Source organism: Trichomycterus rosablanca, chromosome 7 (genome assembly GCF_030014385.1).
Source record: "Trichomycterus rosablanca isolate fTriRos1 chromosome 7, fTriRos1.hap1, whole genome shotgun sequence".
Classification (NCBI taxonomy): Eukaryota; Metazoa; Chordata; class Actinopteri; order Siluriformes; family Trichomycteridae; genus Trichomycterus; species Trichomycterus rosablanca.
The window spans coordinates 15878886-15950974 of NC_085994.1; the positions used below are offsets into that span (position 1 = coordinate 15878886).

The 72089-nt window shown below is 39.4% G+C and overlaps 3 protein-coding genes and 1 long non-coding RNA gene across 4 annotated transcripts in view; 3 read left to right on the forward strand and 1 right to left on the reverse strand.

Annotated features, from left to right (window-relative positions):
• The first annotated feature begins 200 nt into the window (after window positions 1-200).
• LOC134317716 (uncharacterized) lies at window positions 201-34147 on the forward strand. Its single transcript, XR_010013264.1, has 3 exons — window positions 201-249; window positions 15975-16026; window positions 33637-34147. It is a non-coding gene; the product is annotated as an uncharacterized LOC134317716 (long non-coding RNA).
• A 5252-nt stretch (window positions 34148-39399) lies between these two features.
• Window positions 39400-40850, reverse strand: cebpb (CCAAT enhancer binding protein beta). The gene has a single exon (XM_062999052.1). The coding sequence runs from the start codon at window positions 40611-40613 to the stop codon at window positions 39831-39833; it is 783 nt and encodes a 260-aa protein (XP_062855122.1). The 5' UTR covers window positions 40614-40850; the 3' UTR covers window positions 39400-39830.
• Window positions 40851-47842: 6992 nt separating this feature from the next.
• peds1 (plasmanylethanolamine desaturase 1) lies at window positions 47843-64247 on the forward strand. Its single transcript, XM_062999053.1, has 6 exons — window positions 47843-48004; window positions 56129-56248; window positions 57082-57173; window positions 57504-57648; window positions 58808-59020; window positions 62996-64247. The coding sequence occupies exons 1-6, from the start codon at window positions 47878-47880 to the stop codon at window positions 63115-63117; spliced, it is 819 nt and encodes a 272-aa protein (XP_062855123.1). The 5' UTR covers window positions 47843-47877; the 3' UTR covers window positions 63118-64247.
• Window positions 64248-70979: 6732 nt separating this feature from the next.
• ube2v1 (ubiquitin-conjugating enzyme E2 variant 1) overlaps window positions 70980-72089 on the forward strand; it is a 9192-nt gene continuing 8082 nt past the window's right edge. Inside the window, exon 1 of the mRNA XM_062999054.1 lies at window positions 70980-71016. Within this exon, the coding sequence (XP_062855124.1) occupies window positions 70995-71016 (22 nt within the window). The 5' untranslated portion in view covers window positions 70980-70994. The remainder of the gene's footprint in view (window positions 71017-72089) is intronic.

Sequence of the window (72089 nt, forward strand, 5' to 3'; positions counted from 1 at the left end):
GCTGTCTGATTAAAAACACTTTTAGCGGTTTTTACTTTTTTACATGTGTTGATTGTGGGTATAAATCTCTGTCTGTCCACAGAAGGCGAATATCAAAATAACCAATGAAAAGATGAATGAAATCACGCAATCTCTGTAACGAGTATGTCCATTGGCTGCTAGACCTGTCCATCAAAACCGCATTTCTCCTCCTCCTTAAGAAGCGAAACTCGTTTGCTGCGTGATGTTTCATCTCTACAGTTTATTCAGGTTATTCAATCACATGGTTGTAAACATGATTTATATTTGTGATGTTTGTAGTGTTTTTAAAAACATATTTATATCTGATATTTATTATGACTAAGCGTTTACACGGACTGTATTTATTAACACAATTGAACTTTTTTATAGCAGTAACATGATTTACAAAGTAAAGATATTGTCTGGTAACTTGACTGTTTCAGGTATTTATAGGTATTTATAGCTAATTTAAAACAGTATTTCACAGTCTTGTTTCTGCACATTACAGTATTAAAAGGTTTTCTTAATATATTTATGAAATGATCCTATCTGTGTTTTGATGTTTTATTGATGCACAATATTAGATCAAAATATTTTGATAAGCATTGATAAGCAAGTTATCTAGAGTTAGCTAGCTAACTTAAGCACAGTGTCAAGGATTGTTTAATATGAACATCTTTTTTCCTCTTTTGTCTTATGGTTCTGTATCCCAGGAAATACTACAAAGGTAGCCATGCATTGTTATAGTTTAAACCCAAACCATGTTTGGCACCTGAATGCTTACATTTGGTTGTTGTTCGCTGTGTGAAAAAAACATGAAAAAAAACCAATTTTTATCCCCCAGTCTAGTCGTGTCCAATTACTCTGAATGCGTCCTCTATACTGATTCGATGCTTGAGAACGCCTCTCAAATGACATGCGCCCCCTCCGGTACGCACAGTTAGTGCATTTATCACCTTCACGAGTCAAGTTCATACACCGACGGACACTGTGTATGGAGGGTCACACCCCCATCAGCATTATTCCTCAGCCCTGTGCAGGCGCCATCAGTCAGCTAGTAGGGGCCGCAGTCGCACCAGTTATGAGGACCTATGATCCGACTTTCTTACCCTTTAACCCTGAACAACAGCCAATCGTTGTTCATGCTGCCACCCAGCCTAGTTGGATACAATGTATTCGAAACCCCAACTCTGGTGCGCTAGCGTACTTTACTGCTGCGCCACCTGAGCGTCCTGCATATTTTATTGTTTAATAATATCTGGCCCTCCTAGAAAAAAGTTTGGACACCACTGCTTTAAGCCATTCAGAGGTGGACCCGCTTGTGTGCTTTGGATTACTGTTCTGCTGCACAACCTGCTGCATAATAATAGTTAATATGCTAGAGCGTTCAATTTATTGGCCCAATCCTGCAGAAACAAAGCAGACCCAGACCACCACACCACAACCACCATATTTGACTGTTGGTATGTTGTTCTTATGGTGGAAAGTGGTGTTAGCTTTATGCAAGATGTAATGAGAACCATGTGTTCCAAAAAGTTCCACCATTGACATATCAGTCCAACAATTATTATCCCAGAAGTCTCAGGGGTCGTCTAGATGTTTTTGGCAATCACAAGATGAGCCTGTGTGTTCTTTTTTCTTAACAGTGTTTTGAGCCTTGCAACTTTTCCATAGGTGCCAATTCAGCACAGTGTCCTTCTTACTGTTGAATCATGTACATATACTGTAAGCGAGGGAAGTCAGGCCTACAGTTCTTTAGATGTTCATCTGGGTTTCTTTTGTGACATTGTGAATTCATTGATGCTTTCTTGGTGAAATTTTGACAGGCAGACCACTCCTAGGAAAGTTCACCACTGTTCCAATATTTCTCCATTTGTGTATAATGGCTCATGCTGTGGTTTGCTGGAGTCCCAGAATCCCTTAACAATGGCGTTGTAAGCCTTTTGAGACTGGTAGATTCCAATGACTGTTTGGCATCTTTGAATCTCTTGAGATTGTGGCATCATGTGTTGCTTGGTATGTTGTATGTATGGTGTGTTGTGCTGGTATGAGTGGATCAGACACAGCAATGCTGATGGAGTTTTTAAACACCTCACTGTCACTGCTGGTCTGAGCATAGTCCACCAACCAAAAATATCCAGCCAACAGCACCCCGTGGGCAGCATCCTGTGACCACTGATGAAGGCCTAGAAGATGACCAACTCAAAAAGCAGCAATAGATGAGCGATCGTCTCTGACTTTACATCCACAAGGTGGACCAACTAGGTGTGTCTGCTAGAGTGGACAGTGAGTGGACACGGTATTTAAAAACTCCAGCAGCGCTGCTGTGTCTGATCCACTCATACCAGCACAACACACAATAACACACCACCACCATGTCATTGTCACTGCAGTGCTGAGAATCGTCCACCACCTAAATAATACCTACTCTGTGGTGGTCCTGTAGGGGTTCTGACCATTGAAGAACAGGGTGAAAGCAGGCTAAAAAGGTATGTAGAGAAACAGTCAGTAATTGTAGAACTACAAAGTGCTTCTATATGGTAAGTGGAGCTGATAAAATGGACAGTGAGTGTAGAAACAAGAAGGTGGTTTTAATGTTATGGCTGATCAGTGTAATTGTGACGTAAATGCTTAGATACATACAACTAAATTGATTAAAATATTGCAGACTGGAGGTCAGAAAATGATTTACAAATTGTTTGTCCATAAATTTGTCCGTTAATTGTATTTTTGTTTAGGGTTAGAATGTTTAGGGCTTTTGATGTGAATTACACTTCGTAAACCTGTTTCATAGGAACTGTCAAATCAGGATTAGTAGCTTATGTTTAACAAAAGGCCACTCCATTTCCTGCATTACTCATCACTTTTAATCACTGAACACAGTGTTCTGTGCCATGTACACCTGCCACGTTCTATCTCTTACTAGCTATTTATTTATCTCTCTTTGACTCAAGACGCACACACACACACACACACCCACACACACATGTACACACTTCTGTGTCTCAAATATCTTATTCCTAGTCCAGATCCCAAACGTACTTGCAAAAGTTAATGACACAGCTACTTCATCTTAAATATTAACACTGACTGGATTATGTTGCCTTTGGCACAGTGTTTAGCGCTGTCACCTCCTGGGCCTGGGTTTGATTCACCGGCTGGGCGACCAGGGTCCTTTCTGTCTGGTGTTTGCATGTACTCCCTGTGTTCGCATGGGTTTCCTCTGGGTGCTCCGGTTTCCTCCCACAAGCCCAACGACATCCAGTCAGGTGAATTGGAGCTACTAGAAATTGTGAGTGTGTGTGTATTTGCCTTGTGATGGACTGGTGTTTGGGGTGTTTCCTGCCTTTCGCTCTATGAATCAGACCCACTGTGACCCTGACCAGGATATATCAGTGGTAAAACAAATAAATGTGTTTAGATTTTATTCCCACCATCAAAAATCAAAGCTGGCAGTTAGTTTCTCTTTTATTCAAGGCAGAGGTAGCTTAGAGGTAGCTTAGTGATTAAGGTACTGGACTGGTGATTACTAGGTTACTGGTTCAAACCCCACCACCACAATGTTGTCACTGTTGGGTCCAAACCCTCGGCAAGGCCCTTAACCCTCAAATGCTTGCATTGTATTCATTCCTATTTGTGTCTACACAATCACAGTCTACATAATGTCTTAGCATTTAGCAGAAGCCTTTAGGTTTACTTAAGATTCATTAATACTATTTTGCTAGACTCACCAAGCACTATATTCACTATTTGGACAAAAGTATTGGGACACTTCTATTTACTGAATTTTATGTGTTACAGCCACATTTATTGCTAACAGGTGTAATAAATCAATTATATGAAGAAAATTATACGCTTACAATTTTGCAGCAATAGTTTAGGAAGGGCCCTTTCCTGTTCCAGCATGACTGTACCCCTGTGCACAATGCAAGGTTTCTAAAGACCTTGGTTTAAAGAAGCTACAGCACTGTGGCGTGTAGAGAACCTTAACCTCAACCCACTGAACAGCTTCAGAATGACCTACAACATCAGTTTAAGTCTAGCTATAAAAATGCTCTTTTGACTGAATGGGGACAAATTCCTACAAACATACTTCAATGTCTTGTGAGAAGCCTTCTCAGAAAGGTTCCTGTTGTTATAGCTGACAACGCACACAACGCACACACTCTTGGCCAAGAGGCACACTAGAGGGGTCGGCAGCTAGAATTCTCAGTGGTTAAGGGACTGGACTGGTGATTGGAAGGTTGTTGGTTCAAGCCTAACCAACTTCAAGTTGCCACTGTTTGACCCCTAAGCAAGGCCCTAAACATTGTTTGCATTATTGTTGGTTCTAATTATAGGTCACGTTGGAAGAAGTATCTGCCAAATGCTGTAAATACGTTCATCTTTTTATACACTGTAACAGAGCACATTGCTGAATACATTCAGGATTTAGCATACTATTTTATCTGTATAAAATATTCAGTTGAACAGCAGTGGAATAAAAGTCTAACAAAAAGTCCCATTAAACAAAAACGCACAAGTGCAGGGCAAAGTGTGTTAGCTTTTACTTCGGTTAAATAGGACATGTGTGTATCTGATTAAGTCTCGCTTCATATTATGGGAATCCAAGTCCGTTCCCTCCCACAATCCCTAAATGAATTATTAATCCGGAATTTCCAAGCCTTCATGCGAACACCATGAACTGGATCCCTCTCCCTCCTCCTCCTCCTTCACCGTCGCGTCTTCTTTCACTATCGCTCTCCTTTTCCTCTATGTACCCTCCTGCATGGCCCCTCCCTCTCGTGCCCTTTCATCTAGAACACTTCCTAGGAAGGAATGATTGTGGAAAATCCTGGAAAAAGAAGTCAAGAGCAGTAAAGAGCAGTGCCGTCTCGGCTACATCGTACACACAAACATGACTTGCTGTTTTGCTGCTCTACAGTCAATTTGTATCTTAAGTCAATCTTAGTATAGCCTTTCTGAGTCTTTTTTTGAGTTGTGAATTGGTCATAGTAAATTGAAGATGACTGTATTTTAAGTGACTGATTAAAAAATAAAATAATTCTTAAATTGGTATTTTACCTGGAAGTTCAAAATCACTTCAGCTGGGTTTAATTTGGCCAGAATGATGACAAAATGACTCTAGATTAAAAAATGTCCTTTTATTTTAAATGAACACTGCATGTTAAATAATGAAATTACTCAATTTAAATTCACCTCAGTAGACAAAGTAACAAAATTACTTAAACTGGGTTGTATTTTACCTAGCAGGTTAATAAAATGAGATCATTTGGATATCATTTTACCTGACAGGTCAATAAAATAACTGAAAAAGTATTTCATGTAACCTTGGATTCATTCTAACAGGTTTTATCTGGTCAGGATCATGGTACATCTCTCACCAGTTAAAAATACTGGGCGCAGGCCGCTCAGGTGGAGCAGTGGTAAAACACACGCTGTTCACCAGAGCTGAGATCTCGAATACATTGTATCGAATCTCGGCTCTGCCTGCCAGCTGAGGCTGAGTGGCCACATGAACAACGATTGGCCTGTTGTTCAGATAGGGGCGGGATTAAGGAGCAGTGGAGCAGCCTCGTCCTCCCCAATCAGGAGCAGGGACCAGCATTAGTGAGAGGATGATTGATGGGTAGAAATTGGATGCGTTAAAGTGGGAGAAAAAGGAGTAAAATATATAAAAAAAATAAAAAATAAATACTGGGCGCAAATCATGAACACACCCTGGACAGTGTGCCAATCCATTGCAGAGTTACCTACTCACTTGTACATAGGGTCTATTTTGTGCAGCCATATTATTTTCTGCATGTATTTAGGAAGTGGAATACTGGTGTACTCAAAGGAACACACACATAAAACACACAATGTGCATATATACGTATATATATATATATATATATATACACAGTATATATATATATATATATATATATATATATATATATTATCCATTATCCTGCTGAAGGAGGCCACAGCCATCAGGGAATACCGTTTCCATGAAAGGGTGTACATGGTCTGCAACAATGCTTAGGTAGATGGTCTGTGTCAAAGTAACATCCACATAGATGGCAGGACCCAAGGTTTCCCAGCAGAACATTGCCCAAAGCATCACACTGCCTCCGCCGGCTTGCCTTCTTCCCATAGTGCATCCTGGTGCCATGTGTTCCCCAGGTAAGCGACGCACACACACCGGCCATCCACGTGATGTAAAAGAAAACATGATTCATCAGACCAGGTCACCTTCTTCTTTCATTGCTCTGTGGTTCAGTTCTGATTCTCATGTGCCCACTGTTGGCACTTTCTGTGGTAGACAGGGGTCAGCATGGGCACCCTGACTGGTCTGCGACTATGCAGCCCCATACACAACAAACTGTAATGCACTGTGTATTCTGTCACCTTTCTATCAGAACCAGCATTAACTTATTCAGCAGTTTGAGCTACAGTAGCTCGTCTGTTGGATCTGACCACATGGGCCTGTCTTCACTCCCCATGTGCATCAATGAGCCTTGGTTGCCCAGTTTACCACTGTTCCTTCCTTGGACCACTTTTGATAGATACTGACCACTGCAGACCAGGAACGCCCCACAAGAGCTGCAGTTTTGGAGATGCATTTTTCCTGCTTCTAACACATCACGTTTGAGGATAAAATGTTAATTTGCTGCCTAATATATCCTCACCCACTAACAGGTGCCGTGATGAAGAGATAATCAGTGTTATTCACTTCACCTGTCAGTGCTCATAATGTTATGCCTGATCGGTGTATATAATAAAGCTGATATATAGTACAATGGTCAGTGTGATTGAACACTTGTTTCCTGTCATTTTATATCCTAAATGATTATTCTCTGCTAACCTTTTTTTAAAGTCGGGTTTCAGGTGCACATTATTGAACTTTGTATGCAGAATGTGCAGGGCTGCCGTCACTCGCTGACCTACAACCTGTATTTTCCTCACTCAACCACTTTTGGACGCATTGCTATGTGTGCTCAGATCAAAGGTCACATACAAGCACCTATAACCAGATCAACGCTTTGAACCAATTAGAATGTGAAAATGTAAAAACAGTGTTTTATTCATTTATAAAGAAATATTTTATATGTCTTATTGTTTAGTAGTATTAAGTGTTTACTTGTAACAATAATAAACCTTGCTGTTGTAGCGTGTCTGACCTCGAGCTGACACAGATATAAGAGCATAAACAAACACATCAGGAGTGAGGTTAGTACATGTTGTTTTGTGTGGTAAAACGTTTGAGGGTGTCCTAACCGCATCTCAGTATTTTGGCGCTCGGTCTCCATGTTAACTAGCAACTATTTTTTCTTCTCCACCGTCACCAATCATCGGTGGTCTGCTTGGTCTTCGTCACTTTGGGTGCCGTGCTCTCATACGGTTCTTCCCCTTCACTTGCTTCCTTCCTTTTCTCAGTGACGTGGTTGTGAACGTGTGATGTGTGCATACGTGTGTGTGAGCTTAGAAGAGTAAACAACGTTCGCACAGTGTTCTGTGCTGACACAGAAACTTCAGGGTGAATGAAATGCGGTTGACCAGTTTGAACCAGTTAAAGTGGGCTATGTGGATGGAACAGGTTGTTTTGTTTTGGAAAAGTTGCTTATGGCTGCATGATAATTTAACCCTCCATTGCTGTCAAATGTCATTTTATAAATTTAAGTATTTTTTAAACATGATTGTTGCTATGCTGCCACTGTCTTATAGACTGCAAGCAGTGTTTGAGAGACTGTTGAAGAGACAGAGCCATTGCCAGATGGAGCTGGAGCTGTTCTTTAATGGTCAGGACTCTCCTAGGACCACCACAGAGCGGGTATTATTTGGGTGTTGGATCATTCTTAGCACTGTGTCTGATCCACTCATACCAGCACAACACACACTAACACACCACCACCATGTCAGTGTCACTGCAGTGCTAAGAATGACCCAACACCCAAATAATACCTGCTCTGTGGTGGTCCTGTGGGGGTCCTGACCATTGAAGAACAGGGTGAAAACAGGCTAAAAAAGTATGTAGAGAAACAGATGGACTACAGTTAGTAATTGTAGAACTACAAAGTGCTTCTATATTGTAAGTGGAGCTGATAAAATGGACAGTGTGTGCAGAAACGAGGAGGTGGTTTTAATGTTATGGCTGATTGGTGTATATTAAAAATGGTAAATGTTAAAAACCTACAAGGTTGGTCATGACTAAAAAGTGAATTGCAAGCAGACATAAAGTGGTTTGGGGGTGTATTATGTTTGTGCTTCTGCTTTTAGTCAAATACTCAACGTGGGCATTGTGTGTATATGGTGACATTTTCCCTCAAATAACATCAATTAAACTCAAGTTGAATGCTATGCTGTAGTAGTTTTTTTTTTTTACTGTTAAAGCCAATTTAAAGCCTTTATTCTGCCATAGAATTCTGCTATAGAAGAGTTTGTTTAGAATATATATATATATACAGTATATGTCAGCTATCCACACCATACTTTAATCACTGCTAAGGCACAGTGGTAGCCTAGTGGGTAGAGTTTTATCTAAAGCAACCTACAGTAGTGTGACAGTATACAGTCTGAGCAATTAAGGGGACCCAACAGCAGCAATCTGGCGGTGGTGGGGCTTGAACCAGTGACCTTTTGATTACTAGTCCAGTACCTAAACCGCTAGGCTACAACTGCGCTGTTTACAACTGTTTACAGTACTGTTTACAGTACCTTATTGTAAAATTTGGGCCAAGTATTTGGTCATTGGCTATATGTAGGTGACCCAGGACCTTCTTGGATTATCTCTCTAATAAAAATGGGCAACCAATATCCAACTGATTAGTCTTGACTTGCCTGTACATCAATATTCACTTCTTATTTTTAGGGCATGGGTTTAAGGGGAACCCTTAGAGAAGCAAATGTTTTTTTTTTTTTTTTTTTTTTTAAAGCTGTAAAGCTTTTTTTTTTTTTTTTTAAAGCTGTAAAGCTAACTTTTAGTAAAAATGCTAACCATGCCTTAACTGTTTTGGAGTCAGAGTAACACACAAATTAGATATCAGATTAATGCACCTGTCTGCTCTTGTCTTTTCTTGCTGAGACTTTGAACTATGAACTGGCAACATTTGATGGTAATCTTTAATTATCAGACACATGTGCACACTGAGAGGGGTTATGAAGGGCAGCATTATTAAAGGAAATAATATGCAAATATGCTCTTCCTGTTATGTCAAATATGCTAGTTTAAGTGTAACTTCCCAGACACCTTATGACAGAGCAGGTAGACACGTCTACACACGAAGATAGGTAGGAAACATGCAGGGTGGTTGACTAATGACTTATGATGCAACTTATTCCCTTAAAGTGTTTTCAATGATCTTAGTGTCGAAACGTTTCTTTACTGTTCGGAAAACATACACTCTATAGCCAAAAGTATGTGGACACACTCCGACGTATTCAGGTCCAGGAAAAATGGGTAAGCGTAAGGATTTGAGCGAGTTTCACAAGGGCCAAATTGTGATGGCTAACGACTGGGTTAGAGCATCTCCAAAACTGCAGCTCTTGTGGGGAGTTCCCGGTCTGCAGTGGTCAGTATCTATCAAAAGTATAACATTAAGCCATAACATTAAAACCTCCTCTACACTCTACGCTCACTGTCCATTTTATCAGCTCCACTTACCATATAGAAGCACTTTGTAGTTCTACAATTACTGACTGTAGTTCATCTGTTTCTCTGCATACCTTTTTATGGTGGTGGTGTGTTAGTGTGTGTTGTGCTGGTATGAGTGGATCAGACACAGCAGTGCTGCTGGAGTTTTTAAATACCGTGTCCACTCACTGTCCACTCTATTAGACACTCCTACCTAGTTGGTCCATCTTGTAGATGTAAAGTCAGAGACGATCGCTCATCTATTGTTGCTGTTTGAGTTGGTCATCTTCTAGACCTTCATCAGTGGTCACAGGACGCTGCCTATGGGACGCTGTTGGCTGGATATTTTTGGTTGGTGGCAGTGACAGTGAGGTGTTAAAAAACTCCATCAGTGCTGCTGTGTCTGATCCACTTATACCAGCACAACACACACTAACACACCACCACCATGTCAATGTCACTGCAGTGCTGAGAATGATCCAACACCCAAATAATACCTGCTCTGTGGTGGTCCTATGGGGGTCCTGACCATTGAAGAACAGCATGAAAGGGGGCTAAAAAGTATGTAGTGAAACAGATGGACTACAGTCAGTAATTATAGAACTACAAAGTGCTTCTATATGGTAGGTGGAGCTGATAAAATGGACAGTGAGTGTAGAAACGAGGAGGTGGTTTTAATGTACATGGCCTTTACAAGTGTACATAAACTGTAACCTGTTGTCAAATACAAATAATAAACAGTTGTTTTTAAACCTTGTGTTGTGGTGGTTTAGCTTTGCTGATGTAGTGACATTGTATGTGGTGACATTAAATATAAAGATTTATCAGCAGCTGTTTATAAGCAGTTGTATATAACAGTAGCTGTTTGACTGTCTGGGAAATGTTGTGTGGGAGGATCTCCTAGGTAAGACGTACAGTGATACGGAGTGTGTGGACAGGTAAGGTATGTAGGAAAATAGTTTGTCTCTCTCTTTTGTTTTGAAATGAGCCGTTTCAATGTGTCACGCCTACACACACACACACACACACACACAAACAACTTCCTGCTGGTGCTGCCAGTGTGCCCTGATTTGAGTACGTGTGCAAGTGCATGAAGTCATGTATGTGTGTGTGACTGCGTGTTATTATGCCATGCCAATCATGTTTGTATGAAGACTTGATGCCCAACCGACAACCCTGGATCCCAGCGTTCCATCTGTTGCTCTGTACACTTTGTCACCCCCACACTGCATTTATCAGAGACCCCCAAACAGACACATGTTGCTCCAACCAAAAATACAAAGCCAACAATGTTAAAGCAGCTGTAGTTTTTTATTTTAACTACGATAAGTGATAACAGGATATATGTTTCTAAGCCTTTCACTCAAAATATGAAATAAAATGAAAACATTATTAAATTCTAGAAAAAAAATGCTAACTAGAAGCATTTGCACTACTTGTCTCAGACTTTTAAGATTGTACATTTTTTCCAAAACAAGGGGCATTAATATGAAAATGCCCTCTGCCTTTGTGGCTACAAATGTCTTCACTCTTCTGGGAACGCCTGATTCACAATATCCAATTTATCCCAAAGTTGTTCAAGCAAGAAAGAAAGTCTTGCTCCTGAGTTTTCTTTGTCTATGTGATCAATATAACCTTTTAGTTAAGTTTCACTTTCAGTCACAGATATAAAAAAAACATTTGCAGGTACCATTGACATTTAATAACTGACATAACATAGATGTTTCTTACAAGTGCATATAAACTCTTGCAAACTGTATATGCTTGTTGAGCATGTTACTCTATAACCACTCACATTAGTATGCAGTTGGTCACCTCCAAAGCTTTCCACTAAATCATGACTGTGATGTGCCACAAGATCATTAATGAGGTTAGGACAGAATTTTTGGTCAATAAGGCCTGCTCTAAAGTGATATTACACTTCTTCTCAAAGTTGTGAGTGGCTTGGTGGGTAGCACTGTCGCCTCACAGCAAGAAGGCCCTGGGTTTGGTTCCCAGAAAGAGTGGTCTGGGTCTGTGTGGGTTTCCTCCGGGAGCTCCAGTTTCCTCCCACAGTCCAAAGACATGCAAGTGAGGTGAAATGGAGACACTAAATTGTCCAAGACAATTTCTGATATAACCTTGTGAACTGATGAATCTTGTGTAATGAGTAAATACTGTTTCTGTCATAAATGTAACCAAAAGTGTAAAACATGACGTTAAAATCCAAATAAACATTTTCAGCATTTAGCAGATGCTTTTATCCAAAGCGACTTACACAATGAGCAATTGAGGGTTAAGGGCCTTGCTCAGGGACCCAACAGTGGCAACTTGGTGGTAGCGGGGCTTGAACCGGCAACCTTCTGTTTACTAGTCCAGTACCTTAACCACTGAGCTATCACTGGCCCATAAACAAACAGACTTCTCAAAATTGCTGAATAGGGCAGGACCAAACCTTATATAGATCTTACTTTGTGCACTGTACAAGTTTTGCAATCTGCACACTGGACCCATTGCGACCCTGACAAGGTTGGTGAATATGAATAGAACTAAGTGACCGGGGCCAAACCATTAAAACAGGCCCAGATGATAATTCCTCCTCCACCAACCTTAATAGCTGAATTATTGTCCTGGCATCTGCTAGATCCAGATGCATCCATCAGACTGTCAGATAGTACAACATGATTCATCATTATGTATTTCCACTGCTTCAATATCCAAGGGCATATTCTGTTTGGTTAATTATATTACAAATGTGTCTGTGATGGCAGTAAGCTTGATTTTATGCTGTTAGCAAATGATCTGACTGAAATAGCTTAGCAGAAATTTCCTGACTCCAGTATAAATAGTCAACAGTCTAAGAACACCGAACATCTACAGTGCTGGAAGGTAGTATCATTAAGGACAAAGACAATACAATCAATAATTCTTAAACATAAGTAAGGTACATGTATATTTTCAGTTGTCATTTGACCCTGGAGGCCAGTTCATTAATTAGTCTTAATGTTTGCCTTCCTTTTGTGATGGAAGGTGGGTCAAGATAAACTAGGTTTGTGACTTGAAGATTCTGAAGCATAGACTGGGGTATCATGTTGGTGGGGACTGGTGTATTTTTGGCTTAAAAAATCTAAACATTTAAATGTTACGCAGGCAGCTACAGGAAGCCAACAGAGGAAGTGCAGCAGTGTGGTGATTTACCAGTGCTTGGGTAGATTAAAAACCAGGCATGCAACTGCACATAATATCAGTTGCAGGGGTCTGATAGAGGACCTGGGAGGACCTGGTAGAAAGGATCTGCTGTGGTCTACACTCTAGATTTCAAGAAGTTTACATTTACATTTTAAGCACTTTTACCCAAAGCGACTTACAGTACTGTGATAGTATACCTGTATAGTCTAAGGAACTGAGGGTTAAGGGCCTTGCTCCAGGGCCTAACAGTGGCAACCTGGCAGTGGTGAGGCTTGAACCAGAAACCTTTCGATTACTAGTTAAGTAACTAACTTAACTTGCTGTTAATCAGACTAATACCTACTGTGCCAGTTATTCCAGGGCTGGAGAGATAGAAGGGTGTATGTTGTGGTTTACTGTGTCAAAGGCTGCCATCAAGATTAGTTATTCTTTAGAGATGTTCCTGCTTGTTTTGGCCAGACAATGCCAGGCACATTCTACATAAGCTGGGTTTAGAAGTGGGTGGCACGATGGCTCGGTGGTCCTGGGTTCGATTCTTAGGTGGAGCTTGCATGTGTGGAGTTTGCATGTTTTTCCCGTGTCCTCAAAGAGCTCTGGTTTTCTCCCACAGTCCAAAGACATTTAGTCAGGTTAATTGGACATACTAAAAGTACCTCTTGGTATCACCTACCTGCATTTAGCCCAGTGATTCAGACCCACTGCAACACTGAATAGGATAAAGTGGTGGTAAAACAGACTGAATGAATGAATGAATGAATGAATGGGTTTGGTACAGGACTGGCATGCCTGCAGTTCAAACCTGTCATTAAAAAGAAGTGGCGCATTTTCTAGCACTATATATTGCAAGAGAAACCCTAAGTTTACCACCACAACAATTGATGTCCTCAGTTCCCTGATGATTAAAGATCAGTGTTAAATGGAAAGGTTATATAACACCTTCGTATTAGTTAGTTTAAGTACTACTTTGCAATTTGTACTTATGTCTTTAGTACAACTAATGTGTATTATTAATATAATGTACATAGAAAACCCTTAAAATGTACTATTTGTGCTTTGAGAGTATATTTACATAGTTTTATCATTGAAGAACAAAAATATATAGTATTTCTTATTCTGACAGTGATGTTAACCTGCACTGGGGCTCTTTCCCAGATTGCATCATTTTGTGTTGCATGTGTAGATTGAGGCCTCACCACTGGAGCTCTCTGCAGCTCAGAATAAGACATATTCAGTTTATATTACTATTTGTTTCTAGCTTTGAGTATTGGTGGGAGCTTTAATAGTGAGCTTACTTTGAATACTGCTTCAATACTTTGAATCAGAATTTTAACTATGCAAATTCATTTATTCTGGATAATTTTTGTTTTGCATAGTTTTATTATGCATCAGCTTTAGCTCATGGATAGATAGGCTAATATTTCCTAAAGAAGGTTGTGGCCTCACCTCTCCAAACCCTGACGCTGCAAAGTATGCTCGCACCACCATACTACCACCCCATTGTTAGACTGTTGGTAAACAATTCTTACTATAAAATGCTTTGTTTGCTTTTTACCATACACAATAGACCCTTACTGTTCAAAAGATTCCAATTTTGATATAAAAGTAGAATATTATCCTTAGAAATGCAGGAATCATTGAGAATCTGTTTTTGCAAATATGTTAAATGTACAATACTAGAAGCATTTGTGAATGCATCAGTTACCTTTTCACACTAATGTATCACTTTTATGTAAATAGTATGACTTAAGTGGAGAAATGAATAAAGCTGTGTCAGAGCTCACTTCCTCAGAGCTCAGCTGTTATAGGGAAACAAAACTATTAATCTGAACTCTGGTAATTATGGAATTTTTTTGCAGAGCAGCCCTTAAAAATAAAAACACAATACTGTTTATAGAGAATACACACATTTCTTTATGGGTTTTTTGACTTTTCAGTTCTAACTGTGTTAACTGACTTTCTATAATTGTAGATCTTTAAAAATTAACTGAACTGCTTATTTTAAATATAATTATTTAAATGTTTGCATTTACTTAAATGTGACATGGCAGTTTTAATTATTTAGTTATTTTTGCATTAGTTAACTAATTACTTATGTTAAAAACATTAGGGGTGGCACAGTGGCTCAGTGGGTAGCACTGTCGCCTTACAGCAAAAGGCTGGGGTACTCTGGTTTCCTCCCACAGCGTAAAGACATGCAAGTGAGGTGAACTGGAGATACAAAACTGTTCATGACATTAAACTTTCTGTCATGAATGTAACCAAAGTGCCTAAAACATGATGTTAAAATCCTAATAAATAAATAAACAAAAACATTAATTTAGTAGTATGCAAATTCCCATATTGTCATTAGCAACTCCTAATTGGTGGTTATAGCCAGTGCCTACAGCTGGTAACTTCTCTGTGGCTGAATAAACAGGGCTAGTTTTACTGCACCCATTCGATTAAGCGTCAACCATTACTACAAGGAGTCTGGTTTAGTTTTTTTTTTGCAAAATGTATGTGTTTGTGTTGGCTCAGCAGAATTTGTCATATATCAAGAAAACCAAGTGCTGTGGCATACATGTTCTTAACAAGTGTATTTAACCTTTTGACCTTTTTATAATTATTCCTCTGGCTGGTGAGAGAATGGTACTGCATTGTGCTCAATAATTCCATGGAAACTGGACCCACTGCAGTCCTGACTAGGATAAAGCAGTGGTAAAACATGACAAATGTCCAAATTAAGAAAACAGCCCTTTGTTAAAGCTATTTAAAACAGCCAGTCCATCTTTTGCATGTTTTGGAAAGTGGAAGAAAACTATTTAGAAGAAAGCGATATTGACATGGAATGAACATGCCAAACTCCTCTCAGACAGGACTGAGAGCTGAAGTTTGTGCAACAGCAACTTGCTTTTCCACCATATTACTAGAAAACGATCTGAAAATAATGTAAATTTATGGTTGTTTGGGCCTTACATAGTTTAGCCCTTAAATAAGGAGAATCAGAGCTTTAAGAAAAGCTTAAAATCCCAGCTTTTAAGAAATACATAAATAGAGTAAAATGTTTTTGTTTTTTATGATTTCAAACATTCATAAAAACCAAAAAGTGGCACCTGCTAAACATGAGTAATAAATCACTGATATGATTATGTATGTGTGAAAATGCTAAACCCCATACTCTTTTATTTTTTCTTTTACATTATCTACACAGGAAGGAAGAGATCCAATATTGCTCTGTGGACAGACGGTTGAGATTCCACCACGTGAGTTGTTGAGACGTCTTGTTTTGTACCCACACGTATTCTTACACACAAAGCCAATATCAGTCTGATCTGATTGTGAAAGTGTCCTATTTTGAGCGACCTGCACTGTTTGCATATCTCATAACGCAAGGGGTGATGACATCAGACACAAGCTTTGCGTTAGCTCTGTGGTAAGAATGGCATCGCTCTGAGCCAGATATGCGGATTAGTGCTGCAAATGCATTAACTTGTGTACTCAGTGGAACAATCCGAGGTACTACTTACAGCTCAGCTAACAGTTATCTACAGCTTAAAAAGTTAAAGCTCTTTCCAGAAATACTAAATGTCTTTCAATGCTAGCAGCATGTTTTCTTGATAATGAATGCTTTTTGTTTTGCATTTTCCAGTGAACTATATACGCTAAATAAGTTCCTGAAACTATGACAAAGCACAGGTCTTGTTTAGTCTTTTAACACTCTTACTAATGCTTCAGTCGATGCCTTAAGACTTTAATGTAATTCTCACATTACATTTACAGTTCAGGACTGACAAATTATGAATCACTTTTCGAACACACCCTCAGGTCTGGCCTAGATCACAACAATACATGCTAAGCCTGCCCAATTAGCTAGGAGTCTGGTAAGTAAATAGACTCTTCTGTTTCAAACATTTATATTGTTTTAGTTGCTCTGTTCTACATTCCCAGGCAATTATTAATACCATATGTTTATGCTAATTTTAAGACTTTAATGTGATTAAGTTGTTAATGTAGCTGTCAACTACAAGACAAACATACAACTGTAATTAAAATCATTCAACCCCCATTGCAAATTAGGGTTATTACCAAAATTCATGAACTTTCAGCTGTTTATAATAAACCAGTTAAACAAGATCAACTACGTAGCTCAACACAGCTAATATAACAAGTAGTTCCTCCAAGTTTGTCACAAAATGCAATTTTTACTGGCTACTGCAATCTTCAAATTATTCAACCCCTTCATGACAGTGTTTTTAGGACTTAGTAGAGCACCCTTTGCTGTTATGACCAGCTAGAAATGTGATGCATAGCCATACACCAGTCTTGACAGTGGCGAGGAATCTTAGCCCATTCCTCATGGACAATGGCCTCCAGTTTGCTAATATTCTTGGGTTTGCATGCTACAACCTCCTTTTTTAAGTCCCACCAAAGCCAGCCACTCCAGTATATTTTAGGACCTCTTCTGAAACCAACTTTGGTGGACTTTGAGGTATGCTTGGGATCATTGTTCTGTTGGCAGGTTCAGTGATGCCCAAGCTTCAGCTTCCTTACAGAAGACATGATGTTTTCTCCTAGGATTTCCTGACACTTGATTTAATCAATTTTGCCCTCCAGGCGCTGCAGGTTTCCAGTACCAAGGAAGCAAAGCAGCCCCAGTGCATCACCAAGTCACTGCAATGCTTCCCTGTAGGCAGGGTGACAAGTGGTTTCTCCAAATTTGAAACAAAATGCAACTTTTACTGGCTACTGCGGTCTTCAAATTATTCAATCTTTTCATGACAAGTCTCTTTAGTACTTAGTAGAACACCCTTTTGCTAAAAATGACCAGCTAAAAATTGAGATGCATTGGCAGACACCAACTTCTGACAGTGGTGAAAAATCTTAGCCTATTCCTCATGAACAATGGACTCCAGTATGCTAATATTGTTGGGTTTGTATGCTACAACCTCCTTCTTCAAATCTTACCAAATATTTTCTATAGGGTTCAAGTCAGGTGACTGTGCTGGCCACTCCAAAATCTTTCAGGACCTCTTCTGAAACCAACCTTGGTGGACTTTGAGGTATGCTTGGGATCATTGTTCTGTTGGAAGGTTCAGAGACACCCAAGCTTTAGCTTTCTCACAGAAGGCATGACGATTAATTCCTAGGATTTCCTGACACTTGATTGAATCAATTTTGCCCTCCAGAGGCTGCAGGTTTCCAGTAACAGAGGAAGCAAAGCAGCCCCAGTGCTTCACCAAGTCATGGCCATGCTTCACTGTAGGCAGGGTGACAAGTGGTTTCTCCAAATTTGACATGAAATGCAACTTTTACTGGCTACTGCAGTTTTCAAATTATTCAAGCTCTTCATGACAAGTCTCTGTAGTACTTAGTAGAGCGCCCTTTTGCTAAAAATCTAAAAATGACCAGCTAAAAATGAGATGCATTGGCAGAGATGCACTGGCTTGACAGTGGCAGTGGCTTGAAAGTGGCGAGGAATCTTAGCCTATTCCTCATGGACAATGTCCTCCAGTTCACTAATATTGTTGGGTTTGCATGCTACAACCTCCTTCTTCAAATCCCACCAACGATTTCAGGACCACTTCTAAAACCAACCTTGGTGGACTTTGAGTTATGCTTGGGATCATTGTTCTGTTGGAAGGTTCTACATCATTGTTCTACGGAAGACATGATGGTTTTTCCTAGGATTTCCTGACACTTGATTGAATCAATTTTGCCCTCCAGATGCTGCAGGTTTCCAGTAACAGAGGAAGCAAAGCAGCCCCAGTGCATCACCACCATACTTCACTGTAGGCAGGGTGTTTTTTCCTTCTCCAGACATACTGCTGATCCATAGGCCTGAAAAGATCCAGTTTTGTTTTTATTGCTCCACAGAACAGAATTCCCAGGTAGTTACAGGGTACACATGATTCATCAGTTCAAGTTCAGTGTCAAACACAGTCACGGGCAATTTTGTATCTCCAGTTCACCTCACTTGCATGTCTTTGGACTGTAAGAGAAAAATGGAGCTCCTGGAGGAAACCCACACACAGGTAGAACAGAACCCAGAACCTTCTTGCTGTGAGGAGACAGTGCTACCCACTGAGCCATCGTGCTGCCCCAGTCCAGTATTTGATGTGTTTTATTTCCAGAACACCTGAGGCAGCTAATAAAGCATTGATTACAACACCTGATTTGCAAATGTTTGCTCTTATGAGGTATTCTATTCAGGGAAGTAAATTATTCTGATACTGTATTAGTCAGTACAAGTGGCATTTTGTGGTAAAGGTGGACCATGAATGAATGTGTGTTTTCTGTGTGACTAATGTATATTTGTGCAAAAGAGGCCGATCTTGCCGCTTAACTGTACAGCTTAATCCGGGTCTTTTTATGATGGAGCACTCTGCTAAACAGGTTTAATATAATAAAATAAATAACTATACTGTCCCCTTGTTTAACCTTTTTTTACCAAACAATTTATGCCTAAATTACCCTTTTTAATATTTACTCACCTGGTCCATCTTTAATAATAACTGATAAATTTGGACTTTGCAACAAAAAAGCCAAAAGCTAATCAAAGGCTGTTTGTATTAAGAACATAGTGTACAATTATTTAATATTTGTGGTTGCACTGTTTTACTCATTCTCAGGGCATTAATAATACCATAATTATTAACTTCTTTATGCCAGTTTTAAGACTTTGATATGATTAAGTCAATTTAATCATATCAACCACAAAACAAACATACAACTACAATCAAAATCATTTAACCCCCACATTGCAATTTTAAATCTTTCAGCTGTTTGCAATTAACCAGTCAAACAAGATCAATTAAATAGCTCAACACAGCTAATATAACAAGTGGTTCCTCCAAATTCAACACAAAATGCAACAAACCGCAACTTTTACTGGTTACTCACTCACTCACTTTTTTAACTGCTTATCCAAATAGGGTCACGGGGTGGTGCTGGAGCCTATTCAAGCTTTTTAATGGGCGCAAGGCACACAGTAACACCCTGAACGGGGCGCCAGTCCATTGCAGGGCAGACACACACACATACACACACCTATTCACCTATAGGGAAATTCAGTGTCTCCAATTAACCTGACTGCATGTTTTTGGACTGTCGGAAGAAACCGTAGCTCCCGGAGGAAACCCACACAGACACGGGGAGACCATGCAAACTCTGCACAGAAAGGACTCAGACCACCCTGCCTGGGGGATCGAACCCAGGACCTTCTTGCTGTGAGACGACAGTGCTACCCACCGAACCACTGTGCCTTTACTGGCTACTGTAGTCTTCAAATTATTTACCTCTGCATGACAAGTGTCTTTAGTACTTAATAGAGCGCTCTTTTGCTTTTATGACCAGCTAGAATGACCAGCATGTTATGACCAGCCATGTCCTTTTGTGTCACTGTAAATTCAAATAAATGAGAAGAGCATACTGAAATTGAAACTAAAATGACCAGCCTCCCTAGTTGGTAGACCTGGCACCACTTGTAAAATGAAAGTGTCTTGTATTTGTGTGTTATGTCGCCTAGCAATTATTCATACTTGCTACATTTTGCTTGACCGTTCTTTTCAGGTTTATCTCATATCTAGATTTATAAAATGAATAATACTATTATAATAAAATAATATATTAATAATAAAATAATATAATATAATAAAATAATAAATTATTTATATACTCTGTATATATTTTAACTTTGTAGAAGCTATAACTAAAACAAAATAGGCCACAAACAGTTGGTGTTAAACGTTCAGGTGAAATAGTTCAAATTACAACTGCAGAAAATGCTTATTTATTACTGAATTTGAAAAACACACAATGGCTGGCAAGATTTGCCATAGCTCCAGGGTCCAATTGTGCTTTGAGTTATACCACTCCAGCTGACAACTGGCATTACACATGGTAATCTTATGGCTTGTGGACAGATAAAAAGCTGCTGTTGCTTTCAGTTTGTAACCCAGCAGTGACTGTTTGTTAAACATTTGTTCTATGAGACTAAAGTAGAAGGCTAATTTGTTATTTTCCCCAAATAATTTAAACAGCAGTTATAGTTCAGGGCAGCTGGAGTTGTTGGAGAGGTGACATCCTAACAGTTCCAAAGCCTGTGCATGAAGATTGTATGCTTGAATGTATGCAAAAGGTTTGACCTAAAGGTGGTGTCTACATTCCTGTATCTAATACTGTATGTTCAGCACACACTTTACAGTACATATATGACACAGTGATATGTGACACACCCTTGGAGGTGGATCATAGATGTTCTTTGGAGGTACAGCTCTGCTCTCCAGTGTTGCAAGAACAGGAAGGCGTGCCATTGCTCAACCCTGGGCCTTATGATGTGATTCTGCGGCCTGACAACACGTCAAGTGCCCGATGGCTCCTCGACCACTGCAGCCAGAATAAGAGAAGTATGGATGTGTTGAAATCTGGGCCTGCATAAGGGAGGGTCAGTGTTCCTCCTCTTACGGACAATGCGACGCCTAAGTTCCCGAAAGCGGCCCTACCAAAAAACGGATATCCGTTGTCATGGACCTCCTGTACTTATTTCTTAAATCACCAAAATCAGCCTGTTTTATAGACCACATAGTTCTGCTTGCTAGTATCGTCAGGCCAGAAGTTAGACAGCAAGAGAAAGCGAGGAATTGTTTTCTAGATTACCTTTTACTTGAGTTCACTTTCTAGTTGTTACTTCCCTAACAATCTTAAATATCTTGAAACTAAACAATAATCTTAATTCAGACTTCACCAGTGTAATGTATAATGTACTGATAACCATGTGAATATTTGTGGACCTCAACACCTAAACATCTCCTTCCAAAACAAGTTCTTAGGTCAGTCCTTCTGCCGCTAGACCAATTTGCGCTTGTGTGAGAAGGCTTGTCAGTAGATTTTGAAACTGCAGGGATTCCCTTCCATGTTGCAATAATGGCATAAGCAAGGTCAGACCCTGACTGATGTGTAGGTGCAAGGCCTGACTCCTGATCGGCATTCCAGTTCCTCTCCAAATGTTGGGGTTTAGGTCAAGGTTCCAAAGAGTCCAATCATGTATTCTACATTAAAATGCAAAATCATTAAACTCAGGTCTTGATTGTTAAACCACCACACTTTACACATGGCCTAAGGCACAGGACTAGTATTCAAAAGGTTGCTGGTTCAAAACACACCACTGCCGAGTTGCTCTTGTTGGGCCATTGAGCAACTCTCAATTGCTTAGACAGTGTACCGTCACAGTATTGTAAATTGCTTTGGATAAAAGCGTCTTCTAAATGCAAAAAACTGTAAACGTAAACACGGCACTATTGTGACTGAAGAGTATTTTGACATGCTAAACCCAGACACTTCTCTCTGATGGTCAGATCATGACAAAATCGATGGGTGCATTATGCATGAAGATGTTAAGGCTGTGTTTGGCTGATTAGCTGCTGTATTTTCCTAGACGCTCTTGTTACAACAGTCAAAACAATGAAAGTAGCAACCAAGAGCAATTTGTATGAGTCCTGTATCTGTTATGGAACTTGGTGGTCTAGATGTGTGAGCCTGTGTGGCCTACTTTTTTTTTCAGACCAAGCTGTAGATGGTCGTGACATTTCCACTTGACAAAATCAAAGCTTAAACTTGATGGGGCAGAACTAGTAGAGATTGACTTGTTCAGAAAGTTATTCTTTGGGATGCTTGATGTCACATGACAGTTTTATGCTTAAAGTCCACATTCTATTTAGTACGATCCACTTTACTACCAATGTTTGTCTATTAGGATTACATTTTATATGCTTAAAACTACTGAAATAGCTTAATAGTAGTTAGTTACTTAGTAGTAGAAAAAGTTCACATATTATATTATTATTATATTTCATTATTATTGGATTTATACCTGGTAGTATGATTAACCAATCATTAGGGCAACAAAATCTGGCAAATGACCACTGTAAACACAGAGCAAGATTTTTCTGCTCATCATGATTTTTAAATGCTGACGGTGTCATTCTGTAAGGCTGAAATTCCATGTCCATGACCTCTTATAATGCATAAAAAGCTAATAATTCATGTTCCAGTCAAGCAACACAGCATAAATTGTCCTGGTGTATCTTTTGTAAGTTAGATAATTAGTCTACTGAAAGAGTTGGGTGATAAATACATTAATAATGGTCTACAGTTTGTATGGCATGAATGCAGAGGATTTAGCAACCTGAGTGTGCTGTAATCTTTTTATTGCATGACTGAGGCTGTGCTGTTTGAGCACATTAGCAAATAAGCCATGGTACATTACTGTATTACAAAGGGAAAAGCAAATAAAATGATAGAATGTTTAAATAAGCTGACCTCTTTTATCAATATCTTGAAGTTTGGATCAATATGTTCCCCCAAATTAAGCTGCTATTTCCACAACAACATTTTTAAAAAATATACAGGGTAAAAATATAGATACAGCAACTTCGATTATTAAATAAAGGATGTGTTAAATGTAGTGATCGACCGGCCGATTAATCGGGCCGATTTTTGGCATTTTTTAGATAATCGGCATCGGCCGATATATGTGCGCACAAGGCCGATATTTAAACATTGCCTCCGTCAGCTCAGTGACTGTATACAGTCATTGGTCTGGCTGTTGTTAGAGCGCCCCGTGTGTCCATTTTGCCACTCTCCAGGCAGACATCAGTGACTGCACAAGAACAAGGATTTGCTGCTCTTGACTTGGACAGGGTTTACAACCTTTTTTTCCCCCAAATATTTCACTTTAACTTTAACTTCATAATTTTTTATTCACAAATATTTTTGTTAATATTTTATTTATATTTTGATTACTTATCTAAATGCTCAAACACAATGCACACACAGTTTGGTGCTTCAATAATGGCTCCTTAAAAGAAGTTCTTCTATGTGCAACTGTCTTCACTAAGCATGTTTGTTCATTCTTAAAAACAAAAAGATACTGCTATCTGCTTGTGTATGTTAAGTGCACTGAAACCTTTGAAATAATTTGTATTTTATTTAAAGTTTTTATTTTTTTTATTTAATTTTTTGAACGGCCAAAAGAGCAAACAAGAATATACAGTGATAAATAAATGTTTATTTAAGATCATTAATTCTGTTTTGTTGTATTATTATTATTATTATTGTATTTTTTAGTTGTAAAAAAATGGTATTATCGGCTTTATATATCGGCCATCGGCCACTTCTTTCGTCTAAATATCGGTATCGGCATCGGCTATTAAAAAACCCATATCGGTCGATCACTAGTTAAATGTAATATTGTTATTTAGCTTTGTATCATGGCCTCATTATTGTTGTAAGTATGATTGATTACAGCTGGTAGAGCTAGTTTGACTACACCCATTATGATGTATATACAACAGGTTAAAACGTTCATATATACCAGTATAGTAAGGCTACAAAGCCATTTATAAGGCTCCACCAAACCACAGTAAAAGCCATCACTTTGAATAGAAAAAAGTTCCAAAAGATCCCAGCAAAACTGCAAATGTTTTTAGCCTCAGACAAAGTCAGCGTTCATGACTCATGATTAGGGCCGTACTAAATTCACAGGAAAATGTGCTTAATTTCACGGACCTCGTTTTTTTTTTATCACAGATTTCACACATTTTTAAAGAAAAGTGCCACATTTCACGGCAGTCATTAAATAACCCTCATAAATTAAATGATAGAATTAGAGGAAGCTACAATACACAGCACAACCTGCCTTAACGGATATGGAAATACTCGTCTATGTTTTGACACACACTCCCAACTCTAACCAATTGCTAATGTAGCCGAGCGTCCTTAGAGTTTGCTGAGTTTATAAAGTAAGAATAAACTGTACATGGACAAATTATCGGGAGCAGAATACTTTACTGGCTTGTTTTTTTGACCACAGATTACAGAGAGATGATCACATGTGTAGAGAAGCACACTTTTAAAATTAACTATGGAATACCCAAAGGGACAAAATGCACTCGATACGTAAACACATACATCAAACATTGGGTCTGTCCAAAAATCTAGTGAGCTCTCTACATAGACGCATTTTACATCATCCTACACACGCTCCACAGAATAAGGCTGTCTTAAAAACTAATATCAAATTATATAAATTATAGAAAGTTAGAATTCTTGCTGTTAACTGTCGTGCAATTAGGGATATATAAGTTGTGGGCAGTTACATTATTGCAAGGGTGATGTGGCTTGTGGATCACTTGGTTTCAATTTCACTTAGTGAAATACCATGTTTTGTTCACTGATCTGAAATTATTAGGTGTGACAAACATGCAATTATAAAGGAATTAGAAGGAATTTACAAGAAAAATCCTGACAGATTGACAGATTGAGAAGCTCTTGGAATCTTATATGTGTTTATATTACATAAACAAAATGATGCCTATTTTAAAATGTGTGGCTTTGGAGTTAAAAATATAACTAAAGAATGCTTTGTATTTCCCTTAAAATTGAACATTATAAAATTTGTATTGACCTGGCACATGGCGCAATACATGGTGCCCAGGTGGCGCAGTGGGATATTCCGCTAGCACACCAGCGACGAGATTCTGAACTCCTCGGTTTGAAACTTGCCGTTGCCACCGGTCGGCTGGGCGCCATCTAGCGGACAAGGTTCTGCTAGGGTGGGATGACTGGACTATGTGGGTTTGGTCTTCAAACAATGTGTAAGGACCCTGATTGGCAGATAGAGAGGCGCCTGGGCAGAGTGCATAGGTGAAAAAGGGTTCCGCTAAGGGCTGCACGCGAGTCGGAGGAGGCGTGAGCAGCAATATACCCACATCGACTGCAATCAGGGATCCCCAGCAGCGGAAGACAAATTGACTATGCTAAATTGGGAGAAAATGGGAGAAAAAGCATAAATAAAATAGAAAAGAAAATACAATACACAACTCATGTTATAAAAAATCTTATGCAAGTTATCTGTGATGATGTAGTTTTCCAGAAGGTTTTCCAAATCCTTAAATGCCCAAAAATATGTATTGCAAATATGAATAAGTATAAAGTAAAAACTCATTTTAATTGAACATTTTTAGCCATTTCTACCTGAAACTAACATAGGCTGCCTTTTAGTTGCTAAGTTGATGAATGTGTTAGTGGGTGTTGTCCTGTGATGGATTATCACCCTGTCTGTGGTATATTCCTTCCCTGAGCCTCTAGGTTTCTGGGTGGGAACAAACATCACCTGACCAGGTCTGACCAGGATAAAATGATGAATGAAAATGAAAACAATAATAAATGTGTCATATATATATATATATATATATATATATATATATATATACTGTATATATATAACCAAACCGTGGCTACTGGGGTTTAACAGGATGGGTGTTAATAATTACATTTGTTAGAATTTATGAATAAAAATTAAGACTTCCCACTCATTTCAAACTGTAAGAACTGATAAAAATAGAATAGGAATAGGAGCAGTTAATAGAGATGTCAGGAGGACATAAATGTGTCTTTATAAATATTCATAGTTTTACAGATGTACTGTTTTTTGTTCAATTAAATTAAATGAACTAATTAGGTGGAACAGCCTTCTATTTCCTCGGCTGCTCCCGTTAGGGGTCGCCGGCGGATCGTGATCCGCATGATTGATTTGGCAGTTTTTACAACGGATGCCCTTCCTTACACAACCCTCCCTATTCATCCGGGCTTGGGACCAGCACTACAATGCACTGGTTTATGCATCCTAGCGGCTAGGTACCTATAGGACAATTCAGTGTCTCCAGTTAGCCTGGCTGCATGTTTTTGTACTGTGGGAGGAAACCGGAGCACCCGGAGGAAACCCACGCAGACACGGGGAGAACATGCAAACTCCGCACAGAAAGGACCGGACCGCCCCACCTGAGGATCGAACCCTCAATCATATCTGCCAACGTCATAAAGCATGATGCAGAATGCTGACTCTTGTCTCTATGAGTATTATGCTGTCATGAGTTCTTTTAACCACCAACATGCATATGCTGAATTTCACTTAAAAACCTTGTGCTGCTTAAAGTGCTGTTTTTTCCATACTCTAACTAATGTGAAGGTTATAAAAACACAACTAATGCAATCATTTACAATTAATTTTAATAATAATTTAATGAAATAACCAAAATTACCTATAGACCTAGTCACCAATCAGAAGCAAAGGAATTTTACATTTAAACTGTGGTTGGTCAGAAAATGCCCAAATCGATCTTAAGTGAATCAAAGTTAAAGTTCTCAGGTGAATAAATTAGGAGGAAAAATATACAATAGTTGTAGATAAATTATCATAAAATACAGTTTTGATCATACAAAGATCTGATTTTGAATGTTTTTGCATATATGATAATGTTCTTGATGAACAGAGTGTAAATAACCACAGCATGGCTTAAAAATTAACCTGAATAGACATGTTATAACTTTTACTGAAAGAAATAAACTAGAATTTACAGTGATCAGCCATAACATTAAAACCACCTCCTTGTTTCTACACTCACTGTCCATTTCATCAGCTCCACTTACCATATAGAAGCATTTTGTAGTTCTACAATTACTGACTGTAGTCAATCTCTTTTTCTACATACTTTTTTTTAGCCTGCTTTCACCCTGTTCTTTAATGGTCAGGACCCCCACAGGACCACCACAGAGCAGGTATCATTTAGGTGGTGGATGATTCTCAGCACTGCAGTGACACTGACATGGTGGTGGTGTGTTAGTGTGTGTTGTGCTGATATAAGTGGATCATACACAGCAGCACTGCTGGAGTTTTTAAATACTGTGTCCACTCACTGTCCACTCTATTAGACACTCCCACCTAGTTGGTTTACCTTGTAGATGTAAAGTCAAAGACGATCGCTCATCTATTGCTGCTGTTTGAGTTGGTCATCTTCTAGACCTTCATCAGTGGTCACAGGCCGCTGTCTACAGGACGCTGTTGGCTGGATATTTTTGGTTGGTGGACTATTCTCAGTCCAGCAGGGACAGTGAGGTGTTTAAAAACTCCATCAGCATTGCTGTGTCTTATCCACTCATACCAGCACAACACACACTAACACACCACCACCATGTCAGTGTCACTGCAGTGCTGAGAATGACCCACCACCCAAATAATACCTGCTTTGTTTTTCTTGTGGGGTCCTCCTGACCATTGAAGAACAGCATGAAAGGGGGGTAACAAAGCATGTAGAGAGACAGATGGACTACAGTCAGTAATTGTAGAACTACAAAGTGATTATATATGGTAAGGGGAGCTGATAAAATGGACAGTGAGTGTAGAAACAGAGAGGTGGTTTAAATGTTGTGTAATGTTACGAATGTAATGTTATGAAACATGTTTTAAAACCTGAAGTGTCAGTGGTTGCCTATTAAGGTACTTTACTAGTAATCAGAAGTCTGTTAGTTTAAGCAACAACACCACAACTTGCCACTGTTGAACCCCTGAGCAAGGCCTTTTACCCTCATGTGCTTGCGTTGTAATCTGTCACAATAGTGAGTCACTCTGGACAAAACTGTCATGTAAAATGTAAATGTACGTATCATTAATAAAAAACAAGGGTGCTGTGAGAAGTGAGTAGGCTTCTCACAGAATTACTAACCACCGACTAAAAATGTATTATAGGGGGTACCTGAGCAGAACCAGTTTACTACAAAGGCTTAACTGTATATGATTAATTTGATCTCAATCGGGCAATTCCTAGATAGAAACTTTCTGGAATATTACTCAGATAAATTAGAAACCATATGTGGAATGTGCTTCCCAGCTGGCCAAACATTGCTTCTTAGGCAAATGTGATGAAATGGATTTAACAATGCAAACACTTCTTACTTTATGCATTATGCTGCATTACACATACATGATTACAAGTACAAAAATGCATATTGTGTATTTTTGAGTCAAATTGGTGACAAAACAAATACTATATAAATTTAACATGCTGCTCAGGTGGCACAGTGGTAAAAACACATGCTAGAACCAGAGCTGGGATCTCGAATACATCATATCAAATCTCAGCTTTGCCTGCCAGCTAAGGCTGAGCGGCCACATGAACAACGATTGGCCTGATGGCGCCTGCACAGAGATGAGAAAAGAGGGAGTCTCTCCGTACACAATGCTGAGCTGCACTGCACTCGTCAAAGTGTAGGTGATAAGATGCATACGGCATGCTGCCCACGTTTTGGAGGGGGCGTGGGTTAGCTTCGTTCTCCTCAATCAGAGCAGGGATCAGCATTGGTGGAGAGGATGCATGATGCAATCGGGCAAGCGGACGCGCTAAAAGGGAGAAAAAAGGGGAGAAAATGCATAAAAAAATAATAAAATTTTTTTTAAACATGTATCACATTTAAACTTAATTTGAAATCATCAAGGCATTGAAATAAAATTAATAGAAATAAAATTTGTGAGGCACCCAGGTGGTGCAGTGGGATATTCCGCTAGCACACCAGCACTGAGATTCTGAACTCATCAGTTGGAAACTTGGCATTGCCACTGGTCGCCTGGGCGCCATCTAGCGGGCATAATTGGCAGTGCCTACAGGGAGGGATGACCGGAATTTGTGGGCGGGGTCTTCAAATGCTGTGTAAAGACCCTGATTGACGGATAGAGGCGCCTGTGCAGAGTGCATGGGTGGAAAAGGGTTCCGTTAAGGGCTGCGCGTCGGAGGAGGTGGGAGCAGCAATATACCCACCTCGACTGCAATCAGGGATCCCCCAGTAGAGGAAGACAAATTGACTACACTAAATTGGGAGAAAATGCATTAAATACAATTAGTTTGTCTTTTCCAGCCATATGTTTGGGTAAAGTAAAACAGTTCATTTTACCCAAATGTATGAGTGTGTCATCAAAATAATAATAATTATTTCATATGTAAAAAATATTAATATAGCTTGGAGGGCACATGTGTTGCACAGTAGTAAATTACGCTAGTACACTATCAATACAGGGTTCAATTCTCCAGCTGTGTTATCGACCGGTCGGGCATCTGCTTACAGACATGATTTGGCTATGTATGAGAGGAAGGATTGGAGTCCTCTCCTTGGCATGTCACCACTTTGTGCCCAGAGATTCTAGGCTATGTCTGTAGAAAAATGTTTAAGTATCTTTGGAATAAAGTGCATTTTTAAATGAAAAAACACTTGACTCTACATGCTTACATTCATTTATTCATTTTTACTTACCACTTCATTTTAGACATTATTGGCAGGATCTGTACCCCCTGAAAAGTGGTGCAAGGCAGGAGTACCCCCTGGAAAGACTGCCTATTACAGAGCGTATATTCACTGATAAATATTGTTACACTTATACCTAGGTGGCTGACTTACTGGTATATTTTTGGAAGGTGTATGAAAACTGGAGTATACAGAGGAAACCCACATAGACACTGGGAAAACATGCTAGATGATGGGATGTTGAAAAGGTTTACAACTTGTTTATGTATATGGAATTATACAAAATGATAGCGCTTGACAGTGATGCTACATTTTCAAGTCTAAGTGGCCCTGAACTTAACCCAACTAAACAACTGATTGATTACAGACTGTATTACTCCAACATTTGTGGTTGATCTTTTATAACACTGGTAGCTCAGTGGTTAAAGTACCGGATCCATAACCAGAAGGTTGATGGTTCAAGCCGTACCACTGTAAGTTGCCTCTGCTGGACCCTTGAGCAACACCCTTAGCCTCCAATTGCTATAATTGAATTCAGGTACAATTGTAGAACATTTTGGATAAAAATAACAGAAATGCAAATAAAAGCTCTCCTGGCTGAGTGGACACAGATTCCCACAGACACAATGGAAAGCCTTCCAAGAAGATTGGAGGCTGTTATAGCTGGAACTCCATATTAATATGCACAACGGTGTCCAGAGCCTATTCTAGAAGCTTTGTGTGGAAAGTAAAGAATACACTGTATGAGTCACAAGTAGACACAAGAGCATCACACACTTATATATTCACATTCCCACACTGACTGATGTGAGTAGTCCGTCAACTTTCTTTTTCTTTAAAGATGACAAAAGAACTCATGTGATCATGACCTAGGATGTGCTAAATAGAAAAAGAATAGATGAAGGTTGCAGTAATGTCTGGGGGTTGGAATGAGATGATAAGAGAAAAGTTTATTCATTTATTAGGATTTTAACTTCATGTTTTACACACCTTTGGTTACATTCATGACAAGATTGGTAATTACTGTTAAGTCTTTAATGTCAAACACAGTCATAGACAATTTTTGTATCTTAAATTCACCTCACTTGAATTTTTTTTGGACTGTGGGAGGAAACCGGAGCTCCTGGAGGAAACCCATGCAGACACAGGGAGAACATGCAAAATCCACACAAAACCCGAACCGACCCAAATTTAACCCAGGACCTTCTTGCTGTGAAGTGACAGTGCACGCCCGATGAGAGGAAAGAAATGAGCGGAAAACTTGAGATACTACAGAAGAAAAGGGTTTGTTTGTAAAAAGACAAAGGAGGGAGATTTGAAGAAAGGAAGTAGAATTAGAATGTTGCAGAAAGGCGCCCAGGTGGCGCAAGAGGCATGTACAGCGACGTGAAAAGAACTACGGAGAGAAAAGAGTACAGGAGGAATGAGACGATGCAAGTGGGGAGAGAAGTTTAAAAAGTTTGTTTTGGGAAAAGAGGGTTGAGGAAACAAAAGAGTAATGGATTAAAAAAAAAAGGAAAGAAGGAAAAAAGAGAGAAGAACTTTTAGGAGAGGAGGACTGAGAAAAGGAAAGGGAACAGAAGTTGCATGGGAGAAAGATAGAGAAGGATTGAGAGGAGGGTTGTTTGACAGGAGAGAATAGAGGCGAGGTTAAGGAGGAGAGGTTGCAGAAAAGAAAGGAGGAAAGAAGGGTTTGGGAGAACGTATTGCGCAACACTCTGTTTATTGCCACACGCCCCAGCACTGCCAGTAAATGCTGGTTGGGAACAAATGGGGGCATGGCTTTCCCTCGGGGAGGAGACTTTGACGTAGGAATGATCAGGCGGGAAAACCCCATGTGATTGACTCCAGGGGGCGTGACCTAATCCACCACTTCCGGTGATTAACCCCTTATGCCCCAGGATGGATGGAAACTCCAGAATGTGTCAAAGTCAGTAGTACATTCATTCATTCTTGCATATTCTTTACCACTGGAATCCTGACCAGGACCAAGCGGTGATAAAACATGAAAATGAAACTGGAGTACATTCTGGAAAGACTGCCTATCACTGAGCATATATTGAATGCTCTCACACCTGATCAGGGTCGTGGTGGGTCTGATTCAATTGGCAAAAGGTGGAAAACATCCCAGACAGGTCGTCAGGGCAATTTTTAGTAGATCCAATTGGCCTGACTGCATGACTTTGGACTTGTAGGAGAAAACCCATGTAGACAAAGGAAGAACATGCAAACTCCACAAAGAGGGAATTGAACGCAGGCCTTTCTTGCTGAGAGGTGACAGTGCTACCCATTGCCCCACCATTCCACCCCTTTTAAAACATTTAGGTGAAGTAGCAAGTGACGAATACAATTAAACAGGGTACAACAGTATTCTGCTGATCGTTTGACTGCACTTTTGCTCCTACAAAGCAAAAGTACTTCTGCCTCTGAAAAAGTGACTTGCTTTACGAGAGTTTCCCAGCTTCCTATTTTTTGTAAATATGAATGAAGTTTACTATAGTACACCTCTAAATCACACCCAATAGTAATTAACTCATTAAAACATAGTGATAAATATAATTTACAAATTAATTCTGGAATTACAACTATTACATTAACAAGTTTGGCCCTGCAGTCCAAGAGTTTAAACCAGGAAGCCCAACCAGAATAATGTATGGGTTTATGTTGTGTCAGGGATGGGTCACCTAGTAGAGTGAAAGCTGCACAGCAACATGTTTCCAGAGCATCTGGGTTCTCAATTCTGCTCACTACTGTCTGTGAGGTGTTCCCCCAATTTTTCCTCCAATCGAGACATCGAATTACTCTATTGCATTACGCTTTATCTCTACTGATGTCAATCTCCACCCTGATTGAGAAGAGCCGTGACTAACACACACTGCCTCCAACACATGTGCTGTAGCCAACTGCATCTTTTCACTTGCACGAGGCGAGTTCATATGTGTACGGAGAGCCACACCCTAATCCTCATTATTCCTCGCCTCTGTGCAGACGCTAGCATTTAGCCAGCAGAGGTCGTAATTGCATCAGTTATGAATAGCCCTGGTCCGGCTCCCACTCTGTGTGACCAACAGCCAATCGTTGTTCATGTAGGTGCCCAGCCTGCCGGAAACGTCAGCTCTGGTGTTCTAGCATGTGTTTTTACCGCTGTGCCACCTGAACACCTGTGAGGTGTTTTTTTAAGTTTGTCCTGTGTCCATAGGGGTTTCTTTTGGGTAGTCGGGTTCTCTCTTCTACAAACTTATACAAGGTGAACTGGCTGGGTAAACCCGAAATGCTGGGCTTGGTCTGGTCTGGTTTTCTGCTTCTTTCTCCACAGCAGACCCCACCCATAAGTTCACCTTATTCTTGGGTTGCGCCTCGGTGGGGTTGGGGTGCTGCTTATGCATTGCCCAGACCCCCGGTTTGTGTTCAGGCATCACAAATCTTTACTTTTTCTGAGTGGTTACTAATTGTGACTACCAGTTCCATTTCAATGCTGTCCCTGTTCTATTCACTTTCTCTGGGCTGTGGATGTTTTCGTGTCTTTTATCTGTTACTTTGTGTAGAGCAGTGGTCCCCAACCACCGGGCCATGGACCGGTCCGTGGGTTATTCATTACTGGGCCGCACAGAAAGACTAAAAATGTATTTTTTTCTGTTTTATGGAAAATCACACTCTGAAAGATGTTTTATTTTGAAAAAACGGATTCTCTTTTTTCTTTTTTCTTTTGTTTATGCATTTTCTCCCCTTTTTCTCCCTTTTAGCACGTCCAATTGCCCGAATGCGTCATGCTTCCTCTGCACCAATGCCGATCCCTGCTCTGATTGAGGAGAACAAAGCTAACCCACGCCCCCTCCGACATGTGGGCAGCATGCCGTATGCATCTTATCACCTACACTTTGACGAGTGCAGTGCAGCTCAGCGTTGTGTATGGAGAGACACACCCTGAGAGCACTCTTTTCTCATCTCTGTGCAGGCGCCACCAATCAGCCAGCAGAGGTCGTAACCGCATCATTTATGAGGAGCGTCATTCCAGCTTTTACCCTGTGTAAACAACATTCATTGTTCATATAGGTGCCCAGCCGGATGGCAAAGCTGAGATTTCGAATGTGTGCTAGCATGTTTTACCTGAGCGCCCACGTCGTATAATTTTATTTAAAATCCTCCTGCCCTCGCTGGTCTGTTAAATGATATCTTATACTATATGTAGAGAATGTAATTCTGAAACACATTGGGCCCTTTAAAACCAATAAAGCTTTGTTTGTGTGCACCACCTATCTGTGTGTTGTTGTGTATGTTACAGGATGGCCGTTTCACTGCATGAGTGTACAGCTGACAAAAAAGTTGTTATAAAAATAAAGTTTAATTAGTAAATAATAACTCAAAGTTTTTTTGAACTATGTGTAACTGTTGTCTCAGCACAGTTATTGTACTCTAGTAGTGTGAAACAGTTGTGAAAGTTGCACAACATAAAACTAAAGCCACTATGAAGGAGAAGGAAAGTATTAAGCAACCCAGCAGCTCTGTTCTCCTCCAGAATGGGAAGTGTTTTGAAATGTTGCCCACACAAAAACAACACCAGGTCACTGGGTGTATGGATTTTCTGTTAAACATGGATCAATAACCTACAACACACTTTTTATATTAAGACAAAATCATCTAAATACACATTTTTTTACTTACAACTATAAAGCTAAACATAGCTCTTGTAGTATTTTATTCATAAAAACCTATGAGCTGCACATTTCTCAAAACTTTTGTGTGCTTTATGCAGAAGTTGTTTTTTCGCCATGTGTAAAGTCGCCGGCCACTTGTTTTCACCAGCCAGTGGCAGAATCTCACACAGAGCCGTATCGCGTACAGAAAATTAAGCTATGCTTTAAGTAAATCCCACACCGCTCGTGCCAGCGCCTCGGCCAGATACAGAGATTGCATTTTGTAGCGAAAGTGAGAGGACACCCCATCCAACCTTCACTCCATCAGACATGGCCAGTTGTGTCTGTTGGACATCCAGTCACATCGGTAGCACTGCTGTTTATATATTTTTGATAAGTGCTTTATCCTGAGTACGAAGTTTTTTTTAAAATAATTTAGGCATGTCCAATTTCCTCACTGCATTGTCAATTTCGCCTCATGTACAAGTCACACTGGCTAGCACATATTCCCTCCGACATGTGCAAAACAATCAGACTATTCTTTTCACATGCATACATACAGGCTGTAGATTGCTACATAGAGCATACAAGCATAAATTCATTCACTTATTCATTTATTGTCTCTTTTACCACCGCTTTATCCTGATTAGGATCACGGTTTTTCATTGGGCGAAAGGTAGAAAACACCCCAGACAGGCTGCCAGTTCATTACAATTCATTACAGTTGGCCTAATTGCATGTCTTGGACTTGGGCAAGGACAATGGAGCACCCGGCGGACACTCATGCAACATGCAAACTTCTCACAGAAATGACTGTGGCCGGGGATTTACACCCAGGCCCTAGCTGTAAGGCAGCAGCACTACCCGCTGTGCCGCCCCATACAGACAGATGTATTTCATTTATCCCCAAGGGAAAGGGCTTAAGAAGGATCAGTGACAATATGTACCAACACACACACTCATACATGCTAAACATATTTACACATGTACATAGTGCAACATGTAGTACTGTAGAAACATAAACACATTTACACTTGGTGGTGGTGTGTGTGTATAGGCATGCATGTGTGTGTTACTGTTAGTTGGCTGTTTGGACTGTCTACTGTTCAGGCTGGGAGGCTGGGAACTGGAGGGCATGTTGACTGGTACCATGGCGGAAAGCAGCTAACAGAAAACACCAATAGCATTTCTTAGATCATCTTGGTGGAATGGCATGGCTACTGGTGTCTGTAGAACTCTCAGCTCTGGTGGGACCAGGAAAGATAATTCTTGAGTCTGTCTTAAAATCATTGGGCACAAGGTGGAAATTCATCCAAGACAAAAGTCCATGTCTTGCATGGCATCAAATATTTACCCATACTTAGGCTATTCAAAGTAGCCAATCCACTTACTGCAATGAATTTAATTGGCGGGAAGTACTTAGAAAAGCGGGCAGGGAAAAAACTAAAAGCTAATTAGAAACATACAATATTCGACTCAGCTTTATAATCAGGCTCAGGATTAAACCTGGGACCTGACATAGTGTAAATGTACAGGGCAGCATTACTCTGATTTACTTCTACTTTCTAAAAAACATGCAAAAGGTGGATTAGCTGCTCTAGATTCCCCTAAGTATAAATGTGCCTTGTGATAGACGGGTGTTTAGTGCCTTGTGCACAAAGTTTTCGGGTGGCACCAGATTCATCACGACCCTCCACAAATGCATGAACACAGAAACCTTAGATCTCAGCATTCTCTCTCTAGCTCTTTCAATCCAGCTCTCTCTCAGGCTCTCTCGCTCTTCCACACTCCCTTCCTCCATTGTTATGATAATAGCTTGGTCTTCCTAGTCTCTCTCACTAACTGGTCAGCACCTGTCTGTCAGGTTCTTCTCTCAACTCACCCTCCCACATGTTAGTTTCTACTCCTGCAATTTTGAGGAGCCCCACACCTGGAGGATCAGATGTGCATGTCAGCTGCGGCAACCCAATGAAATAAACAGGTTTAACCGATTTTCTATCCAAATCCTACCCGTAAACCACAACCGACAATGATACAGTCTCTCAGTGTGCCAAGTTTCCTCATGTATTCTGTCTACTGCACTGTGATGCAATGTTTTTTAAAGATGTTATCATGCTGTTTAAAAAAAAAAAAAAAGGCCAGGTTTCTTTATTTCATTCTGATTGTGGTAAATTATTGCATTCATGAAGTGGTGAAGTGGCTGGTTTATTGGTTCATAAAAATGAGTTTATTGAGGTTAAGTACATGTATGAGCAGCCCAATTATATGCTTAATACTCATGAGTAGTGCTGGGTTTTCATGTAGGAAATCTAATAAAAGGATTCATTTGGACAATTAAATAACTTAAGCTTTATTGCTGGAGCACTGAAATTTATTTTATAATTTATGTCCAGTATTTATTTGTTGTTAATAATCAGGCTGGTGATCACAGCCAGGTCCAGGCAGAGGCGAATTAGGCAGCTGTCTAGGGCTGATTAGGACAGATGGGGTCAAACAGAATATGATTTCCTTAAGATACTTCAGCTATTATTAACTCTACTACTACTACTACCTCTTAACCAATAATAATAACAGCAATAATAAAATTAATAGTAAATTATGCTAGCACACTACTGTAGGGATCCAAGGTTCCAATCCTCAGAGGTACTTCCAGCCGAACTGGTGTCTGTTATGTCTATGTCTGAGGAGCGGGAATGGTCGAGGACCTGAGATGGATTATAATGGAGATGGAAAATAATTATAAAAATGGTGATGATAATAATAATATTTGAAGTGAGTTCTTTTCAGATGAGTTATTACAGCCCAAAAATAACATTCCACTGGCTGTTAGGTGTAGGTAGGTGGATTGGCTACTTTGAATTGCCGCCAGATTAGAGCAGGTGCTATGTAGATGTGTGAATAAATGGATGATGCACTGGAACTGATGAAAGTATAAGTAAATAATAAGATATTCAGCTAGCAATGATGTACAAAAATTTCCGGTTCACATTTAGATGAGATTTGCACACAAAAGCCAACACTTATGTAAACCTAACTGCTCATGCGTTTAGCAATAGCCATGCAGAATAAATAAATGAATAAATAGAACAGAATAGTGCAGCATACAGTGGAACACCACATCTACATTAGCTAATGTTTTTATGACTGTCAATGCCATAGTGAATTTACATTGTCATATCATTAAAACCTTTAACCTTTAATACCTTGTGGATGTGGGCATTGTCATCCTGTAGGAGACCACTCCAATCAGAAAAAATAGTGCACCATGCTGAACATGTATGTCACAAATAACAGGGCAGCTGTAGCCTGGTGGTTAAGGTACTAGCCAGTAATCAGAGGTTCAAGCCACACCACTACCAGGTTGCCACTGTTGGGCCCCAGAGCAAGGCCCTTAACCCTCAATTGCTTAGATACTTATGTATACTGTCACAACTGTTTAAATAAAAGTGTCTGCTAAATGCTGTAAATGTAAAATAACTTTGTATTGACTTGACCTCTACCTCAATCCATGCAATGCACCTGTCTGGAAGCACTTGAACTCATTTCACTTTACATCTTCCATCTTACGTCCATGCAGACAGTGGTTTGATTAATTTTATACTTAATGTTTTTTTCTGTTGCATTACAAATTATATGTGAGCAATTGAAACACACAGCCAGCTTAAAATTGCCTTGAGTTATCGGACCATTTCATTCAGTCCTGCTGGTGCTGCACATCTGTAATAATGATACTGGATAGTTTTTATAATTTTTATATTAAAAGTGATATTCTTTTTATGAGTTTATCTTTCTTACTTAAACAATTGTAATGAGAACTAGTTGCAGTTGGGCTGAGCAGCGGCTGGGGCGTTGTTGGTCCAGCCTTGACCCTGGATCCGGAGAGCACTGAACTTTGTAGACTATTGACAGTGCCTGTGTGTTTTAGATAATTCTGCTTTACTGCTGACTAAAATGTACAAAGGACAAACCTGTAAAAGGCCCCGACAAAGCCTTTAATATCTTAAGAAGATACTCCTGTGACAAGAGATAACATGCACATTAATTGAATTAAATTGCTGTGTATACTTAGTAGGTTATTTAAGATAGTAAAATGACTTAACCGAACTGTCATATAAAACTGATATGGCTGTTGTGGTGATTTTAACAATAGATGTTTATTTACAGATCTCCACTGCATACTTCTAATAAATATAACACATGATAATATACTAAAATGATTATATATAATTGGCATATTGTAAAATTTGGTAATTCTGATATTAAATGTTTTTTGACTGATTTGTATTGCTTATTTCTATTGTATGTGGTGACATGGTGACAGAGTAGGTTCCTGAGATCCTGAGTCTGAGCCTGTTTAGAGTCTGTCCTCCTCTGTGTAGAGTTTGGTGTGTTCTCCCCAAGTATGTGTGGGTTTAGTCTGGGTATTAACAACATGCATTTGTGAGTGAGTGATTGAAAGTATGGATGTTTACTTCCCTGGAATTTTATGTCTCTGATTTATTAAACAGACATTGTTATTAGATATTAAGTGATTTTTATTATATACATTATTATGTACATTATAATAAGCTACATTTTATTGACTAGTCATATTGTGGTGGTAAATGTGTCTAAGAGAAGTATGAACAAGTTCAACATTGTGGTGGAATTTGTTGCATTGTGTTTAGCCTACCGCATTCATTTGCCCAGATTATAAATATTTCTGTTTGATCCTAGTAAAAATAAAAATACAAAAATAAAAAGGACCTCACAGTCTATAAAAACAATAATTATATTTATATGATATCTTTATATTTGTCTAAATTAAGTGTCAAAACATGAACATACAAAATAAGTAAAAAATAGATGTAATTAAAACCAAAGACAATAGGATCAAGGAAGTACAAATCTTTTAATTCAATAAAATATTATATAGCAATAGAACATAGGAACATATTTTCCCTTATTTTCTTTAGCACACTTCTTCATTGCATGGCCAATACTGTTACAATGCGTTGCATCATACATCTGCAGTACAACTCTTCCCTAGACAGACACTGCCCCAGATCGTGAGGGGAAAAGGTTTTTTTTTTTTTAAATAACAGAGTATTATTTAAACAGTAGACATTTTCACCCATACAAAAATACTGTACAGAGAAACAAAGTACTCAACAAAGTCATCAAGCATGAGTGTGTTGCGCAATCCAGGCGCCAGTCCCCCTCACACACTTTCGCTTTTGTAAACATATTCTTGATCAAATGTTCGTCGTTTTTATTCACTCTTTGGAAAATAAATTTGCAGTCATTTAGGAAAAAGCACTGTGTTAGCACTGTCCGGTTGCAGAAAGCAGATTGCGCAGGGTTGTCAGCTCTCTTGACAGCTGCTCCACGCGTTTCTGAAGGCGCTCGTTTTCAGCCGCCAGCTCCAGAACCTTGTGCTGCGTCTCCATGTTGCGCACTTTTGCTTTGTCTCTGCTTTTGCGCACCGCCAGATTGTTGCGCTCCCGCCTGAGCCGGTACTCCTCGCTGTCCTTCTCGAGTCTCTTCTTTCCTTTGCCCGATGATGGCATTTTTCCTCCGGGCTGCGGAGATCTGGCTTTGCTGGGCGTTGCGGGCGTGCTGGGCGGACTGGAGCATGAAGAAGATGCGTTGGAGATATTGCCCAGACTTCCACTCGGGGCAGACTGGTACTGCAGATACGAGCGCATGTCGAAACCTCCTGAACCGTCCATTCGTGGCTCTTCGTCGGCTCTCCACTGACTTTTCGCGTAAGCGCCCAGGAAATCGGGGCTGAACACGGTGTCCAGGCGAGTCTCCTGCAGCTCCGGGTAGCCCAGCTGGCTCCGGTGCGCCTCCGTGTAGGAAGCCTCAGAGACTCGCTTAGCCTTGGGGTCCTCGCCGAAGTCCCCGAACAGCTCCTGGCTGTGGATCGGCTGCTGGTAGTGAAGCCCAGTGTCCAAGTAGATGCTTACGTCGATCGCCTTTTCGTGCTCGGAGATGCCGAGTTTCGTCATGGAGCCGTCAGTGCTGGGTTTATACGCGCCGCCGTGGACGGGACTGAAACCACTATGGAATGCGAGGCTTTCGTAAAAACCCACTACTTCCATGGATCTTAACACCCGCCGGATTGCGGCAGGACGCGCACTCAAGGGCTGGCTGCCCTCACCAAGTTAACAGGCGCAAACTTGCCCAAAACAAAACAGCTACACACACACAACGAACCCCTATTTCCAAAATCTCACTGCTAAACACTGCGATCACTGCGACTATCTATATTTCAGCTCGATCGCTCCTGATCACCACCGTGCGCTGGTAGAGTAGCTCGCTGACAGTCCCATGTGTCAGCCCTTCTGTTTATATGTCTTGGTGAAAGCAGGCGTGGCTCTGACAGACACCTAGTTCCGGCAGTACACGCACGACTCCTAGTGCAAACCGGCCCAAACCTGCTAAAGCCTCTGTGTCATTTTCCCCTTCTGAACCAAGTACACCAATACAAACAGACCCAATCTTTAAACTAGATTTGATACCAAACAGCATAAAAATAGTCCTGAATACAACAGCCAAGTAAAAAAAAGTGGAAGCAAAGAGAGACAAGAACTTAGAGAACCTTATCAATGCTTTCAGCACAAGATATTGATTTCAGGTTCCTGAGTAAACAGCAGGGTACAAGAACATGAGCACCATGTGGACACACAGTATTTTTCCATCTGAATCAGTCAGCTCACATCCAAGCGACTGAACGAATTTTTATTTGTTTGTTTATTAGGATTTTAACGTCATGTTTTACACGTTGGTTACATTCATGACAGAAACGGTAGTTACTCGATACACAAGATTCATCAGTTCACAAGAGTAATGTCAAAATCAGTCATGGACAAATTTGTATCTCCAATTCACCTCACTTGAATGTCTTTGGCCTGTGGCAGGAAACCGGAGCTCCTGGAGGAAACCCACACAGACACAAGGAGAACATGCAAACTCCACACAGAAAGGACTCAGACCACCCCACCTGGGGATCGAACCCAGGACCTTCTTGCTGTGAGGCGTCAGTGCTACCCACTGAGCCACCATGCCACCCGACTGAACCAATACACTTGAACTTTTCAGGGTTGTAAAACCCTCACTATGTTCCCCTATTAATAGGGCAGTGATAGCTCAGTGGTTAAGGTACTGGACTAGTAAACAGAAGGTTGCCGGTTCAAGCCCCGCCACCACCAAGTTGCCACTGTTGGGTCCTTGAGCAAGGCCCTTAACCCTGAACTGCTCATCGTGTTCAGCTCATTGTGTAAGTCACTTTGGATAAAAGCATCTGCTAAATGCTGTAAATGTAAATGTATTAAATTACCTGGCACTTATCCACTCCACGTTCATAACACTATATCATTTATTTATTTATACATCATAGAATATGTACCTGTGGTTTGACAGTATATAATCCATTTGTTCATACCAAGCCCCTTTCTACAGTATGTTCTTTTAGTTTTACTATATTAAATTCATTTATTAATTCGTCAATCGAATCAATCCTTTTAACAAAAAACCTTTCTTACCATGCTTTTTATGACTTAACAATATTCAATTGGCTCGGTGGATAGAACTGTCACCTCAAAGCAAAGTCCAGGGTTCCTTTCTGTATGGAGTTTGCATGTTCTCCCTGTGTCTGTGTGAGTTTCCTCTGGGTGCTCCAGTTTCCTCCTACAGCACAAAGACATGCAGTCAGGATAACTGGAAATACTACAAGTTGCCTTGAGTGTGTGTGTGTGTGTATTTGCCCTGTGATAAACTCGTGACCTGTGTTTCCTACCTTTCGCCCAGTTAATCGTACCCACTGCTACCCTGAATAGGTAGTGGTAAAACAATTAATTAATTGAAGAAGGGGGGCAGCCAAAGCCCTGTCCAGGGTGTTCCTGCCTAACACCCAGTGTTTCCACTGTGATTGAAAATGATAAAATACACACCATAAACATTATTATTTATAGAAATATAGAATAGAATGCCTTTATTTTCTATATATACATATACAGGTGTACAGTACAATGAAATTCTTTCTTCACATATCTCAGCTTGTTTGGAAGCTGGGGTCAAAGCGCAGGGTCAGTCATTGTACAGCGCCCCTGGAGCAGACAGGTTTAAGGGCCTTGCTCAGAGGCCCAACAGTGACTACATGGCAGAGCTGAGATTCGAACTCTCAACCCTTCAGTTTATAGCCCAAAGCTCTACCCTCTAGGCTACCACTGTCATTATTATAACTGTTTTGTAGTTGCACCAGGGGATTGATCTCCACATTCATGCACTGTCTGTGAGGAGTTTGGTCAGTGTCAGGTTTCTGTGATTCTGGGAAAATGTAGGGCTAATGACACAAATGATGTTCAGACATATTTAGTACTGAACAAAGTCTGCTGTAGCTACATTTAAACTTTACAAACAGCAATAAAATGGTCCAGGCTATTACAGATTTAAACAGATAACAGATGTTTTTTTCATGCTACACTACATAACCTACGTAACTAACTATGCAATTTTATTACAAGTCACTTTAGGCCATAAGTACTAGATCTTACGACTGGAGGGCCATGGCACTTCATTTTAGTGCTGAAGCTGCATAGTATAACCCAGGGTAAGAACATTGGCCTGCTAATTCAATTCAGGTGTATTTAAGCAAACACACCAGCCTTTCCATAATAATTGTATTTTACCAGTAAAACAAATAAGGAAGCACTGTCAACTAAGTTTGTTTCTCTCTGTTCTATATCACTAAGCCGGGTATACAAATGATTGTCCCTGGATTGTGATGACAAAGTATTAGAGTTTACATTAACAGTACTTTAGTCAGACAGTAAATCTGGCCCTTTATTTTCATGTTACGCTGTGCTGCCACCCTGACTTGTATTTGTGTCGGTGTGTAAAGCCAGTAAAAAAATCTAACAAACCTCAGGTCACTAAATTTTAATGGGACTAGGTAATGTAGCACACAAAACCTAGAATGACATATGGACATGCAATACAAAAAGCCCAAACCTGATACTGTATATTATAAATGGCCCACATCTTAAAACAAACTACATTGTTAATGTGAGTCTACCTTGGCAAAGCAGTACTAATAGTTTGATTTACAATGCAAATGGTCATTAAACGCTAAAGATTAGACTGTTCACTGTTTGGTCAATATTATCAGACAAGCGCCGCCAACATCAATAAATGGGTTTGAGCGTTTCTTGCGAAATACAATAACACCTAACTGACATCTAGTGGAGATTTTATGTTACTGCAACACACGGCTTAAAAAGCCCTCATAAAACTGTTCATTTATTTATTGATTCATTCATATGTCTTAATAAAGTATTAAATTGTGGGGTAGAGGTTTTTGAGCCCATTTAAGGAACACTGGATGCAGGGCAGGAATACACTGTGTTGAAGGCCCCAATCCATTGCGGGATTCAATTTACTGTTTTAGTAATTTACAATCACTGTTGAATTTAAAACAGCTAATCCTACTTGCATAATTTTTGGAAATAGAAGAGAATAATAACAATAATAATTCTGATTGCAATCATTTAGTTACAGAGATAAAGGACAGAATTCTAGAATTCTAGCATGATCAATTTATTTTATTATTATTATTTATTGCATTATAGGCTATTTGCTTCTGATCTAGTCGTATCCAATTTTTCTAGATCCCATGCTGACCCCCACACGGCAAGCATGCATTTACCTACTGCTTCATTTCACCCACCAGAGAAGGGGTCTCATAGAGAGCAGTATCGCGTATGGAGAGTCGCTATCGTTAAATAAACCATTTTTCATACAGGTGCCTCGACCAGCAAGCAAAGTTTGCAACTACATCAGCTTTGAGTCACCCATTTTTGGTAAGGAAACAGTGCATCATAGGGGTGGAACTGTTACATTTCAGCTTCTGAGTGTTATATTTATATACAGAATAAAATAGAATATAGAATGCCTTTATTTGTTATATATACATATACAGATGAAAAAGTACAATGAAATGATTTCTTTGCATATCCCAGCTTGTTTGAAATCTGGGGTCAGAGTGCAGAGTCAGCCATTGTCCGGCGCCCCTGGAGCAGAAAGGGGCAAGGGCCTTGCTCAAGGGCCCAATAGTGGCTGCATGGCAGAGCTGGGATTCGAACAGTTCTAACAGGGATTCTTTCAGTTGATAGCTCAAAGCCCTATCCATTAGGCTACCACTGTCCATGAATTATTGTTATGTATTGTATATACTGTATTATTCATAAATTACAAATACATTTTGGACAGAAGTGAATTTTTCATAGATTAAATGTATACATAATTAAATCAAAGAACAAATAAGTTAACAATTCTTTATGTTGTCTACATAAACATGACTTAACATCATTAAATATATTCCTAAAGCCTTATTAACCACATCGTTTACTATGGGGCAGAAGTGTGGCACAGCATGTAGTGTGGGTGCCGCAAAACACCAGGGTCCTACAAACCTACAGCATGTGAGTCATTCTATAATTTGGGGTACATTCCATGTCCAATGATAATAATTATATTTATTCTAACTATTTTCTTTAAAAATGTCATATTTTACCTATTAATGGAAAACATGTTGTAATATCACGAAAACATTATGTCCATCATGATGTTCCTAAATGAACAGTTTTTGCTGTGTCCGTTTTTTAAGTTGAGGGTGCCTTGGTTTCAAAATAATGAATAAAATTATTAAGGGCAACAACATACATTTTTTTATTTATTTCAAAATTTTAAATACTAAAGAAAAATAATATTTTTTAAATATAGTTTCTCTTTTAAATAATTTAAATATATTTATTTATTATTGTCCGCAAAAGTTCTGTCAACTATGTTACTAACAGAACTCCACTCAGCAACTCAAAAATGGTTTGTTCTAAAACTGTGACCAGCATTACATGATATCATTTTTCTCTGTGGAGGGCATATTGAACAAACATATATATATATATATATACAGTGGGGGAAATAAGTATGTATTTGATCCCCTGCTGATTTTGTAAGTTTACCCCCTTACAAAGACTTGAACAGTCTATAATTTTTATGGAAGGTTTATTTTAACAGAGAGAGACAGAATATCAACAAAAAATCCAGAAAAAAAACATTAAATAAAAGTTATAAATTAATTTGTATTTAATTAAGGGAAATAAGTATTTGATCCCCTACCAACCAGCAAGAATTCTGACCCCCACAGATCGGTTATGTACCCATGAGGCACACAAATTAGTCCTGTCCCTGTATAAAACACTCCTGTCACAGAATCAGTTTCTTCCATTCAAATCTCTCGACCACCATGGGCAAGACCAAAGAGCTATCAAAGGACGTCAGGGACAAGATTGTAGACCTGCACAAGGCTGGAATGGGCTACAAGACCATCAGCAAGAAGCTTGGTGAGAAAGAGACCACTGTTGGTGCAATCATTCGAAAATGGAAGAAATACAAGATCACAGTCAATCACCCTCACTCTGGAGCTCCATGCAAGATCTCACCTCGTGGGGTAAGAATGATTCTGAGAAAGGTGAGGTCAGTCCAGAATTACATGGGAGGAACTTGTCAATGATCTCAAGGGAGCTGGGAGCAGAGAAATGCTGGATATGACCCCAAGAACACCATCCCCACTGGGCATTTCTTTGCCTCCAAACACGGCGAGTGGAGTTGATGCCAAAGAGCTCAATTTTGGTCTCATCTGACCATATCACATTCTCCCAAGCTTTCTCTGAATCATTCAGGTGTTCATTGGCAAACTTCAGACGGGCCTGTACATGAGCCTTCTTGAGCAAAGGGACTTCGCGGGCACTGCAGGATCTCAATCCATTACGGCGAAGTGTGTTACTAATGGTTTTCTTGGTGACTGTGCTCCCAGCTCCCTTGAGATCATTGACAAGCTCCTCCCGTGTAATTCTGGACTGACCTCACCTTTCTCAGAATCATTCTTACCCCACGAGGTGAGATCTTGCATGGAGCTCCAGAGTGAGGGTGATTGACTGTGATCTTGTATTTCTTCCATTTTCGAATGATTGCACCAACAGTGGTCTCTTTCTCACCAAGCTTCTTGCTGATGGTCTTGTAGCCCATTCCAGCCTTGTGCAGGTCTACAATCTTGTCCCTGACGTCCTTTGATAGCTCTTTGGTCTTGCCCATGGTGGTCGAGAGATTTGAATGGAAGAAACTGATTCTGTGACAGGAGTGTTTTATACAGGGACAGGACTAATTTGTGTGCCTCATGGGTACATAACCGATCTGTGGGGGTCAGAATTCTTGCTGGTTGGTAGGGGATCAAATACTTATTTCCCTTAATTAAATACAAATTAATTTATAACTTTTATTTAATGTTTTTTTTCTGGATTTTTTGTTGATATTCTGTCTCTCTCTGTTAAAATAAACCTTCCATAAAAATTATAGACTGTTCAAGTCTTTGTAAGGGGGTAAACTTACAAAATCAGCAGGGGATCAAATACTTATTTCCCCCACTGTATATATTTATTTTAATATTTTATCTATAATAGAACATTGTTAATGAGTATATTAATTGACCGTCAACTATGTTACATACATTGTTATGGTTACATTTTTTTTAAATAATTTTAATTCAAATGTATGTTCAAATTAGACATTATTCTTTTCAAGAAATGACATGTGGTCAGCCAGGCAAGGTCTACCACTGAAGTTATGGGTCAAAATAGGGAAATTGTCAACTATGTTACCTGTCAACTAAGTTACCTAGTAGTCTACATCTACTTGCCCTTTTAAATAAAAAATAAAAAATAATGTTTAAGCTTTGCAACTAGTGGATATGTTACACTAAAGGAATATATTAACTTGAACCACTGATTGTTCTATTGAGACAGAACATTGTTTTTGTACTTTTTTGGTGATGTGAAATGTACCCCAAATTATAGAATGACCCATGTCAAACCTCGCCTTTAGTTACAGTGTGGATTTTGACGTGTAGTCCCGTGGGTTTCCGCCCACCATAAACATGTAGCGGTAGATTACCTGCTCTAAATTGCTACTAGGTGTGAGGAAATTAGTGTAGAAATTAGTGAGGTGAAACCAGTTCTGGCGTGTGGCACCACACCCACCGCGACCTTGATCAGAATACACATGAAGACAGATGTGTACTGTATATTGTGTACATTTTCTCATTGGCGGTATTCGGGTGGGATCGATGAACACAGCTGTCCCTCAGTGTGGTGCTATTGGCTAATCCCGATCGCGTGAAGGCATTTTACTATTCTCCGATTGGCTGAAGAGTACATGCACGGGAGTGGAGGGGGCGTGTTCTGTAAGTATGAGAAACAGCTCGAGCTAGGTTAGGAGTTGCTAACCGGGAGAGAGGGCTGGGGAAGAAATATGGCCAACAACCGAAGTGCTAACCTGCCTGAGGAGAAGCTTCAGCAGCTCAGCGAGCCCAGCACTTCAGCAAGATGGGGTCCTCAACACGCCGGCGCTCGGGAACTCGCTAGTTTCTATTCACCAGGTAAGAGGCGGTGACTGTTACTGTTAGCTTAGCGTAACCTGTGACATTTCACTGCTAATGTAGCTCGTAACTACAGAACGAGGTCGCTTAGCTACCGGCTCTCTGTAAACATAGATATAAAATGTGTAAGGCGTGTTTATAGAGTAAAATATGTGGCCTCTCATAATGCTACATAAGTGAGCTGGTAAGTTAGTGTAGCTACTGGATAGGTACCGGTTTGTAACTATTCAGCCTGTTTAACTTGTTACATAGTTCAGTAAAGTGAACTGTACAGGAGAGTCAGGTGATTCTGTTGTGTTGCTATTTCTCACTGGATTTGTGTAATACTGTGCTGTAAGTTCATTGATGTATGTCACGTCCACATGATCTGCTAGAAGGGACGTGTTTGTCTATCTCGTGATGACAGCATGGCTGTGTTAAAAACATCATATTTGTCAACGAGTTGGTTCAAAGGTTCACATGTGGCTTTCAAACGAAAACAATCGTACATTTCCAATACATGTTCAATAACTCAATAACAAATTCAGTTCAAAAGAAATTCAAAAACTTCAACAAATGTGAATCCTTCTGAAACCAGAAACAATCCAGATCATGATGCAAAATTTATTTGTAAGAACCGAGTGCTATAATATAATATATTCCAATCTTAGAATATAACATTTACATTTTCAGCATTTACCAGATGTTTTTACCCAAAGTGACTTACAGTACTGTGACAGTATATTGTCTAAGCAATTAAGGGTTAAGGGCCTTGCTCAAGGGCCCAACCGTGTCAATCTGGCAGTAATGGGGCTTGACCCAGCAACCTTTTGATTACTAGTCCAGTACCTTAACCACTAGGCTGCAACTACAAGAATATAAGACATAAGACCATGACCAACTTGGTTTCCAGATCTATCCCTCAAAGGCAATGCATGATTACAGTTGTAAATATAACAAAGAAGCAGGAACCCTGGACCTGATTTCATTTTTTTTATTTTGTTTTTATGTTTTACTATCACTTGATCATGATCAAGATTGCAGTCGGTCCGGGTTCTCCAGTATCACTTGGTCAATGCAGTTACACACTGGACAGGACACCACCCCCCTCAGACATAGCCGATGGCACCGCTGGGGATTTGAGCCCTGGATCCCAGCGGTAATGGGCTAGCGACATTTAGTGCCGCACCACATGAGTGCCTGGGCCTGATACTTCTTACTATCTTTTTTTTCTTAACATTTTTGACATTTAGAACTTACCTTCCTATTATTAGTCCAGTACCTTAACCACTGAACTACCACTACCCATTTACATGTTTAGCATTTTTAACAAATGCTTTTTTTCCTCATAACTTTTTATTGATGACAACTAGGGCGGCACAGTGGCTAAGTGGGTAGCACTATCGCCTCACAGCAAAAAAAGTCCTGAGATCAATCCCAAGGTGGGGCGGTCCGGGTCCCAAGTTTGCATGTTCACCCCGTGTCTGTGTGGGTTTCCTCTGGGCGCTCCGGTTTCCTCCCACAGTCCAAAGACATGCAAGTGAGGTGAATTGGAGATACAAAATTGTCCATCACTGTGTTCGATATAACCTTGTGAATTGATGAATCTTGTGTAACGAGTGAGTACCGTGTCTGTCATGAATGTAACCAAAGAGTGTAAAACATGATGTTAAAATCCAAATAAACAAACAGACAAACATGTACAACCTATGTGCGGATCTATGTCTACTTTTGGCAAAACTTACAGCTGCGAGTCTTGTTCAACTTGATAATCTTTGCACAGTTTAATCTGAGTAGTGTTTCCCATTCTTTATGGCAGATCCTTAGAGATCCCCACAGATGTATGATGGAGTTTAAGTCTGGACATTGGCTGGGTCACGCAAGGACATACAGGGACTTGCTTGAAGCCACTCCAGTCTTATTTTGGCTGTTTGCTGTGAACTGTGCCCTGTGTTTACTGTTGGCTATGTTCATGGACCTCCATGTGCCCTCTGTATTTGTGAGCACAGCCAGGGATTCAAACCCCCAGAGCTCTGTCACTGCTGTTACCATCAGTTGTGACTTACAATTACACCTCATGAACGAGTCTTGTATATTATGTGACACAGCCATTGAAACAGCTTTTATATATGTATGCTGGAATTAATGGGAAGGCTATGGTATGTATAGACTAAACAGTTACAATTGGACTATTATTGTGGAACAAAGTGGAATATTTTTGTCGGACAGATGAACTGGAAAGAGCAGGAGTGGGGCTTGTTGTCATTCTACAAGTGCAGACAATGAAAAGCCAAAGTTTTGGCATTATGGTCATATTTAATAAAACATTGTTTGTTTTAACCTGATATTTCTCCTACATATGTATACAGGGGCTAAACAACCGGCAATTTTTAAACATGCCACTATACTTACAAAACAGGGGAAAACCTGGGAAGTTTTGACAGCCTGAATAATGGTGTTTTTTGTCTGCACAAAAGGGCCATACTATAAGGATGCATGGGTCAAATTGCATCAGATTATGATTATTGATGGAAATACAACATATTACTCAAAGCGATTATCATAAAGGATGACATTGTGTTAGCATCTTGAAATTGTACATTACAGATTTAGTAAGCACTTGTTAAACACAATAAATGGCTTTAATTGAGTGCAAAAACTTAAGCAAGAATTAAAGCAGCATGTATTACACTTTACTTTTGTAAGAATGTATCTTTTTGCCAATATGTATTAACGTATGATTAGCAGAGCTAGCATATTAAATAAAACTATCTAAATAAAACGCTTAATGATTGTGTTACTATACACCAACTAGCCATAACATTATGACCACTGACAGGTGACGTGAATAACACTGAATATCTCTTCAGAGCATCTCCAAAACTGCAGCTCTTGTGGGGTGTTCCCGGTCTGCAGTGGTCAGTATCTATCAAAAGTGGTCCAAGGAAGGAACAGTGGTAAACCGGCCATGGGTCATGGGTGGCCAAGGCTCATTGATGCACGTCGGGAGCGAAGGCTGGCCCGTGTGGTCCGATCCAACAGATGAGCTACTGTAGCTCAAATTGCTGAAGAAGTTAATGCTGGTTCTGATAGAAAGGTGTCAGAATACACAGTGCATCACAGTTGCAGGGCTGTTTTGGCAGCAAAAGGGGGACCAACACAGTATTAGGAAGGTGGTCATAATGTTATGCCTGATCGGTGTATGTTTTTATAACAGGGGGCGACTCTACTGACAATACACAGTCTCAAATTTGTGTTTTAGTTCCTAAATTACATTATACAGTACTCCGAGGTATGTTTTCTCCCCCCTTCCCACACACATACCCGTTTGCTCCCAATCTAGTTGACTTCAGTTCCCTCCCATTCCCTCCCATCATGCCACTAGCATCACTACCTACGCCGACTGAAAAGGGCTGTGACTACCACGTGCGCCCCTTGACATGCTCTTAGTTGCTGTGTGCATCTTTGCACCTGCTTGCAATGGAGTCTCGGAGAGAGCTGAGTTTTTTTAGCCACCATAATGAATCAAACAATGATGTTTGTTGCTTATTGGGTGAATTGATTTATCACTGAGATGCCTGTATCAATGCTACAAAACCAACTTTATGGCTGCTCAGAACTGTGTGGGCATGTAAGGAAGCAGAACAATTGACAATAGTGTGGAATACAATAAGTGGAATGCTACTGTAAGGCTAAGAATGCAGATTTGATCACCGATGTCAGTTTCTAAAATAAATTAGTTAGCTGACATAAGCCTGTTAATTATTATTCATCATCCATTGAGTTACCTTATGTTACCTTGTCCTCATTCTGTCCCTTCTGGAAAAAAGATGGTAGTAGTTGTAACTTTACCACCAAAGCTGCCTTTGGGTAGTTTTATGCTTTCATTTTTGTTGACACAATTTTGGGAAGGGCCCTTTCATCATGACTATGCTCCTGTGCACAAAGCAAGGTCCATAAAGTCTTAGTTGGTTTGGAGGAACTCCAGTGACCTGCATAGAGCCCTGACTTTTACCTGACTGAACTTAACTGGGATTAATTAAAATCAATTACTAGATCCTCTCATCCAGTGGGTCACAAAAACTTTTCTTGACTAAATGGGCTGGAATTTCCACAGACACACTCCAAAATCTTGTAAAGGGTGTTAGTTTTGAAGCAGGGGCAAATCTACAGTAGATTAAATCAAATCCTGGTGGACAAGTGACTAAGTAGGCAGCAGTATGCAGCAGTCAACACCAAAAAATAATCCCTGTTTGCCTGCTAATTAATAATGTTTTCGTATGTATTATTTTGAACTCTTAACACAGTTTCTTTGGTTAATTTATTTCTTGGTGACTTGACAGTTAACGAGCAAAAAATTTACTCCCATAGGTAGTACTGGTGGTTTGCTTTTGCAGTGAATTGGGTAATGTGTTACTAACATTGTTACACCCTTGTGCCCTGAAGGGCTTGTGCCCTGCACCACCAATCTCCATATCAGTGATGTCAACAATGGAAAGGTTGGCGGTAAAAGGACTATGCTAATATTTGACATGCAGTGTATTTACTGCCTATTGAATCTCTGCCTTGACCAAACAGAAGCCAAATATTTGACTAACATTTTAATTAATATACAGTGTGTTCTGTATAGAGATGGGACGATCGGGGTTTTTGGCATCGATTGCGATCTCCGATCTCCTTTCAGGGCAATCGGACGATAGTCGATTTCGATCGGGGGGGGGGGGTGACATGCAATTTTTAGCGCAAAATCAGCAGTAAATAATAAAGTAACCAAACAATTATTTTTTTCACCCACAGGAGACATATCTTATTAGTCTAACTGACCACACACACACAAGTTTAATGTTATCCAGTTTAGTCTGAAAGACTTTAGACTTTCTTACATTAAAAAGCTTAATTAAACCGCTATTACCACAGAGCGGTCACCGAGTCAGGCTCGTTCCGTCTGTGGAGCTAAAAGTTCTGATTACCCTAAAAGTTTAGCAGATGATCCTGAACTAACGAATTTGGTAATGAATAAACTTTTGCCTCTGATTGGCTCTGTAACGTTTTCTGTTCTCATCTACATCACAAGTAAGAACCGCTCACGATTTACCAAAGTGAACCAGGAGTTTATATAACGTGCTGATAGAATCGACTCAGATGTGACCGGGTTGAATTATCTTTTTAAAGTAAATATTACAATCAGCAAAATTACATCGTATGTACGATGCACAACGTTAATGATGTTATTTTAGGTCATGAAGAGCTTTCACTGTGGTTTCTGTACGATGGTTGATGAATGGTGATGTGATGGTTGGTGCTTCGTAGCTCAAAGTCTGGATCAATCCACTGAGCTGTTAACTTAACATGGTCTTTATATATCACACGATCGGATCGGCTACTTTTAGGAAATATCGCCGATCGCCGATAGCATATTTTGATTAAAAATCGGCCGATACCGATTCATAGCCGATCGATCGTCCCATCTCTAGTTCTGTACAATACTTTAATTGTGAGCCATTTTACCTATCATTCTGCACTTAATCGAATCAGGTTTTTTAAAATCAACACCTGGAATCTCTTGTTTACAAAAGTTTTCAGACCCCTTGCTGTTTTACTTTAAATTGTGCTCAGGTACATCCTATTTTAATTATCCCTGAGAGCTAAATTGAATTGAAGTCTATCTGATGCAATTTGAAATGCACACATCTGGGTCTATAAGGGCTCACAATTTACACTGCATTGTCAGGGCAGAAACCAAGCCATGGAGTCCAAGGAACTGTCCAGTTAAATTATGGATCAGTGCATTCGTCTACTAATCTAATTTACAATGCGGACTCTACCAGCATTGGGTGCAACAGGATCCACCCTGTGTGTTTAGTACTACAAACTTGTTTTACCAGAACTGGTATTATCACTGCCTTTTTTGCTCTGTAACAAAACTCCGCCTCATAAGTCCTTTTCCTCCTAAGCAATGTCATAAATATTAAATGAAGTGGTTAATACCAAATGTGCACTGTGAATGTACAATATACCGTAAATGGACGGGTTCCAATCACATGACAGACAGAGTTTAGGCAAACGACTGGTCTGTCATTTGGTTGGAGATAAATTCTGACTACAGACTAAACATCTGTAGAAACGTGTAATAAGTTTTGGCCTAAAGTTGGTAGGAAACGGGTTGTATTAGGAAGATACCAAACAGTGGTATTGTTAGATACTGTGTAGCATATAGGATGTGGTTTGGTAGTGAACAGGAAATAACTTAGGTGTACATAAAATGCGCTAATTCTGCTTTATTGCACATTTAGCACGTTTTATTCCCAGGCAGTACCAATGGTTTGCTTTCGCAGTGAATTGGGTATGGTGTCATTAACATTATGTGCATTTAGCATGACATCTTGCAAACGGTATCTTTGTAGCAGGCAATATGATGAGTAAACTCAAAGGAAAATATCTGGTCATCAGTTTCTGATCTGAAAATCAAGCACCCCTGGGTTTTGCAGTAATACTGCAATGCCCAGCACATCAGAAAGTTTTTTCTACTTTAGTCAGTTAAGTAAGGATTCAGAAGAGTTAACAAATTACAGATTGTCTCTTATTCATTTTCATTGTAGTTTGTGAATAGAAACACGTTTGATGCCTACAACACACTCCAAAAAAGTTGGGACAGAGGCGTGTTTTCCCCTGTATTCTTTCACCTTCCCATTAATAAGACTTTCTATTAGTTTGGGAACTGATGACACTAAATGTTGCAATTTTGCATGTGCAATTTTTGATTCCTTCTTGCTTGACATGAGACTTCAGCCTCTCAACAGTCTGTGGTCACGATTGTCTGATTCTCCTATTTATGATGCACCATACATTTTCAGTATGACGTACTTCAGTCTCTTGTGAACAGACTTTTCAGAAGAGTACATAGTCGTCATTTTAATACTATTTGTTTTTTTTAATGGAATGTCCAACAAGCATCCGAATACTATTACATGATTGTAGTTACATGGCTGTAGAATTTAGGGAAGTGAGAAGTACACATCTACACTAAAAATGCAAACTATTTAATCGTCATTCCTCTACAGTGGTCAGCAGTCACAAACAGAGTTAACTGATTCAAAGAGCACCAGTGGGTGACTGACTTCACAGGGTTTTTTTTTCTTTGTGGCTATGAATGGTTTTACAGTAGTCTAACAATCGTCTTGTTTGTTGTTTTGAGTAAGATGTAGGGCAAAGTAATGCACATTTTTTGTCTTCTAGAATTGTGTGGTTGTAAATCTAATATATTTTTTTAATACTGCTGACATTTTGTATTATTTTTGTATGTTGTGTATCAGATTTAGCTCATTACAGTTTTTGACATACACCCACTGTGTATGGGTGTGCAATTTTCCCTTTTTCTCTTTTGTTATGACTACAAATGCAACCTTGTTTTAAAGGCTGCAAGCATGAGTGGAAAATTGCTGAAAGCAGAATGTGAGCAATTGTACAGGGTGGTGTTCCACTTGGGCTTTCATGTTAATTAAAAAAATAACAAAAATAAATGTTTAAAAAATGAGAAGGTGAACCATATGAGACAGGGGACATACGAGACAGACTAGTATAGTTAAGGATTTCAATAATTGACTTTTTTGTTGGTTATCAGTTACTTGGTTGGCGTTTGGTTGGTGCTGTTGATTAAAAAGCTCCTTTTAATTCATTTCCAACATCTTGAGAGGGAAGCTACATTCTGTAGAGTAAGAGCGCTGATTTAAAACACACCTGAACCACCTTCATGAATGTGTGTTCATGCCAATTACATTGTTAATAGCATTTTTGCAAAGGTCCCATTATTACTGATGGCTACATGATCATTTTGGAGCAACATATGCAGCCATCTAGATTAACTTTTTTCAGTGACAACTTGACCAACCACAGGTGTTAGACTGGCCTGCCTGCATTCCAGAGAAGGCATGCTTTTGACAGGTTTTTTCTTTAGTGATTCATTTCTGTTACAATGGAAAAATGGACAAATGCAGAAATCCTGTTTAAAAATGTAATAAGTCATATCACGTAAAAAAAAGAGGAAAGAGGAATTAAATTCCATAATGATAATCTAACAGTACAAGTTGTGTGTTCATGAGCAGTTCTGACCAGTTTTCTTTCTATTATTTCTGTTTTCTTGAACAGGTAAAAGGTGCCAGGAATGGATCAGTGTTATTCTCTGTTTTACATTGATGGCCATTAATTTATTTTACCTTCTTGCCTACTTTCACCTGGGCCACAGCTGGTACATCCTTCTGGCAATTGGTGAGTTTCATGCATAAACGAACATGCATTCACTGCACTACTTGCTTTTATGGTGATGTTTTGTTTCTTTTTGCCCTCCACATTCTTTTTCACCAAGTTTGTATTCTGTTAAAGTTTGTAGTGGGTATGGCTGGCGCCAATTCGTCTCAGGCCAACACTCAGATTAAGGGACAATTTAGAGTAATCAGTCCAACTTCTGTTTGTTTTTGGGGTTACGAGGACACAGAATTACTTATTACAAACCCATACATGGGGGACTATGTTAAACCCTTATGTGTGTTTGTATCTGGAACATATGATGCTGGACCACATCCACACCCAATAGTTTAGCATTTTTGTTAAAACACTATATGTAATTCCAAAACGTGTACAATAATTTTAGCTTTGTAGCCCCAAAGTAGCTGGTTGCAATGCTAGTTCAGTAGCTTTGATGGATTGGGATGCAGATAGGGGCCAAATTAAAGAAAAACCTGTAGATGCATATTGCTGGTATGGTTGATGTCTTCTTAGAGGGAAGAGTTTCTGCAATTTCAAGTCATTATGACTTTTAATGATGTGGTCAAATTGTTTCTCCACTGATGGACATGGTTTCTTGAGTCATCACTTAATGGTTTGGTGTGTATATAAATCATAGACAATAAATCAATATGCTGTGAGATCAGATCTTTTTAAGAATGGTGTTTAATGTACCTTACCACTGGTTTACAAGTCAATAGAATTATACCAGAGCAATTAAAGCTGTTTTGCCAGCTAGTGATAGCCCAAACCTATTATGCTCTGTTTTCCTTTCATGTGTCAATTAATTTTGTTCTTAATTGTTTTTGTGCACACAGTGGCAGGCATTCTAACAGCAGACTTTGCATCTGGGCTGGTTCACTGGGGTGCCGATACCTGGGGATCGGTGGAGCTGCCAGTTTTGGGAAAGGTATGTAAATGGACTGACTAACACATTTTCACTAGAAATGTGAAGCCAGGTTAAACGTGTTGCTAACAGGGTCAAATTAGGACACTTCAGAGGACAAGGCTTGCTCATTAAAATACTTATGCCTGACATAGATACATAGAACAGTATGCACCTTGCTTTTTAGTCTTCTAAATTGTTTAGGTGACATGAGCTTTTTGGAACTCCATTAGACAAATAGCTGACGTTTGATGGTGCTTGTTTTAAGTCAAAGAACCAAAAATGACTTGGTATGCTTTGGCTCAGGGGAGCACGGTACCAAGACTCATCCTTTCTCATCCTTCTTTTCACCAGGCATTTATCCGGCCGTTTCGAGAACATCACATCGACCCCACGGCAATCACACGGCATGACTTCATAGAGACGAATGGTGATAACTGCATGCTAACAATAATTCCACTGGCTAACATGGCCTACAACTTTCATACTCTAACACCAGGTAATGCAAACAGACAGCTAAGGGGAAATGTGCATGTCTATTGGCTCATGCTATTGGCTGGTTTGGTATCTTTGTAAAGACATGATTGGCTATGTCTGTGGGTGTCCTGTCTGGAGTGTGTTACTCTATTGCAGGGGTTTTCAACCTTTTTGGACATGCGCCCCCCCCCTTCGTGTGCCAACCCTAAACTTGCGCCCCCCCCCCCCCGCACAGAAATCATTGAGAAAGCTTCTGACAAGCTAAAAGAACGTAATTAATGTTGTGCACATTATATAATTTTGCTGATTGAAAATATTATTTTAAAAAGATAATACAGTCCGACCCCATCTGAGCCGATTCTATCAGCACGTTATATAAATTCGTGGTTCACTTTGGTAAATCATAAGCGGTTCTTGCTTTTTGATGTAGATGAGAGCAGAAAACGTTACTTCACGGAGCATAGACAAAAGTTCATTAATTACTAAGTTGGTTAGTTCGGGATCATCTGCTCTGACTGAAAACGTTTAGCTGACTCTGTGGTAATACTCAGTATAATTAAGCCTGAGCTTTTTAAGGTAAGCGAGTCACACAAAATGTTCTGTAGTAGTTGGTGTTTATTTACAACCGCAACATTCATTATAACAGCAAACACGGAGAGATGACTGAGAAGAGAAACTTACGCTGCGCTTAAAATGAATTGACTCCCGAGTCACTTATAATCGATACTGTGAACAGAGCGTCTCTCTTAAAGACACAAACACGTCCTATAACAGCGGTTGTTGCTTTTGTCACCGGTTATCTTCGCTGATAGCTCTATTTTGAAGGTTTTTTTCAGACGGAACTGAATAACATTAAACGTGCGTGTGAGCGTGGTCAGTTAGAGTAATGAAATATGTCTCCCGTGGGTGAAAAATGAATTGCTTTAGTTTTAGAAGTAAAAAAATCTCGTAATGCCACGCCCCCCGGTCAGGCACTCGCGCCCCCCCAGACAAGTACCCCACAGGTTGAAAACCCCTTCTTTATTGCACACCCAGACCCACCACAATCCTGACCAGGATAATGTGGTGGTAAAACATGAGATTAAATTGAAAAAAAATAAACACAATAACTTGTGTAAGCTTTATGTATATTTTACCATAGCCTCTACCATTATGTCTTCTCACGTTTTTTTTCTCTACAGTGGAGATCTATCATATCTTCCCCTGGTACTGCTATGTCTATGCTCTGGCTATATTTGTGACGCTGACCAATCAGATCCATAAGTGGTCTCACACCTATTTTGGGCTACCACGCTGGGTCACGTTACTTCAGGACTGTCACATCATCCTTCCTCGAAAACATCACCGAGTTCACCATGTATCGCCTCATGAGACCTACTTTTGCATTACGACAGGTACACGATCCACAATCACGCATTTACACACAACCTATGAACAATCTTAATAATTACATTTAACTGTATTATTAATTAAAATAATACTAGAATATTGAAACGTTTTTGATGATGTGATGTCAAACAAGTAATTGTTCAGGCCAGTGTTTTCAGTTCAAAAATCGTATCCAACACCTTGCAGTTGATATTTGATATTTCTAAATTTCCTTCGGAATCAATAAAGTATCTGTCTGTCTGTCAAATTAAGAGCATAGTTCTGAACTCCCTGAGTTCGAACCTCAGCTCTGCTACCTGTCGGCTGGGCGCCCCCTAGTGGTCATATTTGGCAACGCCTGCTCCGGACAAAATTGGCCATGAAAGTCTGCCGGGTGGAAAAAAAGACAAGACTAAAAAGTGGGTGGGGTCTTCAACGCTGTGTAAGAACCCTGATTAGTAGCCTGAGGCTCCTGTATAGGAAGTGGAGGAGCATGGAGACTAGTGTGTGGCTCTTCGCGAGCAAATACTGGCCTCATGTGCGATTCAATTGAATGTGGGGGCGGATGAGAAGTGGTCGTGAACTGCACATGTGTTGGAGGGAGCGTGAGGCAGGCAAAAATACCCTCATAGTTGTGGCTGTGGATATGGATTTTAGTGGCATGTAAAAACAAAGCTTCGACTGCCATCACACGTTCAATACAGCACTTGTTGGACATCCATAAATCATGTGTATCCTGGCTACCTGTCCTGGCATGAATGTAACCAAAGTGGAAAACAAATCCTAATAAACAAACATCCAATTCCATAAACACGAGCATTACTTATACAGTTGTGGCCATTCTGTCAAAAGAGCATTTGTTAGATTGTGTTGGCTCCCAGTCATCATTCAAATTTATTATGAAAGTGTTTAATAGAGTTGAGGCCAGGGCTCTTCACTCCAAACTTTTAGCTCTTGCATTGTGAAAAAATTATCATATATACCTGTAAGCACTTATCATGGCTAAAACACCAAAATGCAATAATTAGGAGAGGTGTCCATGTTATTATTATTATTATTATTAATATAACAATATTGATAGTTCTCTAGAACATGTCTTTAGTTTGCTTATTCAGGCTTCTTAATGCCTTGTTCTTTGTTCCTGTAATTGTATCCATCAATCTTGTTGCTGGCCATCATTTTCCCTTCATCATTTTCAAGCATAATTGCTTGAATCCATTGAATTGGTTCTTCACATAATGTGTTCAAAATAAGAGTCTGAGTTTGGTTATCTGGGCTTTGAGTGTGAGGTTAGGCCTTGATTTGGCTGAGAATCCACTTATTTTTCTTCTTTGTTGTCTGAGGTACTATTATAAACAGGATGGTGGTATCCCAGCTCTGCCATGCAGCCACTGTTGGGCCCTTGAGCAAGGCCCTTAACCCTGCCTTCGCCAGGGGCACCGTACAATGGCTGACCCTGCGCTCTGACCCCAGCTTCCGAAAAAAAACAAGCTGTGAAATTCGAAGAAAAAATTATTTGTATTGTACATGTATATATGACAAATAAAGCTGATCTATAGCTGTTCTTTAAAGCACCGTTGTTTAAAAGCATAAATATTCTATGTGTCTTGCTTTCGGATTCATATAGAACTAGAGAGGAAAATGCATTGTAACGACATGAGTCATAAGTTATTAGGGGTTGTCAGTAAGGTTAATTTGATCATACACCTCATTGTGTTTTGGTTTTGTAAACGTAACCCTACATTTGTATGCTGTTAAACATTACCTTAGGTTTTTGTTGTTGCTACTGTAAATATGTCTTACCAAGTGCTTTCATTTTTCCCATTTTTAATTTGGTTACTGAAGTTACCCAAGTATCATAATGGTGACTTATACTTAACCCTTCAACTAGTATTCCAGCTTCTTTTCAAATACATCTCCATGATCTTATCTGCTAAGAACAAATCTGTATTTGTTCTGTATCTGAAACTGTTCTGTGAGCTGGCACTATTTCACTAATATGGATGGAAAGCAGGGAGAGCAGCAGGGCAGTGGTGACTCCGCAGCCAAGATATTTGGTCTACAGATTAAAGGGTCTCAGTTGTTCCCAAAATATATACAGTATATTAGTTTTTGTAACTAAACGATCAGAGCACCTATTGCAAGTTTATTGTGGGATTTTCCAATTGACAAAACCTGCTGGGTCATATACATAGAGCAACTTGGATAAATGTGCTATAAAATCATTTAGCTTTGGGTAAGTTCTTCTAATTTCCTCTGTCCATATCTGTGGATTGATTCATCTTTTCGTCCTGACTGGTGATCAATTGATTGTTCTCTCCCTATATAAAATATTTAATAGATCAGTCATTATATCAACCAAAACCAAGTTTTTCAATCAATTTCTTAATGTTTGTCTATAAATTGATTATTCTGCTGATATATATTGTGATAAAATTCATCCTATATCTATTTATTCATCTATCCATTGTACTCGTCTACAAAAACACAACAAGACTATTTGACACATATTGACTGTGTGCCACCATGTAAGGATATTTGAGTGTATGGTCATGCTTAACAGGCAATGGGTTGGAAAGAATATATGAGGATGTGAAGACCTGTATGTACCTACAAATCTTTACGCAGGGCTCTTGTGTGGATGTGTTTTAATTAATTATTTTTTTAAATAGCTTTGAGACAGATTGACATACAGGGGTTGGACAAAATAACTGAAACACCTGTCATTTTAGTGTGGGAGGTTTCATGGCTAAATTGGACCAGTCTGGTGGCCAATCTTCATTAATTGCACATTGCACCAGTAAGAGCAGAGTGTGAAGGTTCAATTAGCAGGGTAAGAGCACAGTTTTGCTCAAAATATTGCAATGCACACAACATCATGGGTGACATACCAGAGTTCAAAAGAGGACAAATTGTTGGTGCACGTCTTGCTGGCGCATCTGTGACCAAGACAGCAAGTCTTTGTGATGTATCAAGAGCCACGGTATCCAGAGTAATGTCAGCTTACCACCAAGAAGGACAAACCACATCCAACAGGATTAACTGTGGACGCAAGAGGAAGCTGTCTGAAAGGGATGTTCGGGTGCTAACCCAGATTGTATCCAAAAAACATAAAACCACGGCTGCCCAAATCACGGCAGAATTAAATGTGCACCTCAACTCTCCTGTTTCCACCAGAACTGTCCGTCGGGAGCTCCACAGGGTCAATATACACGGCCGGGCTGCTATAGCCAAACCTTTGGTCACTCGTGTCAATGCCAAACGTCGGTTTCAATGGTGCAAGGAGCGCAAATCTTGGGCTGTGGACAATGTGAAACATGTATTGTTCTCTGATGAGTCCACCTTTACTGTTTTCCCCACATCCGGGAGAGTTACGGTGTGGAGAAGCCCCAAAGAAGCGTACCACCCAGACTGTTGCATGCCCAGAGTGAAGCATGGGGGTGGATCAGTGATGGTTTGGGCTGCCATATCATGGCATTCCCTTGGCCCAATACTTGTGCTAGATGGGCGCGCCACTGCCAAGGACTACCGAACCATTCTGGAGGACCATGTGCATCCAATGGCGGTGCCGTGTATCAGGATGACAATGCACCAATACACACAGCAAGACTGGTGAAAGATTGGTTTGATGAACATGAAAGTGAAGTTGAACATCTCCCATGACCTGCACAGTCACCAGATCTAAATATTATTGAGCCACTTTGGGGTGTTTTGGAGAAGCGAGTCAGGAAACGTTTTCCTCCACCAGCATCACGTAGTGACCTGGCCACTATCCTGCAAGAAGAATGGCTTAAAATCCCTCTGACCACTGTGCAGGACTTGTATATGTCATTTCCAAGACGAATTGACGCTGTATTGGCTGCAAAAGGAGGCCCTACACCATACTAATAAATTATTGTGGTCTAAAATCAGGTGTTTCAGTTATTTTGTCCAACCCCTGTATGTATCCTTGTATTTGTTTGATGGTTAATTATTGTGTCTGTGTGTGTGTGTGTGTTTAGGTTGGTTAAACTACCCACTGGAAAAACTTGGATTCTGGAGAAATTTTGAGGACATAATCCAGAGCCTGACAGGAGAGAAGCCCAGATCAGATGACCTGAAATGGGCCCAGAAAACCCAGTAACTTTCCACCCGTGCCAGCTTTGCTCTCCTACCTCGCTCCTCTGCAGCCAGAGGCCAGCCTTCATCTCCTCTTCATTCAGTCACCCCACAACTCTGGGGATGAGTAAACTGAATGAATGGAAAACAAACAAACAAAAAACGTTTGAAAAGCTCCAGCCCACAGAAGGTTGACAGTAGGAGAGAAGTCGACCAAGCGTTCGCAAGCAATACTGCTCCACACTTCTAGCAGCAGTGGTTTGCTCTGAAATCTTTTTTTTTTTTATGCACAAAGAAGCCATTTACCTCCCTAGGAGTATAAAGTATCCAAAAAGCCCTGTTATATAACTTAAAGTGCAAAAAATTATGAATCCACATTGAAATACTTGAACGTAAGTTAAACCGATGCCTTTTTTTGAAAATTTTTGAGACTTGCTGATCTCAAAGCTGATGAGCTTTGTATGATTAACTGTGGAACTGGGCATCTCTACATGCATCAGGCTACGAAAAGGAAAATGCCTCGTCCCCACCCTAACTCTGACCATGTTTTTACTGATGTTGTGGCTTTTCTGAAGAGAGTGCTGGAATAAGTGTCTTCACCTGTTGCTGGTGTCTGAATGGACAAAGCAGTTACATATGCAGTCTTCTCCTGGTCCGCCTTACTTATGCAGTACATGCAAGAGACATTTCACACATACACACCACAATTTACACGTTACACTCAATGTTTTCTTCATGGAAAACCCTTGGCTTATGCCAGTCACACTCGTTATAGTTGTTACATACAGCAACACATTAGCAAGTACCATTCACAAAGTGTTTAATTTACTTATTTTTTTTGCACAACACATCTTAGCTGTTCTACTGTAGGTGCTATGAAAAAAAAAAACTGTTACATTTGCTCTAGTTTAAGCTCGTCAAATAGTTTTGGTGTATAAGAAGGCTTGTGCAGGATCATTTTATGAAAATATTCTTCACCCCTTGAATAGTTAGGCAAAGTTTATCATGATTGGTCGCTGAGTGAATTTACATGCACGCTTGAATGTATTTTGTATGTAAACCATGTCACCAGTGGTTTATCTGCCAAGCTGGTTGCTGAGCAGATGTACATAGTCTTGCTCAAAGAAATGCAATAAATCAGTTATATAAAGGAAATTATATGTAGTCAACTTTTTGGGAAGGCCCTTTCCTGTTCCAGCATGACTGTGCCCCTGTGCACAAAGCAAGATCTATAAAGACATGAAGAACATAGAGCCCAGAGAGAGCCCTGACCCCAGTCCCATTGAACAGCTTTATTAAAATGAACTGGAACCTCAGCTGAGGCTCTTTTGACCAACATCAGTGCCCAGTCATACAAATGCTGAGTTGCTGTTGTTGTAGCTGACAAGATCACATAGAGGTCATTCTATTTAATTTTAATACCATTTGTTTTTGAAATGGGATGTCCAGCAAGCTCATAGTCAGGTACTTTTGGCTATATACATATATATGCAAAAAGAAGGGCCTTAATTCCATGTTATTTCAGGATGCCAGCTGGATGATGACAGAAATGTTGAATTCACTGCTCAAGTTTGAATTCATCCTGAAATTACAATACATTTTACATTACAGCATTATATTTTACTGTTGGTCACATTTAAAGTCAATTTATTGTTGGGCTACATTCAATAATATAATGCAGGACAACTGAATCCCTGTTAAAAAACTGTTGCCTTTAAAAGTACAATAAATAATATATGCAAGTAATAATGCATTTAAAAAATAAGACTTACTACCTTTAAACTTAAAAGTAAACCAATAGCTTTCAAACAGGTAGTATGCTGCCTGTGTAAAAAGTTGATTATTGACAAATAATAACTCTTTCCATTTATGCGATTTATGGCAATATGCATGTAAAGACACTCACTGAGGGTTTTCATAATTGACCTCTGCGTTATTAGTTTTAGGTGCCCAGGCATGTCATAATACATATAATAATATAAATATAATAAGTTAATAAATATAACACAGCGAAAGCCAGATTTATTTTACATGTAACCAGTACAGCTAAATAAAAATGAAACAATAAAAAAAAAATTCATAGAGCCATTTAGAATTAATAATGGCTTTTTACATTGCAGAATGTGTAAAAATTGGCCAAATAGTAATTAAAACAAGTGAGTTTTTATGTAGTCACTTGCTTTACTCTGCTAATTAGTTTTTCAGTATGTTTGCGTATTAGGTTAGTAATTTATTTTTATATGCATATTTTCTGCACAAAATAATGTTTTACTACTTTAGTACTTGCCATGAATTGACCAGCTTTGCTTGAAGTAGAATAAATCTCGCAGGTATATAACTGTATATTTCTTTTTTTAAAAGACATTTGTACATAAGTTAGTTCTAGTCATATCCCGAACCCCTTTCTTACCAGACTAATTTTACTTGAAATATGATTAAAGATCTACAGCAAGTGATGTGAGTAGAAGGACTAGCTATATTGCATAAACAAGGTATTTAAAAACTTAAAACTAAATCCGTATTGTACAATGGTGTTTGGTTTGTGCGATTTTGTCATTTGTAGTATGTGTGCAATTTTTGGAAATCTGTTACTCTAATTAAAAGGTTTATCCTTTTTTAACAGGGTGGACAAATAAACATTTAATATCTAGCCCACCAGGTAGGAATCCTCCAATGGGCTCATCTAATGTTTTGGTTATCTCGAAACATTACTGTAACAGACAAAGCGAGGAAAGCAGCAGGGCACATGTGGTTTGTTTGTTTGTTTATTAGGATTTTCACATCATGTTTCACACTTTGGTTACATTCATGACAGGAACAGTAGTTGCTCATTCATCAGTAGATTCATCAGTTCACAAGGTTATATCGAAAACAGTCTTGGACAATTTAGTGTCTCCAATTCACCTCACTTTGGACTGTGGGAGGAAACCCGAGCACCCGGAGGAAACCCACGCAGACACGGGGAGAACATGCACACAGAAAGGATCCGCACCGTCTCACCTGGGGATCGAACCCAGGACCTTTTTGCTGTGAGGCGACAGTGCTACCCACTTAGCCACCATGCCACCCCACATGTGGCTCTGAAGTTCAGATATTAGACAACTGATCGGAAAGTCAGGGATTTAAGTCGCCCCACGGTCACTGCTGGATTCTTGAGCATGACCCCCGAGCCTTAGTTGCTTGATTAGTAAATGGTGTCCTGTCTCAGTTGTAAGCCACACTGGGAAAACAATCTGTGGGCACAGATAGTCCAGGGGGAGTTATCTTACCTCCGATTGCAGCTCCTCCCGACAGTTTACCAAAAAACTTAAATAAGAAACATGACATAAATCTAAGGCCGTTGACCTTCCAGAATGGTTGGTGTTCCCAGGCACATTATTAATACGTGTGTGCAAGGGGAGCATGAGAATAAATCTTTCAGCTTTTAATAATATAATAATATAGACACCTGGTGTATCCATTTGCCAATTAACCCTCTTGTTTTTCCTGTTGTCACATCCTCCACTAAACAAGACCCAACCTGCTACAATAACCGGCTATTTTTTACTATTATTTTAAGATTCATTATCTTGCTAATGTATGATGTGCTAATAACTAGGAATGTACATTCATACAAACAGATGGAGATTAATCAGAGATGTACTCAGTAACAATGATAGACCAGAATATGTATAGTTTTGTTAATAAATACCTTATACATCACAAGCTTGAATATTAAATTAAAAGTGAACACAACACATCAAACTATGATAGATGTTATCTGAACCTGTCTGGTGTCGATTAAGAGCAGGAAATCTACATGATCCATATATTTCCTGCTGTTTTATTGCGCTAACAACACAGAGCGTTTCAGTTCCTTCGGACATGCGTGCACTCTGTGACAGTGCTGAAAGGGGAAAAGCCATTAAGTAACAGTGTGCGGTTTTTGGGTAACGTGTTGCTAAACTAAAATGCTGCAGTTTGGTCCTTAACCGACGATAACCTGATAATTGCTCAAATTCTGCTTGTCTCATGTGCTTAGCCTAGAGATTTGTCCACCCTTATGAAAGCTTAAACCTTGGTCAAATACAAACTAACCAAAACTAAAAAGGTAAATACAAAGTCGTGTGAAATGTTAAATGATTGCCAGCTTTAAGAGCTTCTTGTCATGGGAAATATTCTATTTCTGTGTATTCCTGTTACCTTGTAGGTTTATTGTGATTATATTAAAATATGTGAAAGGTCAAAACTATTAAGGCCATTGTTATTTTGGAGCAGAACAATAATTGCCAAAGGTTACTAAAGTTAATATTAACAATTTTTGTTACCTTTATCAAGAAGATAATTTGTGAGCACATTTACAGCCATACCTTTCTTTATTTCTTTGTTATAGTGTTAATATTTTGTTTGTTTAATGATTGGTTTGTAAATACTGGTTAGACAGTTCTGGAATTTGATACTAATTTGACATGAGTATACTTGGATCTAGTTTACATTTGCTCATTTCATGTGTATTGAGTATCAGGATTGTTTCCAGAAATTGATTACTTGCATAAAAATACATTTGTGTGCATTTTAACTGATTTAAATCCAATTGCTTAAACCTTTTATAGTCGTGTTATATGTGTGAAGGAGGTGCACTTATCAGTGTGCTCTCAGTGCAGCTCCCAATTTCAAATAAAAATAAGGGTTGTGTCAGGAAGGGCATCCGGCATAAAATTCATGTCAGATTAAGTATGCAAAATAAAATCATCTGCTGTGACGACACTTAATACAAAAACAGCCGAAAGTCAAAGATAAAATAAACCCTGTCCATGACAGATTAGTTTGCTTGTAGGTCAAAACAGTGTTTTTGTAAGGATTTTTCCTCCTTTTGGTGAAATACAAGTGTGAAAGTATCAGTAGTGTTTACAGTGAATACCTGTGCGATATTATTAACACAAATTACAACCAGGTAGAAAATACAGGGCTGAAGCAAGGTTTTGTTTTTTGGACTTTCTAATGGTAGGTCCAAAGTGGATGCCAAATATCTGTAGCATAGAAAGAGGAATTTATCAGTCAGCATATGTTTCAGTACACATGAGAGAACTATAGCTGAATCAGGTTCACATTGTGGAATTTATTTAGGCTCATACTGCAGCTGTTTACATCTGTTATACAAAGATGTAAATAAATTACAGCTGACTGAAACATAATCTAATCCAATATGTCTGGGAATAAAATGTACAGATCAGTCATGATCTGCTGCTAAAGTTCAGCTTGTAACCACTAGAACCTAAATTTAACTTGTGCATCTTTAACGTAATCATGCAAGTGTAAGTAAACTACTCAGATAATGTCAACTATTAGAAACTAATGATATCCAAGCAAGAGTCCCATTTGCTTCTGTGCAGTATGAAAGTTATTGTGTAGACACAGTGTTGCTAGTGTTGTTGCTTTCATGATCAACCAAGCCATGCAAAAAAAACACATTTTGAATGTAGCATGTATATTTTGCATAGTACAGCCAAAAACAAGATGGTGATCACAAAGCAGAATGATTGTGTTAAATCACTCTTTACTATGTCTGATTCCAATCTGACGGACCAGACACACACTGGACATTGTAGTGTCCGGTAATTGTGGTGAAAATCTTATCCTGATACATGATGCATGAAATGGCCAAGTGTTAATGTGGCCTGTTGTATATTCACATGTATACATGTATGTATAGGTGGGGATTTTAACTGCTTCTCATTGTAAAAGCCATGCTGTAGTTTTACTGCAACCTTAAGTTTATTATCTTAGCTTAAATGAAGATGGAATATCACTATGATAATTTTTGCTTTTTAATATATTCAGTCACTTCTTAATTCTGACATTCTCAGTCTTTACACAATTAACCATGTTAGGTGCACACATGGTACATTCACCCTTAAAAATCCAACAAAAAACTGGAAAAAGTGTTTTAGAATGCAGATTTTTTAACACGTCTGCATTGACTAAAACAGTCTTACAACAGTAGTGGTAATGTGTTAATGATTTGGTGACCTTGTGTGTTAGTCTGAAGTGAATGAGACTTTAAAGTGGTTGAGTGTTTGTAACCTGCAGGAATGTTTCTAACTTGCTTCTGAAGTGAAGGTTTGTCTACGTGTTTAAGGAAAGTTGTTTGTATTTATTTTGTTGTATTAAATGGGTCACTTTTATATTATTAAATTGAATGTGACTTTGGGTGTGTTGGAAATTCAAATGACGCTGCTCAGAAATTTTTACTTGTTTTTGAAAATACATTAAACATCCGTGGTGGGAACAGTATATCTGTTCTTTTATTCCCATTCACAAACCTTGGGGCTAAAACTTGGATGTAATGTATGTGCTGCTGAAGTAGCTGTGATTGTACATGTCCTATGTTGTTCCTGGTTTGCCCTGTATTCTTTCAGACTGAATTACAGAAAGCAGATACCTGATATGTCTTTAGTGCTGTCTTATTTGATATTGCTTCACACCTAAAGGTTCCACATTGTTAACGTAATTAAACTTCAGTTTAGGGTGGATGGTTTTATGTAGGTTTGGTGGATGTAGATTTTGTGGTGGTTACTAAAAATATGAAAAAAATAATGCCTTGATGCCTTTCTGTTGTCTCCCAATAGGAAGACTTAAATGTTACAATGTATATATTATATTTATAAGGAAATAATAAACAAAATCGAATATTTAATGACTTGGTGGTTTTCTTTTTTTACATATTTAGTAGTACTATATAATTTGTGAATACACCGATGAGGCATAACATTATGACCACCTTCCCAATATTGTGTTGGTTCCCCTTTTGCTGCCAAAACAGCCCTGACCCATCGAGGCAAGGACTCCACTAGACCCCTGAAGGTGTGCTGTGGTATCTGGCACCAAGATGTTAGCAGCAGATTCTTTAACTCCTGTAAGTTGTGAGGTGGGGCCTCCATGGATCGGACCTGTCTGTCCAGCACATCCCACAGATCGACTGGATTGAGATCTGGGGATTTTGGAGGCCAAGTCAACACCTCAAACTCGTTGCTCCTCGAACCATTCTTGAACCATTTTTGCTTGGCTGCCCATGACCCTGTCACCGGCAGACTGGGAAAACCCCACAAGAGCTGCAGTTTTGGAGATGCTCTGACCCAGTTGTCTAGCCATCACAATTTGACTCTTGTCAAACTCGCTCAAATCCTTAAGCTTGTCCATTTTTCCTGCTTCTGACACATCAACTTTGAGGATAAAATGTTCACTTGCTGCCTAATATATCCCACCCACTAAGAGGTGCCGTGAAGAAGAGATCATCAGTGTTATTTACTTCACCTGTCATAATGTTATGCCTGGTTGGTGTATGTGCCCTGCAACAGATTGGTGCCCTGTCCAGAGTATCCATTTACATTTTAAGCATTTAGCTGACACTCCAAAGCGACTTACAGTTATGACAGATACAGTTTAAGCAACTAAGGGTTAAGGGCCTTGCTCAGGGGCCCAACAGTGGTGGTGGTAATGTTTGATCCGGTAACCTTATGATTACTAGTCCAGTATCTTAACCACTGAGCTACCACTCCCATTGTACACCGTGGTATCCCGGTCAACGGGTTCTGACACGACCCTGACCAGGATTAAGCAGTTAATGAAGATGATAAGGAAGGTAGAAGAGAAATCAGGGTACAAGGTTGAATGAGTGATCCCAAGAACACCACACCCACAGTTAACTACTGGGCTAGGAGCATAATGATGGATAGATAGATATTGATTTATTTATAAATTTATACATAAATATATGTATAATGTTACATTATTATAAATATTTATATATATTTTATATATACAGTACATACAGCCTGCAGTGTAGTCTGCGTCGGGTGGGCGCACTGTGCACGTCTGGAGCGTGTTCACGGTGCGTGCGCGCACTCGTTGTTCGATTCCAAGATGGCGGTCGCCGCCGGATCGGGTAATTCACTTCCCTCAATTTTAAGGTTTATTTTTGTAATGCATGTTGTGTTTGTTAAACAGTTGACGAAATGTTAAATAGTGTCGTTGTGTGATAGTTAATACTCCCTATAAATGTATTATTCGTGGTATAGTTAGGATGAATAGTAACGCACTTTAATGGTGTTAGCAATGCTACCGGCTAACAGCAGGCTGAATTAGCTTTATTAACAGGAACAATTAGCTTTGCTGTTTCTGACACTCTGTATGTAGTATCTTACTCAGCTAGTTGCTTGGAAATGTTTGGGTAAGAAATGACTTAGGCTCATGAGTGGTTGACAGATTTCTAGAACAATAGACGTGCTAGTTAATTGTAAGGTCAATTAGATGTTGTGCTGAATGTATTTATTTAGCTGCTATTTATTGTCCTTTTATGCTTTGTTAATGGGCAGATGGAAATCATAACCGGTTACTCGTACTGCATGATGCAGGGCGTTGGATCTGGTGTTTTCGTCATTACAGTCTGCGATTTTATTATGAGTCGTATTATAATTAATGCTACTGATAGATTATTAAAAAAACTGCTCAGATTGCAATAGTGCTGCAGGATTATATATAATATAATGTGAATATAATTGATGTGATATAATTTATTTAAATTTTACTGAGGTGTATGTCCTTCAATCTGTTATTTCTCTTACCAATAGTCTTAATATAAAATATTTTATAAATGTATGTTATGTACATATGTCACAATTTTAAACATAGCAAAATGCAATATGGGTGTTGACTTGGATTTGACAATTTACCCATTCCATGGACACAAATAAAACGGATTATGATTATTGTCATGAATAAAGGACACAAGCTATCTCAAAGCACATAAAATTCACACTTGTAATGTTTTGCACTTTGACTGCAGATTCAGATAGATCACTTTATTAATCCCAGAGGGAAAGTCAAGTTTCTGTTTCTGTTTTCATCAGTTTCTGTCATGATGTCAGTATTGCTATTTGCTTATATATATATATATATATATATATATATATATATATATATATATATATATATATATATATATATATATATATATAT

What these genes read in the sequence shown, in the direction of transcription:
- cebpb (XM_062999052.1), bottom strand. Translation starts at nt 40,613, where the DNA reads ATGGAAGTAGTGGGTTTTTACGAAAGCCTCGCATTCCATAGTGGTTTC.
- peds1 (XM_062999053.1), top strand. Translation starts at nt 47,878, where the DNA reads ATGGCCAACAACCGAAGTGCTAACCTGCCTGAGGAGAAGCTTCAGCAG. An exon ending in GTACATCCTTCTGGCAATTG is followed by an intron (nt 56,249 to 57,081) that starts GTGAGTTTCATG and finishes TTGTGCACACAG; the next exon opens with TGGCAGGCATTCTAACAGCA. An exon ending in CTACTTTTGCATTACGACAG is followed by an intron (nt 59,021 to 62,995) that starts GTACACGATCCA and finishes GTGTGTGTTTAG; the next exon opens with GTTGGTTAAACTACCCACTG.